Raw genomic sequence first — 72089 nt, forward strand, 5'->3', positions numbered from 1 at the left:
CTTCTGGCAAGACTTTCCACTAGATGTTGGAACATTGCTGCAGGGACTTGCTTCCATTCAGCCACAAGAGCATTAGTGAGGTCGGGCACTGACGTTGGGCGATAAGGCCTGGCTCGCAGTCGGCGTTCCAATTCATCACAAAGGTGTTCAATGGGGTTGAGGTCAGGCCTCTGTTCAGGCCAGTCAAGTTCTTCCACACCGATCTTGACAGTGTAAGATTTCCCTTCACTGGAACTAAGGGGCCTAGCCCAAACCATGAAAAAAAGCCCCAGACCATTATTCCTCCTCCACCAAACTTTACAGTTGGCACTATGCATTCGTGCAGGTAGTGTCCTCCAAACCAAGATTTGTGAGCTTTACACCACTCCAGCCGATGCTTGGAATTGCGCATGGTGATCTTGTGTGCGGCTGCTCGGCCATGGAAACCAATTTCATGAAGCTCCCGACGAACAGTTCTTGTGCTAGCGTGGCTTCCAGAGGCAGTTTGGAACTCGGTAGTGAGTGTTGCAACAGAGGACAGACAATTTTTACACGCTATGGGCTTCAGCACTCGGCGGTCCCGTTCTGTGAGCTTGTGTGGCCTACCACTTTGCGGCTGAGCCGTTGTTGCTCCTAGACGTTTCCACTTCACAACAACGGCACTTACAGTTGACTGGAGCAGCTCTAGCAGGGCAGAAATGTAATGAACTGACTTGTTGGAAAGGTGGCATCCTATGATGGTGCCATGTTGAAAGTCACTGATCTCTTCAGTATAGGCCACTCTACTGCCAATGTTTGTCTATGGAGATTGCATGGCTGTGTGCTAGATTTCATTAACCTGTCAGCAACGGGTGTGGCTGAAATAGCCGAATCCACCAATTTGAAGGGGTGTCCACATCAGTTTGGCCATGTAGTGTACTTTCAAAATCTTAAGACTAAGGAAGAATAATCCTCAAATATTTCATATTGCCCTTTAAACCCATTTGTTTCAGGTAGTGTATACCTACGAAACACAGAACCCTTTCCACAACACCCATAATCTCCAAGGCCCTGCAGCCCAATAAGTTATTTTATTGTAGACATCTGGCCTTTGGCCAAGTGTCCATGCCCACACTGTCCATCAGCAGGCCAGGGTTATGCCCCTGCCTCTGTTTCCACTCTTTCTGGGACTTGCATGCTCTATGCAGCCCGAGCCCCGGGGCCATGTTGGTGAGGTCTACCAGCTCACGGCGGTGGGACAGCATGGTCCCCATGTGCTCCAGCTTGGAGCGGATGTTGGAGTAGTGATACTGACGCTCTTTGGTCAGCTTGTGGAAGCACTCCCTCAGGTTCCCATCGGGGGGCGAGGTACAGTGACGGATTGCAGGGCAATGGTCCACCCCATGGGGGACGAGGTGCTGCCTGGGGGAGGTAGAGATGGAATCTGAGGAGGCAGCTTCATTCTGGATGTTGTCGGTCTGGTTATTGGTGGTGGTAAAGTGGGTAACTGTAGCCTTGTTGGGGGAGAGGCGGTTAGTGTACTGAGTCAGATCTGTCTGCACTCCACTGTCCACCATGGGGCAGCTGGTCTGGGTGGAGACATGACAAGGAGTGACGAGGGGTGTGACCAGCACATCCACTGCTGCTGTGACAGTGGCAGGGTCACCTGTAGGCAAGCACTGAGCAGCACTTCCAGACAGGATCTCCTGCATGTGCTGCTGCTCCATCCAGTCTTCCCCTATGGTGGAGGAGTCCGAGACCGGGCTGCTCTTACGGCCCCTCTCCCCAGTCTCCTCTCTGTGGGGCAGCACTGCCACAGCCTGGGCCCGGCTGGGTGTGCTGGTCAGACAGACAATTTCCCCCAATACTTCCAGACAGACAGGCTCGACTGGGGGCCTTTCTCTGGCCGGCTGAGGGGATGACGTGACAGGGAGTTTGATGAGCAGGTGGTCGTAGATGCCACTGATTCGGGCACTGGCTGGGCCCCTGGTAATAACAGGCATGGACTGGGCATACAGGATGCGGAACTCCTCATCAAAGTTCTCAGTGATCTGGCCAGACAACTCAATCAGGTTGCTGCTGTTTAGTTTCCCATCAGTCCAATTGAACCTAAGAATTAACCAAAATGCTTTACAGTTGTATACCCCATTTCAGTCAAATAAGGATGGCTACATCACTTACAGTAGCTTGATTCATACAAGGGGAAAGTATTTAGTAATGTTTTATTGCTTATTGCTCGGGACGTTTTTCAATGCTATACTGTATAATGCCTTGTTGGTAAAGCAGGAAGTCTTTACCTGTAGGAGCCTGTAGCCACTCTGTTCCCATCAATCAACATGAACCGTTCATGAACCTTTCCAGTAATCTTGGCCCCTGATCTCATGAAGTACGTACCACCAGTTATGGTCCTCACTCGCATTTGCTTAAAGGAATGAAACAAAAACAGTATGAAATACAAGCCTGTCACTGGTCACTTATAAAACATGCAGACAGCATGATGATGCTACTTGCATTGAAACTGTAATCATGGCTTATCGGAGATACGACACAAAGGTGGAGTCATCACACCCACATACCTGAAGCTCGTCCAGGCGCACATTGATGTTGTTGCACATTTTGAGGAATGCGGGCACACATGAGTGTTCCAGCAGGATGTAAACTGGAACTCGGTGCTGCGTGCATGCCTCCTGAAGATCCTTGAATATGTCCAGGTCTGTCAGAGAGTCTGTCACTATGGCAATCACCTGTAATGGTACATCAATCATTGGTTAGTCAAAGCACCATTCAGGTCCGGTTTACAATTTTAAAGAGACTGCTCTTCTGACTTACTATTTGTGAGGCAGGGTCACTCTGAATGGGCTCTTATACTTGCTGGTGCCCACAAACCAGGTCTTAATCAAACATTAAGAAGGAGAAAACACTGAGCCAGCTCCTCTATTGGCCACACTCTCTCTGTCATGTGTACTTAAATGATCCTCGCTTGCAGTCAACTGTGGTCTGTTGCCATTGCAATCATATGTAATGCTTGGTCAGCAAACAAATGAGTTTCTCTGACAGGGACAATCAGGCTCATTGTGAGGTGCTTTTAGAACTCCTGCTGTCTGACCTCATGTTCTCCAGAAGCAGGTTAGAAATTTGTTGCAATGATGTTAGCTTTTCTTGATAAAATTGCATTTTCTAGTGCCCTCTCAAGGATAATAACTCAATAGCGTACAGATCAAGGGCCCTTTGGGGCATTTTCTAAATTGTTATTCTCAAACTGATGCTGAGCAACTATAAGGCCTGAAGCAGAGAGAAATTCAATTTACTGCAACTCAAACCTGATTTCTCTACTTTAGCTGTAAACCTACCTACAGCGCACCTGCACGCATAGGCAGATCGACACTCAAGGCTAAGCATTAAGAAAAGAGCACAAACATTGCGAAAAGCATGTTCAGACACATTCATTTATGTACTATTACTGTAGGTGCTCCTCTGAACCACAGGCTTGGAGTTTGGAGCCTTTTCCTCATTCTCTCCATTCTGGAACATTAACTCATCAGGATGGTAAGGAAACTGCATCAAACTGACAGTTCCAACATGTCCAGAAATGTGTTGAGTTTGAACATGTGACTAACATTAATGGGGTTCTTTCTTTTGTCTGACCTTTATGAGCAAGTATCTACTGCTCTTCAAAATGGGTAATATAGTTTTCTATAAGAATCTGTGAATTATAAAGGAGAAAAAAAACAATGCTTTTGAGAAGCTGAACATCAAACAGTATAAAGGTTAATCCAGACCTCACAAATATTTATATACCAGACCAGTCAATCACCCAGGGAGCACCGTCTGACTCCAACGTCCAAGGAAGTTGAAAAGACATACAAATTTGGTCTGTCCGTTCTGACCTTGATTTCAATGACCACAGATGTTTTTTGGACCGGACTCGATTTATCACAAACCAAACATAGGCGTCAACAAACAATTCTTAGATTGGTAAATTAGTCTAGCCTACTATCTAAACTTGTAGTAAACATGGCCGAATACCACCGGTCACGTGCCAAGGGGCCCTGACCTCCAGGGTGTACGGCATTGATTTTGTTAGTCACTCTTACTAAGATATCATTAACATGGCATAAGTCATGGCAAAATGTGTAAAATTGCCAATAGCTTTAAAACAGAAATAATGTTTCTCCACCCCAAAATGAGTAGAATTGCATGGCATTCGCTATAATATTTAAAAATGTTCTCTCCGCCCCATGGTAAAATGTGTAGAACTGCAAAAAACTTGCTTTAAAACTGAGAAATCCAGTCATGGTCTCAAATTCTAGTTGAACACACAATGTGAAAGTTTGAAATTTGATTGTCAGCAATTTTTCGATTGTTATGTCAGTCACTCAATTAGCCATGTCAGCTAACAATTTTTAGATTGGTAAATAAGACTAGCCAGTTATCTAAACCAAATCTCGTTTAGGAGGGCCCATAAAAGGCTAGAGCCGGCCCTGCATGGCTGGTTTGAATTTTACATTCGAGGTGTGCCAAATTCAGGCAAATACAAAATGGGTCCTTCCATATATGCCTATAACATTAATCTGTATCACTAAACAACACACATAAAACTCAACACGTGGTATGTCTATTGATGACCATTTTAATATTTTGTTCATTTATTACCTCCTTGGCACTTTTTATCATTCTTCTCGCAGTTTCCTTACAACTATAGATGCATTCCCCATAGCTGGGTTGGAAGTGTGCGACAGCACGAGTGACTCCTCGGTAAGAGCCCGATGTAAAGGCGGGCCAGCCGATTTCCAACAGCGGTGGCTCCACGTCTGAGACCTCGGGAAAGTAAGTCACGGAGGAGCAGTCCATGGAGCTACTTACCGACTGCTCAATGATCACGTTTTCCCCCTGGAGGGACGCACAGCGCGGGACCACCGCAGCACTGCCAATCTGTTTGATCTCGTCATCTGAGAGAAAGTTCGGAATTTGTTCTTTTCTTAGAAAATCCAGAAAGGAATTAACTCCACCTGAAATAAGCTCCTCTAACGCTAATCGGTGCTTTTCGTTATACAACTCCTGTACATTCAAATATTTTCCCTGCCTTGTTGACGGCCACCTTCCAGGTGAATCGTCCAAACATTGCGATAGAGCCATAATGTTACTATTAAGAATATACAGTAACCATTAAATTCAGGGATCCTCCTATACGTGTGAAACAATGTAGCCAGAAAAAAGGCACATTTGTATTTTGCGTTGAACTCAGTTCCAGCCCATCCGTAGTAGGCGTTGGTTACTCGAAAGTTGTGCAACCCGATTTGTGTACACAAGCCTGCGCTTTAGAGCGCTCTGCTAAACGCGCTCGCTCATTGGCCAGCAGTTTGAATTTGAAGCCAAACAAACCCTTGTATCCAGTATCCACTTTCAAATCACGACCCCAAATTCCCGGACTACCGTAGTAAATTGCAGGCTATATTTTGACACAACGAAGGCCTATAGGTAGGCCTGCCCTAAAGTACTGTATATCATATGATGATAAAAATAAACAAAAGCCTATTTGGCTGAACTTACCATGACATTGACGTTTTCAGTATTTAAAATTAGACCAGGTAATCATTACCGCAGTTAACCATGTGTGTTATCAAGTTATGTTAGTTGTGTTATCAAGTAATTGATCATGTCTAGGGTGACCACATTTAAAATACCCAAATGCGGGACAACAGGACGATTTAGGCGGGACATTCGCGGGACAGTGTAGTCTACATGAATAATGTTTTAGGTTGCATTATTATTATTATTTTTTATTTCACCTTTATTTAACCAGGTAGGTCAGTTGAGAACAAGTTCTCATTTACAACTGTGGCCGGGCCAAGATAAAGCAAAGCAGTGCGACAAAAACAACAACACAGAGTTACACATGGAATAAACAAACGTACAGTCAATAACACAATAGAAAAAGCTATGTATCGTGTGTGCAAATGTAGTAAGATTAGGGAGGTAAGGCAGTAAATAGGCCATAGAGGCGAAATAATTACAATTTAGCATTAACACTGGAGTGATAGATGTGCAGATGATGATATGCAAGTAGAGATACTGGGGTGCAAAAGATCAACAACAACAAAAAATAACAATATGGGGATGAGGTAGTTGGGTGTGCTATTTAAAGATGGGCTGTGTACAGGTACAGTGATCGGTAAGCTGCTCTGACAGCTGATGCTTAAAGTTAGAGAGGGAGATATAAGTCTCCAGCTTCAGTGATTTTTGCAATTCGTTCCAGTCATTGGCAGCAGAGAACTGGAAGGAAAGGCGGCCAAAGCAGGTTTTGGCTTTGGGATGACCAGTGAAATATACCTGTGTGCGTGTGCTACGGGTGGGTGTTGCTATGGTGACCAGTGAGCTGAGATAAGGCGGGGCTTTTCCTAGAAAAGACTTATAGATGACCTGGAGCCAGTGGGTTTGGCAACGGATATGAAGCGAGGGCCAGCCAACGAGAGCATACAGGTCGCAGTGGTGGGTAGTATATGGGGCTTTGGTGACAAAACGGATGGCACTGTGATAGACTACATCCAATTTGCTGAGTAGTGTTGGAGGCTATTTTGTAAATGACATTGCCGAAGTCAAGGATCAGTAGGATAGTCAGTTTTACGAGGGTATGTTTGGCAGCATGAGTGAAGGAGGCATTGTTGCGAAATAGGAAGCCGATTTTAGATTTAATTTTGGATTGGAGATGCTTAATGTGAGTCTGGAAGGAGAGTTTACAGTCTAACCAGACACCTAGGTATTTGTAGTTGTCCACATATTCTAAGTCAGAACTGTCCAGAGTAGTGATGCTAGTCGGGCGGGCGGGTGCGGGCAGCAATCGGTTGAAGAGCATGCATTTAGTTTTACTAGCATTTAAAAGCAGTTGGAGGCCACAGAAGGAGTGTTGTATGGCATTGAAGCTCGTTTGGAGGTTTGTTAACACAGTGTCCAAAGAAGGGCCAGATGTATACAGAATATTGTTAGGTGCGTGAATTGGAGCAATGTACTGTCCTGCCTGACCATTTTGGAGTAAAATGTACATATTCACTTTAGGAATGTAGTGGAGTAAAAGTAATCAAAAATATAAATAGTAAAGTAAAGTACAGATACGAAACGAATGAAATATACTGAACAAAAATATAAACGTAGCATGCAACAATTTCAAAGATTTGACTGAGTTACAGTTCATATAAGGAAGTCAGCCAATTGAAATGAATTCATTAGGTCCTAATCTACGGATTTCACATGACTGGGCAGGGATGCAGCCATGGGTGGGCTGGGAGGGCATAGGCCCACCCATTTGGCAGCCAGGCCCAACCAATCAGAATTAGTTTTTCCCCATAAAAGTGTTTTTTTACCGACAGAAATACTCCTCAGCACCACCCCTACTCACCTCTCAGAGGATCCCACAGGTAAAGAAGCTAGATGTGGAGGTCCTGGGCTGGCGTGTTAACACGTGGTCTGCGGTTGTGATGCCGGTTGGACGTACTGCCAAATTCTCGAAAACGACATTGGAGGCAGCTTATGGTAGAGAAATTAACATTAAATTCCCTGGCAACAACTCTGGTGGGCCTTTCTGCAGTCATTATGCCAATTGCACATTCCCTCAAAACTGTGGCATTGTGTTGTGTGACAAAACTGCACATTTTAAATTGGCCTATTATTGTCCCCAGCATAAGGTGCACCTGTGTAATGATCATGCTGTTTAATCAGCTTCTTGATATGCCACACCTGACAGGTGGATGGATTATCTTGGCAAAGGAGAAATGCTCACGAACATGGATATAAACTTGTGTGCACAACATTTTTGAGAAATAAGCTTTTTGTGCATATGGAACATTTCTGGGATTTTTTATTTTAACTCATAAAACATGGGACCAACACTTTACATGTTACGTTTATATTTTTGTTCAGTGTAGCATGTTACTTTAACATATTTTTTAAAACTTAAGTAGCCTACTTTATAACACCACTGCTAGGAAGGGAGACTTAAAATGGGATTGAGTGAAGTAGCAGAAAACATGTTGAATAAGCAAGTAATGAGCATGGAGAGCCTCAGTCACTATTTACTTAATTTTGTAGCTCTTAGTCAGAAGCACGCATTTTGTTAGTGTCCTCTCCAAGTTTAGCTGTCCTCTCCAAGTTTAGCTGGAATTTAGCCCAAAAGGATTTCAGAAATATGATTGGTTGATGATAGGCCTATGACATTGGCCTACATCTCGTCTTGCATTGCGCAGAATATCAGATCTCCACAATGATTGGAGAAGTGTTTATCACCAGTCAATTTAGGCTACCACATGCTTATGATTTCTTTCCATAAGCGCAACGTGACTGCAAGAGACAGGTTGGAATGTCTGACTGAAATACAGCACAAATCAACCATTTAAAAAAATAAATGTGTTGATAAAATCCGGGACATGTGGTCACCCTGATCATGACTGTGTAGCCTTAATCTCTCATGGACAGACTATACGTAAAGGATCTGACAAATTAGGCCAATGTGTGACTTGAGTTTTGGGTTTACCCATTTAATCCCATCGGTCACAATAGTGAACTATTTTTGTTGTTGTTGTACTTTACAGGCTCTAGAGAAGTTAAATTGTACTTATAAGTAATTTATTATGCATTATTTAGGTGTCTAGTATGTTTCAGAGAAGTTGCATATGATTTCTCAAAATGGTCACAAGGCCACAAGCATATCCTCCAAGGTGTACTTTTACAGACAAATTTGGCACCAGAGGTCTGTATTGAACAGATTAAAAAACAAATACATTGTTGAAATGTTAAAATATTTTCTTTGTAAATATAATGTTTAAAGGGTCTAGTTATCATACAGTACCAGTCAAAAGTTTGGACACACCTACTCATTCAAGGGTTTTTCTTTATTTATTTTTTTACAATTTTCTACATTGTAGAATAATAGTAAAGACATCAAAACTATGAAATAACACATATGGAATCATGTAGTAACCCAAAAAGTTTTAAACAAATCCAAATATATTTTATATTTGAGATTCTTCAAATTAGCCACCCTTTGCCTTGATGACAGTTTTGCACAGTCTTGGCATTCTCTCAACCAGCTTCATGAGGAATTATTTTCCAATAGTCTTGAAGGAGTTCCCACATATGCTGAGCACTTGTTGGCTGCTTTTCCTTCACTCCAATTCATCCCCAACCATCTCAATTGGGTTGAGGTTGGGGGATTGTGGAGGCCAGGTCATCTAATGCAGCACTCCATCACTCTCCTTGGTCATATAGCCCTTACACAGCCTGGAGGTGTGTTTAGGGTCAAGGTCCTGTTGAAAACAAATTATAGTCCCACTAAGCGCAAACCACATGGAATGGCATATCGCTGCAGAATGCTGTGGTAGCCATGCTGGTTAAGTGTGCCTTGAATTCTAAATAAATCACAGACAATGTCACCAGCAAAGGACCCCCACACCATCACGCCGCCTTCTCCATGCTTAACGGTGGGAACCACACATGCGGAGATCATCCGTTCACCTACTCTGCGTCTCACAAAGACATGGCGGTTAGAACCAAAAATGTCAAATTTGGACTCATCAGACCGAAGGACAGATTTCCACCGGTCTAATGTCCTTTGCTCATGTTTCTTGGCCCAAGCAAGTCTCTTCTTAATATTGGTGTCCTTTAGTAGTGGTTTCTTTGCAGCAATTCGACCATGAAGGCCTGATTCACGCAGTCTCTGAACAGTTGATGTTGAGATGTGTCTGTTACTTTAACTCTGTGAAGCATTTATTTGGGCTGCAATTTCTGAGGCTGGTAACTCTAATGAACTTATCCTCTGCAGCAGAGGTAACTCTGGGTCTTCCTTTCCTGTGGCGGTCCACATGAGAGCCAGTTTCATCATAGCGCGTGATGATTTTTGCTACTGCACTTGAAGAAACTTTTCCGGATTGACTAACCTTCATGTCTTAAAGTAATGATGCACTTTCGTTTCTCGTTATTTATTTGAGCTGTTCTTGCCATAATATGGACTTGGTATTTTACCAAATAGGGATATCTTCTGTATACCACAACTACCATGTCACAACACAACTGATTGGTTCAAATGCATTAAGGAAAGCAATTCCACAAAATAACTTTTAACAAGGCACACCTGTTAATTGAAATGCATTCCATGTGACTACCTCATGAAGCTGGTTGAGAGAATGCCACGAGTGTGAAAATCTGTCATCAAGGCAAAGGGTGGCTACTTTGAAGAATCTCAAATATAAAATATATATATGGTTACTACATGATTCCATATGTGTTATTTCATAGTTTTGATATCTTCACTATTATTCTACAATGTAGAAAATAGTAAAAATAAAGAAAGTAGTGTGTCCAAACATTTGACTGGTACTGTATGTGCCTTTAATTTTCAATACATTGAATCCATGATGCTCGTGGTAGACTATGAAAATATCCTAGCGGTCACATTTGTGCCCAATGGGAAAATGCATTGGCTCTAACTTATTATATATATTTCATCAGCAGATGATTTCTTTTTTCAGTAGATTGAAGTTGAGTTGGGTTATGAATATACTTGGTCAATATCATCTTACAGAGGATTTTACCATTATCCATTAGTCTTTACATATGTTTAAATCAGTGATTTTGACTGTTAAACGTCATATTTTGTTATTTCAGTGGGAATCGGCCATGTATAGACCCATAAACTGAATTAGTGTAATAACTTAACAAACATTTTATGTCAATGGGTTTGTTTGTTGCACAATGATAGACCTGGTTTAAGTGAGTTTTGCAGAATAGTCACAAGAGTAGACCTGGTTTGTATGAATGTTGAGACTTGGACACTGGAGTAGACCTGTTTTATGTGAGTATGCCCATGGATTTACCTGGTTTATATGAGTAATGGGGTGTGGGGATACACAAGGCTCATACGGGTAATGGGTCTGGATGAACCTCTATTGCCCATTCAAATCTCTGGTACTAAAAAAGTGAATGGGGCAGGGGCACATGTGTTATAGCACTGTACTATGAGTTTATCTATGAAAGTATTATTGTATACAAGTCAGAGGTTGCAAGACTAAGATATGCAAATAACAGGGTTGGGGTGTGCAGTGTATAGCTGGATATAGGCTACTGTTGGTGACTTGGGGAATACAGCCATAAGGAAAGTGGGTAACATGGCTGAGATAGGCAAGTAACAGGGATGAGGTATATTGGCAAAGGAACGGGGGTCTATGAGTAACAAATAGGGCATTTGGTAGGTTGTCCAATAAAAAAAGCATATTTTGACCAATGGGTAAAATCTCATGTCGCTATCATAATACGTTCCAAATGTATTATTTACCCGTGTAGCATATTCAAAATCAGAGCGGCTAAATCAATGGAGGCCAGAGGAAAACATTTGGTCATAAATCAGGAAAATAGCATCGTGTCAGCTAGGCTGGATGCTGAGCGAGAATTAAGGCTTCCTGACAGACTTACTATTGAACTCGTAATTTTTTTTCTCAAATCCAGAGGACATAAAACAATATAGAGGTAAGATAGATATTGATTTTGCCACATGACATGTAGTATTTTCATATTTTAGTATACGTTGTTCATATTAATGCTAAGTTCCTGTTCTTTTTTGAAGACTTCTCACCAAAACAAGTGTATCTCAGTGAAATGTCAACGGAGCACTGAGCTTACCTCAAACTTTTTATTTTCAAAGCCTTTTACATTTAATTCAGCTCGTGCCATGCTAATTTTGCTATTTGCGACCCCCAGACACGACTTGGAAGGCGACAACCACAAAATGTAAAATCCTCGAAAGTTTTTGTGATAAAGCTGCTAAGCGCTGTCCACAAAGTTTGGTGCTTTGGCTATTATCAGATGTATTAGGTTACGAAATCCGACTTTTTGGATATAATGTTAATGATATGTCAGAGAAAGACCCCACTGAACGATTCAGAACATGAATATTCATATTTGTCTTGGTAAAATGTATTTTATAACATATGGAAATGTCATCACTAAAGTTTTCACCGGGTGGACACGCTACATTTAGGGCTAGGCGATGGGTGTATCGGTAGGCTACTTGATTGTATCAATATTAGGGTATTGGAAAGTGGGTGTTAGGCCATGGGGGTAACAGGGCTGGGGTGTGTAGGTAATTAATTGGGTTTAGGTGTGTGGGTAAGTGGGCTGAGGTATATAGATATTGGGGCTGAGGAATAGGAAAACAAGTCTGTAAATGGTATTATAGGCAGAGCACTTAATTTGGCCTTTATTTAACTAGGAAAGTCAGTTAAGAACAAATTCTTATTTTCAATGACGGCCTAGGAACAGTGGGTTAACTGCCTTGTTCAGGGACAGAACAAGAGATTTTTACCTTGTCAGCTCAGGGATTCGATCTTGCAAACTTTCGGTTACTAGTCCAACGCTCTGACCACTAGGCTACTTGCCTTCTTTTTTTATGTTCCCATCGAGAATAAAACATACTTTTCAATATATATATATGTATATATATATAAGACAATACATGTTAAGTTTACTAATAGCATAAGATTTGCAGTGGCATGTCTGGGGAAAATGTGGGAACAAATAGGTTAACCGAGATTAGTATAGGTTATGCCTGAACATTCAAAAGATGAAACTAGTGTTGTTGACAGTGAAAATAATAAATCCCCTGGAAATTCAAATGATGGACGCAATGTGCCTCATATGCCTCTCAATGCCACATACTGGAGCCTTCTTTTTTTTTTTACACACAAGTGGCCTATGAGTGACAATGTAGGCCTACATTTGGACAGACACGATGAAGGTTCATGATAGGCCTTTAGGTATAGACATGGCCAGGCTACACTATATGATGATAAAACTACAAGAACAAGTCTAATTGGCTTACTTATCATGACATTGATTCTTAATATTTAAAATAACACCCAGCATTTATGTTTTAAAGTGATTGACAAGGTCTATGTATTCCTGAATTGAATTCAAAATGTGAAACAGTGTTTTTGGCAATAATCTCGAAATGCAAATGATGGACGCAATGTCCCCATATTGCCACATAATGTGCCTTCTTTTTTACGCACTAGTATAATCAAAGACTATAAGAGCCTAGTCCTTTTTATATAGGTACCTTATTTAACGGACCAGTGAAGTTAGTTTATTGTCGCTCTGTGAAGCTGGAGTCGGTATAACTGGGAAATGCAAATAGAAATAGGATATGGCGCATCGCCGCGACACATTTGTGAAATTAGCTGTTTACCCCTTTACGCGCGCTTTTCATTAGGCTGAATTGGCCTTGTTGATATTCAGGCCTAATGTCTCATTCATTGAGGTATAATAATTATTCAATACTTTTCCCTTGTATGAACCACTCTCCAAAGTACCTATATGGTTAGACAGACACCTTAACACGGGTTAAATTGACAAAACGGTGTGACCTAATTATTATGTATACTCATTAGGCTATGACTGTTTTTATTAGGCTTACGTGGCAGGTAAGACCTTTTCTGTTTGGAAATTATGTCAAAATGATTAAGCTACACATTTGGCAAATGCTCAAATACACTCTTACATTTTCAGTAGGCTACTGTTCAAAACTGACCGATCGTTGTTCGTCTCCAATACTTTTGCTTTGTTCAGAGCGCATCTCTCGCGTATACATTCACCGTCCGACCCCCGCCCCTCTCCAACATTTAGATGAAAGGGTTTAGGATTTTGGGTGACGCTTTGAATCACGTGTTCATAGGAAATAGGCTACACTACGTATAATTTTTGTCTGCGTCGTCCAGCCGCCGACCATAGTTGTTTTCTGTCCATACAGTGTGCGAGGAGAGGTAATGTAGCCTACCTTGCTGTGTTCACTGACTGACGGGTTCACGCCAGTTCATCGGGTTCATCTGAGGCGAGGACCCACCCCCTCCTCTCAAAGCGCAACGAACGGAGCTAATCTAATATAATTCATTTCTATATTAATGTAGGATTCCATTTTACTCCGGACCAACTATCAAGGTAATGCCACTTTTCCTTGTACAATAGAATAGCTCGTATTATTAGAGTTATAATTCCAGATTGTTTACTCCAATTTTGGCTATATAATTTTATCTGGCGCTGTAGTCTTGTCTAGGCAGTTTATATGAAGTCGCAAATATATAAAATGGCGACAGTAGGTGGGGGGTGTCGAGTTAGGATTTTGGGAAATATGTTTAATTTTACAGAATGAGCTGAAGATTGTCGCAAGTAAGAAGAGAGCCAATGTTTCCCAACAGGCTACTGGAGTGAACGAGTTAACTTGCCAGTTTGTTAGTTTCAAGAATGTAGCCTACAACGTTTACTTGCCCTCTCTCGCACGTTACAATGTGACGTTTCTGATGAATTTATTGCACAACGCTGAATATTTCCCTCTTCTTTTTTGAGTGAGTCAGTGTTGAGTATTCCCGTATTTAAGTTTTAAGGACTTTTTATGTAACGAATACATAATCTTATTGGATTTGATGACTGGTAGCCTAACTTGGACGACCCAGACGTCCAGCTGGATTTTCTGCAAAAAATGTATTCCTTTTTAATCTATGAATTTTATGGCGACATTAATCGTTCATTTCAACTCTTAAGTAATGTTTCTTTGAACACATTATTGGTTATATTTATTGCACAATTGTTTTCATTTCATTTCCCCCAGTCCTCGATACTGACTTGCTGATGCTTATAGCTCAGCAATCAACTGCATTTTGGGAGCTTTCATCTTTTGATCTGCCTTTTTTCATGTGTGTCAACCTGTCAGAATATTGCACGCTGTACGGTCTTCCTCATGACTCCCATCTCTAAAACAGACAGGACACCCACATTTCTTTAGGTGTCTAGCCAATGAAGTGACCCAGTATAATCAATGCGTTTTCTGTTAGCTGTCCAACATGCCTGTGACACAGCAGGTATTCAGCATGGATCCCAATGCTGACTAATATTACCTTATCCACTGCTCTATGTGTGTCTGATGTTCATACACATCATATAGGACCATAAGATGGTATCCTACCTCTTGAATGAGCGGCAGAAAATATTCATCCGGTAACTATCGGTTAAATATTCAACCCTGTAATCAGGGAAATGTGTGAGTGATTCATGCACATGCAATGAGTCAGAGGCATCATACCAATTGGAACTGAAGAAGCATGTCATGCTACCAGGGTATATGAAATATAATGTAAGGTTATTCAATTAGAATAAATATGCAGACACCTAATTTTACCATTAGCGCCCCCTCAAAATTCGTAGATGCATGACATACGTAAAATAGGATTATTCCCTTGCGCCAATGCTTGGCAGACGTCTCTCATTACTGACTAATACAAAGCTAGACACGCTAGCTCCCACAGCCTGGCTAGATTCAGCCTGGTCCAGTGAGTGTGTATGTGTAGAGGGTTGCACTCTTCTAGGAGGTTACACTGGGGGAATGTCAATTCCCATTGTGGATCCCTGGGAACGTTCTTCCATCTCTCCTTCTCGGAACTGTTCTAATGAGGCCAGGCATATTGCCTTTTATCCTTATTCCCTGCAATTAGGGACGGCTCACAGTTTTGGCTATGGCCATAACAGAGAGTGTTTGTATACACAGACACAGCGTAATGGACCGAGAGTGCCTACTCCACTCTAAAAAAGAAACGTCCTCGGATGACACTCCTTAGTTACTGTACAAATATACCGCTTTGCGGATTATATGTTCTGATGTCTATCGACACCAGTCAAACAATATTTTCATTTCTGTGCCCTAGGTTTCACTGTGCTGTGTAGCCATTGCCAGAGCACACTCAAGCAGGTCATATGGTCATGATTTGCAGTTTTAGCTGACATCGAGTGTATAACATTCCTCAAGTTCAGAGAGGAAAATCAGTTATCTAATGCCAACCAGATCTATTTCCCAGCAGTTCTGTACAAACAACCATATTCATGATAACAGCATACTTCCCCCTCCTCACAAAAACAGTCCCATAAGCATACTACTTAGAGAGCTTTGTTTTGTTAGTCTGAAAGTCTACACCACTCTGTATGGGTTCACTCTTATTCTCTCCTTCTCATCGTATGGTATCGTTTTTTTCTTAGGAGTATCGAGGTACAATGCGATCGAAAGATTCCTTGAGACAGCATGTTTGCTCAGTTCCAACCAAAATAAACTTCTCTGCACAAAAACTAGGGGCTAGAGAGGAGCCCCTGCCACTTTCTCTGTCTCGTGCAAGAAAGGTTTGGTCAGCAGGAGCTGGCATTTGCCAAACTCTGGCAGTTACAAGAGGCTGTGATGTCAGCCATTTTAGGTTGGACAGTACAATGCGCAATATGCCGCCATTTTTCTTCCTTTTTCTTTTTAAGTTGCCAAATCAATGGCCTGGAGTCCCAGATACAGAACTGAAGGAGTTATTCATCAAAAACGCAGAAATAGGCTCCCGTGACTCAGGATTTCTTCACACAAATTTAGTCCGTCATTCAGCCAGGCCATTGAGGAAGGCTCTGGTGAAAAATATAAGATTGCGATGGAGGACATGAAAATGTATTTGAACAGAACAAGAGATGCTTTGGCATTAGCCCTAACCCTTTGCAATGTATGTAGACCTCATTTGTTTTTATTAGTTGGTGCCACAAACACTTAATCAGTAGGGTGGACTGTGTAATTGAGCAGGTATTTTGGTATTGTCATTGTGGGAAGGTGTCTTTACAACTGACCCCACCCCAATAGTCCGGAACAGCTAAGCCAAGGCTGGCATTTTCAGAGATGGCACTGCAGGAGGATTAACATTGTCCTTTGCCTGCCATATAAGGTTGTTTTGTGTGTGTGTGTGTGTGTGTGTGTGTGTGTGTGTGTGTGTGTGTGTGTGTGTGTGTGTGTGTGTGTGTGTGTGTGTGTGTGTGTGTTCGTGTGCACGTCTGTCTGGATGCGTGGTGGGTGTAGACGATTGACTCCTCTGTGTGGGGTGTGGTGGGCAAGGAGAAGAGAGGGGTTGCCATGACAATGTTAACACATGAGTGGCATCGCCGACTGGTCTCTCAGCGGACCGGCTGCAGTCACGGATGTAGTGTGTGTGTGGGGGGGGGGGTTGACGTCTGACAACACCTGCGTCTCAGCAGACATTCATACGTTCACACACACACACATATACTGGTACACGTAGAAATACATAACACACACACACCCTGAAGACACACTCAGATACAGAATTTACGGGCATACAATTGGGAACATAATGAAGACAGATCCCACTGTATTAACACTAGGTTAACCACTCACATCCTTGGATACAGGTGTGTTTTTCATTACAGTAAATGTGGATTTTATGAATGCAATCACTAATCCATTACATAGCTATACACTTAAATTATTATGTGCCCACTAAATTCCCGCCATTCAGTCAATAACAGACACAGAAAGCATAATAGACACAGGAGACATCCAGACATGCAGGAAATGGAACAATGACAAGTCGACGGTCAGTCCTCTGAATAAGGCTCCCAGCGCTGGATCACGTTTCTCTTATAAATGAGGCGGCGTTGTTCTCAACGTCTTCCCTGTTCAGGGAAGTAATTGCTATCCGTCTCTTATATTTGGGTTTCCAGCTGATCCACTCACATGACTTGAATCTATTTAATGGACATTTGGTGGTAGATGTACTCAGAAACAGATTTTTCCTATCGTTTAGATGTCTGTCAGGAGTTGTTCTGTCTGTCCCACACCCACTTATGCCAGGAGCTGTTTCTGTTTCTGTTGATCTTCAACTCAATACCAGCTAAGCAGGCTTTCAAGACAGCTGTGGATCACTGACACGCTAATATATTGAAAACAAATGTCATAAAACAGCCAAGATCTCCTCAGCCCTTGTGTGACTGCAGCATCACCGACTGTTTACTGGCAGTTGAGTTAAAAGATAAATATTTCTGAAAGCTTTGGTGTAAAACGATGTGGATGTGTACTTCATTGCTTTCTCTGTCATCTTCACTCATGTCCTCCTCTTACTCCAGCTGTCTGTCTGGGTCTGCTCTCCCTATGTCATTTCTTCTTCTCTGTCCTCTTACTCCTCAGTCATGTGACCAGCAACATGGCATTGCAAACGCCAATCTCTGTTTGCAAATATCAACTGTTGGCGACCCTACAATTTACACGTGCCTGTGGGCTATTTTATTGAAGGTGTACCACTTTATACCCCTTCAGCTATGAAACCACCTTTTTTTATAAGTGTTTTATTCCTATAAACCAAATATTAAATAGTTACTTGAAATGAAATCATTCCGACTGAGTTGAGCACACAAGGTAACATGAGGACTTTGCTTATGAAGAGTGAGCGGGGGTGTTCTGAGAGCTTGTCTGAAAGCTCTGTTACTTTGCCTCAGTTCAGATCAGTACTCTCCAGGTCTATGGAGATTAAACTCTTTTCATCTCAGCCATAGAGCCAGTGCCAGTATCGGGACATACGACACACCGGGAGACAGTTCCCGTCTGAGTCGTCTACTTTAGCGCTGAAACACGAGGCCCCTCTTTTCAGAGTGCACCATTCAATGGCTCCCTGTCTGAGAAGCCCTAGTCTTGTCTGATTGCACATCTCGCTCGTGAGATAATGCACCCCATTCTTTTGAATGGTGACCTGGTTCTTCATGTACCCTTGCTCAACTTTGTGCCTGTCTTGGGTTTGTCATGCATGGAATTGGATGTTTTAGGGGGAGAGGTACCAGGGCAACGGCACTGTGCTATATCTCAGCGCAGTACTCGGGACACATAACTTCAACCTATTAGTGCTCAGATGACATTTTCTATCACATGGTATTTTTTAAATGGCATGGCCTTTGTATCATTGTGATGAAGACAGATAAAAGCATTTTACATGCACATTTTGTAGGCCACATTTTTTGTAACCTCCTTGATGCATTAGTATTTCAACATGTGTACGGTGATTGAGGAGCTCTGAGACCAGGAAACAAAATTTGAGCCACATTTGTGAAAAACTATCAGTTAGGATGAGGCAGTAATGATTATAGTTCTACATTACAATTAACTGCATGCAGTGCATTTGGAAAGTTTTCGGACCCCTTGGCTTTTTCCGCATTTTGTTACGTTACAGCCTTATTCTAAAACTGATTTAAAAAACATCTTATCATCAGTCTTCACACAGTAACCAATAATGACAAAGCAAAAACAGATTTAGACATTTTTGCAAAAAATAAATAAATGTAATATCACATTTACATAAGCATTTAGACCCTTTCCTCAGTACTTTGTTGAAGCACCTTTGACAGCGATAACAGCCTCAAGTCTTCTTGGGTATGACACTACAAGCTTGACACACCTGTATTTTAGGAGTTTTTCCTCATTCTTCTCTGCAGATCCTCTCAAGCGCTGTCAGGTTGGATGCAGAGCGTCGCTGCACAGCTATTTTCAGGTCTCCCCAGAGATGTTCAATCGTGCTCTGGCTGGGCCACTCAAAGACTTGTCCCGAAGCCACTCCTGCGTTGTCTTTGCTGTGTGCTTAGGGTCGTTGTCCTGTTGGAAGCTGGACCTTCTCCCCAGTCTGAGGTCCTGAGCAGGTTTTTATCAAGGGTCTCTCTGTAGTCATCTTTCCTTCACTCCTGACTAGTCTCCCAGTCCCTGTCTCTGAAAAACATCCCCACGGCATGATGCTGCCACCACCATGCATCACCGTAGGGATGGTGCCAGATTTCCTCCAGATGTGACGCTTGGCATTCAGGCCAAAGAGTTAAATCTTGGTTTCATCAGACCAGAGAATCTTGTTTCTCATGGTCTGAGAGTCCTTTAGGTGCCTTTTGGCAAACTCCAAGCGGGCTGTCATTGGCCTTTTACTGCTTTTACTCAACTTGTTCTTGGGGACCTTCAATGCTGAAGAAATGTTTTGGTACCCTTCCCCAAATCTGTGCTTCGACACAATCCTGTCTCAGAGCTCTACGGACAATTCCTTTGACCTCATGGCTTGGTTTCTGCTCTGACATGCACTGTCAACTGTGGGACCTTATATAGACAGGTGTGTGCCTTTCCAAATCATGTCCAATCAATTGAATTTACCACAGGTAGACTCAAATCAAGTTGTAGAAACATGTCAAGGATGATCAATGGGAACAGGATGCACCTGAGCTCAATTTTGAGGTATAAGATATTTCTGTTTTTTATTTTTAACTTCTTATGGCTGCAGGGGCAGTATTGAGTAGCTTGGATGAAAGGTGCACAGAGGTGCCCAGAGTAAACGGCCTGCTCCTCAGTCATAGTAGCTAATATATGCATATTATTATTAGTATTGGATAGAAAACACACTGGAGTTTCTAAAACTGTTTGAATTATGTCTGTGAGTATAACAGAACTCATATGGCAGGCAAAAACCTGAGACAAAATCCAAACGGGAAGTGGGAATTCTGAGGCTGGTCGATTTTCAACCAAGATCCTATTGAAATCACAGCGAGATATGGATGAGTTTGTACTTCCTACGGCTTTCACTAGATGTCAACAGTCTGTAGAACCTTGTCTGATGCCTCTACTGTGAAGGGGGGCCGAATGAGAGGGGAATTAGTCAGGTCTGCCATGACCTGACTATGCTTTCACCATGTGCGTTCACATGAGAGGGAGCTCTGTTCCATCGCTCATCTGAAGTCAATGTAATTCGCTGGTTGGAACGTTATTCAAGATTTATGTTAAAAACATTCTAAAGATTGATTCAATACATCGTTTGACATGTTTCTACGGACTGTTACGGAACTTTTGGACATTTCGTCAGCTTTTAGTGAACGCGCTTCCTGACGTTGGATTTGTTTACCAAACACGCTAACGAAAATAGCTATTTGGACATACATTATGGACATTACCAAACAAACATTTATTGTGGAAGTGGGAGTCCTGGGAGTGCATTCCGACGAAGATCAGCAAAGGTAAGTGGAGATTTATAATGCTTTTTATGAGTTTTGTTGACTGCACAATTTGGCGGGTAACTGTATGGCTTGCTTTTGTGGCTGAACGCTGTTTTCAGGTTATTGAATATTGTGTTTTGCCGTAAAGCTTTTTGAAATCTGACACAGCGGTTGCATTAAGAACAAGTGTATCTTTAATTCTATGTAAAACATGTATCTTTCATCAAAGTTTATGATGAGTATTTCTGTTATTTGATGTGGCTCTCTGCAATTTCTCCGGATATTTTGGAGGCATTTCTGAACATGGCGCCAATGTAAACTGAGGTGTTTGGATATAAATATGAACTTAATCGAACAAGACATATATGTATTGTGTAACATGAAGTCCTATGAGTGTCATCTGATGAAGATCATCAAAGGTTAGTGATTAATTTTATCTCTATTTGTGCTTTTTGTGACTCCTCTCTTTGGCTGGAAAAATGGCTGAATTGTTCTGTGAGTTGGTGGTGACCTAACATAATCGTTTGTGGTGCTTTCGCTGAAAAGCCTATTTGAAATCGGACACTTTGCAGGGATTAACAACAAGATTACCTTTAAAATGGTATAAGATACATGTATGTTTGAGGAATTTTAATTATGAGATTTCTGTTGTTTGAATTTGGCTCCCTGCACTTTCACTGGCTGTTGTCATATCATCCCATTAACGGGATTGCAGCCATAAGAAGATTTATTAATAAATGTGCAAAAAAATCTACAACATGATTTCACTTCGTCATTATGTGGTATTGTGTGTAGATTGATGAGGGAAAACATTTAATTGAATCCATTTTTTTAAGGCTGTAACGTAACAAAATGTGGAAAAAGTCAAGGGGCCTGAACACTTTCCGAATGTACTGTAACTGGGAACTAACTAGTAAGTCCGCTGCCTTTCCCCTGTCCACACAGTACTAAAACCATACCTTTGCATTTTATTCGTTGAGCATGAGAAGACCAGACTCTCTGGCATGAGAGCTGTAGCCAACGTCTCAATGGAATGCACTCACTAAACTCACTGTCCTCATCAGGGGTTAACTGTGTGCCGTCAGAAAGTATCATGACCTCCCCGCCAGCTAAACATACAGCAAATGCCCACGTCTGGATGCAGCGAACCGGGATTACTACATAAGTTGCTGGTGACCTAGTTTTTTTTGGTGTTTTGTTTTTAGTCGGAAGGGAGCCGTCATTAGAAATAAAAGAGGCAGTTACAAAAAGGACATCACGTCCCGTCCGGGATCAGCATGTACTGTGGGTAGTCATTTGGGATTTTTAATTCCGGAACAGGTTCATCTTTTATTTACCAACCAGCAGGCCATGGTGAATGCATACGCATGTCTTCACTCGGTTTGACTGGCTGAAGACATACAGGTTCTTCAGGAGTATGGCCATGTTCAAGAGAATAATGACCTGACTCTTAAGAATTTGGCTATAGATATTTCAAGAATGTAATAGTGTGCTCATTCTGCGTGCTATATTGACACACCTTGTAATAAATCGGTTTATTAAGTACTGAGAAGGACACTGAGATATGGACTGATGATGAAGATGATGATGAACGTCTGCCAAAGAGAGACATATCTCAGCTATCTGCCGAAGCATCATGACATCTCTGTGAGAACTAGATAAGATCAAGAGCAGTTTTCAACACCCCGTCACACATCAACAAATTCACAGCAAGAGAGGCGGAGGGAGAGAGAGAATATGTGTGGGGAGGGTTGTGTTTAATGAGAGGGCAGTGAGGAATTGAAGCAGATTTGTGTCCTCGCTTCATATTCTATGTTGTTGTACTAAGAATGTTGTTATCTATATATTTAGCTACATAACTGTAAAAACAGAATAAGCAGAAAACACTGACCAGAGTTGACCTTTGTCCTGAAAAGGCTTCAAACTGGTTAAGTGGTGTGTGCAGTGTTTCTCCTAGGATTTTTTTCAGCAGCGGCGTCAAAGTTAGCGTTGGGGGGAGTGGGCATGGCTAATGGTGCAGTCTTAAACCGTCCTCTTGGCCGCAGAGACATAATTTTGCTGTCCTAAAGCTAATTTCCTTCAATCCTACACATTTTGCCTAGTGTCATGCAATTCTACACATTTTGTCATGAGGTTGAGAGAAAAAAATATCTGTTTTAAGCTAGTTTCCTGCAATTCTACACATTTTGTCATGGGGTTGAGAGAAAAATAATTATATTTTAAAGCTAGTTTCCCGCAATTCTACACATTTTGTCATGGGGTTGAGAGAAAAATAATTATATTTTAAAGCTAGTTTCCCGCAATTCTACACATTTTGATATGGCTAATGCCGTGTTCTTATGCTATCTGAGTGACTCAAACATTATAACAGTTTTAGATTCTCTGTCTAGTTTTAGTTTTGATGATTGTTAGTTCTCAAAGATGATCTTATTTCAAAATATATAGTTCCATTATCTTTTCTGCATGCTTTATATCTGGTTTACACTGGAAACAGTTTTACCATCCCGGAAATTATTTTCCAAATTATATATATTTTTTTGTAGCTAAATGAACACTGGTGTGTGCGAGTGTGTGCGTGCATGCATATGTGAAATTTGAAGCAATTGTGAGGAACCTCCATGTGTGAGTGTGTTAGAGTACGAAGGGGGTATATTTACAGAGAGTGGATGTGTGTGTGTGTGTGTGTGTGTGTGTGTGTGTGTGTGTGTGTGTGTGTGTGTGTGTGTGTGTGTGTGTGTGTGTGTGTGTGTGTGTGTGTATTCATGGATGTGTGTGTTTACCAAAACGAATAGCGTACGTCATCCTAAATAAAGGGTGACAAATAGTTGGAGGCCCTTTGATGCAGTCTGTCGATTTGATTGCTTAACATAACGTAATGTTGCATGTGTCATCAAAATCATTGTTGAGAGAACATCGGGTAGCACTGATGTCACCAGATAGCTCCCAAAAGTTGTTTACACCACAATGTAAAGGGTTGGAACATTATTGCCTGTAAAATGTGGACAGTGGCTCTTATCCAAGGTTGGCAGAAGAGTGAGGCACATGACAATGTAAAAATGACTGGGAGTTTCCCTGAATGTGTGTGGATGCATTCTTATTAGGAATTATTTAACTTATCACATCTTTTTCTGTTTTCTCTCCCATAGGTTTCCTGTGACCTGCCAAAACAGCCTGCTGTCGTGTGAGAGGAGTCCCAGAAGCTGAGGACAAACATGAAGCAACACTGTAATGTCATCGCGGCTGGCCCATGACACTTAAACTCCATCAGTCCTCTCCACAAACCACTCGCCCTCCGTTACCTTACGGGACAACCAGTCAGTCACCCATCATCTACACACCACTACAAAACAATGGCCAGCAAGAGGAAGTCAACAGTGCCATGCATGATCCCATCCAAAAGCAAACACATGCGCGAGGAGATCATACTTGGCTGCCTCCCTGAGCTCCTACCCACAATCCCAGAGGACAGCATCCTCAGCATATCTGGAGAAAACGGACGCCATTTCTTCCATGATTCCTCCAGACCTGAAGGGGGTGACAGATGGCAGAAAGGGGGCACATACAGCTGCCCACCCTGCCGCTTTGAGTCCAGAGATCTGAATTACTTTTTGGACCACCTGCACAGCTGCCACATAGACTTCAGGGCCCAACCCAGCTTCTCCTGCCTGAACTGTGGTGTGTCAGTGGTCAGGTTTGAGGCCCTAGCCCTGCACAACTCTAAAGCCCACCCTGGTGTGTCAGGGGGCTCTGTTACCGTGTCCCTGCATGTCAGGAAGAGCGATGGGGCGACTATCGTGGAGCAGAGCCTGTTCACAACAAATGGGGAGGACTCTAACGATCCTGCAATCTCCTTCACTAAAACACCTATAGTGAGGATGATGAAGGCCAAGGGACAGCACAAGAAGATTGTAGTCTCCCACACAGTAGAGGTGCGGAGGATAGACACTGGGAAGGAGATGAAGCAGACAGACCCCACCATGTTGACGAATGTGCCTAAACTACAGAATGGTTCTCTCAGTAGGACCAGTGGCCCTGCTATGTTGAGGAAACCTCCCACTCATGTGATAACGACAACGGTGCCCAATCAAGCCTATCACCAGCACAGCCCTCCCACCTTCTCATTCTCCTCCTCTTCCTCCGATTCCAGCAAAAACCTCCCAAAGGTGATGATTCCCCTGAGCAGCATCCCCACCTATGATGCTGCCATGGACACCAGCAGTTTTCTCAAGACTTCCTTTGGTAAGTTCCCCTACCCGACCAAAGCCGAGCTTTGCTACCTGACCGTGGTCTCTGATTGGCCAGAGGAGCTGATCAAACTCTGGTTTACCGCCCATAGACTCAAACAGGGGATCAGCTGGTCCCCCGAGGAGATAGAGGAGGCCAGGAGGAAGATGTTCAGCACAGTCTTCCAAGGAACAGCACCCCCAAAACAGCCCCCTAAGCAACGGCACAACAATCATGTTGTATACCAACACACTGTCCATGCCCAGCCTGCTCCAGTGGGCCCCAGCCACCAGGCTGCCAGGGTATCCCATGGCAGTGTAGTGAGCAGGCATGCTGGAGTCATAGCCACTTCGGCTAGCATTTCAGCCTCTGGTCACCCGGTCACCACTAGAGTCTCTTATGTCGCCCCAACCATGATCCCCCCGAAATATCAGACAGTAGTCAGCGGAACAACGCAGGTAGTAGCCAGGAACACTATCCCCACTACTGTGCCCAGCCTGGAGTCTGACAAGAGTGTTGCGCAAAGGTTGGGCTTGGCGGGAAACAACGGTTGTGTCATTAGCACCATCAGCAGAAGCAGCAGTAGCAGTAGTAGTTGCAGTAGCAGCAGCAGCATCAGTAGTTACTCCTCCATTAGTAATGACGCCGGGGACCATGGCACTAGGAAACCAATCAGCATCATCAGTTGCACCTCCAACATTGGCAATAATGATGATTGTCTCACTGATAGCCATGACAAACCAAACAGTCAAAGCAGCAGACATTATAGCATACCATCTGTCTTGGAAGGCTTCAGCAGCAGCAACAAAAGTAAAGTGGTCATGAGTAACACCAGCAAATCTAGCGCTATCACCTATAACATCCATAGCAACGGCAACACAGCTAATCAGGATCATTACCCATCAACAATGGGTAATGATGACCGTAACGACAACAATATCCACAAGTCCAACAACGGCAGTATTAGTAGTGGCTACTCCAGCACTAGCAATAATGATAATGTCAACAACCTGAACCATGCCAGCAAAGCCCAAAACGAAAACACCAGCACCAGTGTCATTACCAAAAGCAGCGGCAGCGGCATATCTATTGTAGAGGATGGCAAATGCACGAAGGAGGTTCCTATGAAAGCTATGTCAGTCCTGCGGCAGCTTATCAAGGAGGAAGACCATTTTGGGGATGACAGGACCTGCCCTGAACTAAAAGTTGACCCCATAAAGATCAACCTGCAGAGGTCCATGGTGAGCGATCCAGCTTCAAAACCTGGTTCAGAGGCCTTCCCTCCAGAGCTCAAGTCTGAGACACACATCTCAGACCTGTCACACCCGTCCTTCTCTGCCCCCTGGGGCAAGAAAACACCCAGACAGGTGCACCTTCTGAGACAGGCATTCACCAGCACACGCTGGCCCAGCAGCCAGCAGTCCGAGGAGCTGAGTATCATGACGGGTCTGCCCAAGCCAGAGGTGGTCCGCTGGTTCAGTGACAGCCGCTATATCCACAAGAACAGCCAGCTGAAATGGCTGGAGAGCTACCAGTGCCTACCAGCAGAGGGGGAGGAAGGAAAGGGCCACAGAGACCACAACGCAGGGGCACTGATCAACCCTCAGGAGGTTCATAGGAAACTGGTGGAGCAGGAGGTGAACAAGCAGCTTGATGGAGGACCTGAGGGGCTGAGCTCAGGCCAGCGGGGATTCTGGTGGGGTGCAGACACACAGAGGCCGCTGTTGAGTCCAGCAGGGCCAGAGGAGACTGGGGAGAGAGAAAGAGCTGTGGAGACAGGGAATGCCGAAGGACAACATGGTCACTGGGCAGAGAGGGAGGATGACCACCAGCAGCCAGTTACCAGCCAGGCCTTTGGTGAGCAGCAGACAGAGCCCAGGTGAGTTCTATCAGTTACCGTTGTCTAATGAAAAGTACTGAATCTGTGATCACCTCATCTACCCAAGGGCAGCCCGCTCATTAGGCAGGATTAGGCCACCGCCTATTGAGGCAGATTGAAGAGGGCGGCATTTGAGCTAAACTGTCCAAGACGCACCTCCAACAACACATAAAACCTCACATAATTATTTTGATATATATAAAAAATATATAAAGTATATATTTCAAAAAACATGTACCCTTTTGTCATGATATCCAATTCGTAGTTACAGTCTTGTCCCATCGCTGCAACTCCCCTACGGACTCGGGAGAGGCGAAGGTCGAGAGCAATGCGTCCTCTGAAACATGACCCCGCCAAGCCACACTGCTTCTTGACACAATGCTCACTTAACCCAGAAGCCAGCCGCACCAATGTGTCGGAGGAAACGCTGTACAACTGGCAACCAAAGTCAGTGTGCATGCGCCCGGCCCGCCACAAGGAGTCGCTAGAGCGCAATGGGACAAGGATATCCTGGGCTGGCCAAATCCTCCCCTAACCCAGACGGCCAATGTGCGCCGCCTCATGGGTCTCCCGGTCGCGGCCGGCTGTGACACACCATGGGATTGAACCGGGGTCTGTAGTGACGCCTCTAGCACTGCAATGCAGTGCCTCAGACCGCTGGGCCACTGGGAGGCCAAACCTCATTTATTTCTGCACAAAAACAATAACTATTTCTCTCAACCAGTGGCATATGGGCTTTTTAGGTGAGCGCTGATGCCTCCCTGTGATAATCAGTGCCCACTTTGTCAAAATGCAGGGGTGCAAAATATTTCCTTTGTCCTTTCCCAGCACGCCTCTCCAGAGTGCTGTTGGAGAGACGCATCGCTGCTGCTCTCCACCAACGCTCCGCCCAGAAAAATTATCTAACATAAATCATGTAGCAGACATAGTATACAGTGGCCTTTTCTGTAGCCTACAGGCTGGAGATAAAATGTATAACAATGTAATGAGACAGACACTTTTTACATCATGTAGGTTTCTCCGAACAAATAGCCTAATCTAAATGGCACCCAATCAAATACAAAATGTGCTGACATGTTAAGAAACAATATACAGTTGAAGTCTGAAGTTTACATACACTTATGTTGGAGTCATTAAAACTCGTTTTTCAACCACTCCACAAATTTCTTGTTAACAAACTATGGTTTTGGCAAGTCGGTTAGGACATCTACTTTGTGAATGACACAAGTAATTTTTCCAGCAATAGTTGACAGACAGATTATTTCACTTATGTCATGCACAAAGTAGATGTCCTAACCGACTTGCCAAAACCATAGTTTGTATCACAAGAAATTTGTGGAGTGGTTGAAAAACGAGTTTTAATGACTCCAACATAAGTGTATGTAAACTTCAGACTTCAACTGTATATTGTTTCTTAACATGTCAGCACATTTTGTATTTCATTGGGTGCCATTTAGATTAGGCTATTTGTTCAGAGAAACCTGTATCACAATTCCAGTGGGTCAGAAGTTTACATACACTAAATTGACTGTGCCTTTAAACAGCCTGGAAAATTCCAGAAAATTATGTCATGGCTTTAGAAGCTTCTGATAGGCTAATTGACATAATTTGAGTCAATTGGAGGTGTACCTGTGGATGTATTTCAGTGCCTACCTTCAAACTCAGTGCCTCTTTGCTTGACATCATGGGAAAATCAAAAGAAATCAGCCAAGACCTCAGAAAAATAATTGTAGACCACAAGTCTGGTTCATCCCTGGGAGCAATTTCCAAATGCCTGAAGGTACCACGTTCATCTGTACAAACATTAGTACGCAAGTACAAACACCATGGGACCACGCAGCCGTCATACCGCTCAGGAAGGAGACACGTTCTGTCTCCTAGAAATGAATGTACTTTGGTGCGAAAAGTGCAAATCAATCCCATAAATACAGCAAAGGTTCTTGTGAAGATGCTGGTGGAAACAGGTACAAAAGTATCAATATCCACAGTATAATGAGTCCTATATCGACATAACCTGAAAGGCCGCTCAGCAAGGAAGAAGTCACTGCTCCAAAACCGCCATATAAAAGCCAGACTACGGTTTGCAACGGCACATAGGGACAAAGATCATACTTTTTGGAGAAATGTCCTCTGGTCTGATGAAACAAAAATAGAACTGTTTGGCCATAATGACCATAGTTATGTTTGGAGGGGAAAAAAGGGAGGTTTGCAAGCCGAAGAACACCATCCCAACTGTGAAGCTGTGAGGCAGCATCATGTTGTGGGGGTGCTTTGCTGCAGGAGGGACTGGTGCACTTCACAAAATATATGGCTACATGAGGAAGGAAAATTATGTGGATATGTTGAAGCAACATCTCAAGACATCAGTCAGGAAGTTAAAGCTTGGTCGCAAATGGGTCTTCCAAATGGACAATGACCCCAAGCATACTTCCAAAGTTGTGGCAAAATGGCTTAAGGACAACAAAGTCAAGGTATTGGAGTGGCCATCACAAAGCCCTGACCTCAATCCTATAGAAAATTTGTGGGCAGAACTGAAAAAATGTGTGCGAGCAAGGAGGCCTACAAACCTGACTCAGTTACACCAGCTCTGTCAGGAGGAATGGGCAAAAATTCAACCAATTTATGGGAAGCTTGTATAAGGCTACCCGAAACGTTTGACCCAAGTTAAACAATTTAAAGGCAAGGCTACCAAATACTAATTGAGTGTATGTAAACTTCTGACCCACTGGGAATGTGATGAAAGAAATAAAAGCTGAAATAAATCATTCTCTCTACTATTATTTTGACATTTCACATTCTTAAAATAAAGTGCTGATCCTAACTGACCTAAAACAGGGAAGTTTTACTAGGATTAAATGTCAGGAATTGTGAAAACTGAGTTTAAATGTATTTGGCTAAGGTGTATGTAAACTTCCGACTTCAACTGTATCCTAAAACAGGACAGGTCGAAGTAAAATGGACAATATAGAATGGATAATCTGGCTACTCACAGCTGCTGTCCAGGAGATTCACCACGTGTCATGATCAGTGGTTTCAAGTCTGTATCCGTAAATTTGACGAGCTGATCATAGTGAAAAATAAAATACTTCTGCATTTCCCGCTGTGTAAACACATTGCAAATATGCTCAGGATAACTCCTGATGAAGTTGGGTATACAGGCTGCATCACATCCTGCTGTAATTGGGAGTCCCATAGGGCGGCGCACAATTGGCCCAGCGTCGTCCAGGTTTGGCCAGGGTAGGCCGTCATTGTAAATAATAATTTGTTCTTGCCTAGGTAAATAAAAAATAATTCAGAGCTTAAATAGCCAAAATGATTAGTCCCAGGAATCGGGACTAATAACGCCAATGCAACAGCCTGTTTTACATCTTTTTAACGTCCGAAAAATTTATATTTTCAACTTTCATTCAGAACCGAAAAGGAACCTGATTTCACCGTCCGGAAAATAAGTATTTTCACCTTTCATTCAGAACCTAAATTGAACCTAACTTCAACGTCTTGGACGTACGTATTTCCGACATCTTTTCAACGTCATTTTGCTTTTCTAGTTTTGCGGGTGGCATTATTGTTGTCTCTGCCCTGCACATGCATACCTTCATGGAATTTCTATGTGTTAGGTCAGATGTTTACCTGCCAGCCTCAATGATAAAGATAATTGCTCCTTCGTCATCACAGAATGTCAACAACTATACTGTTGATTTCTACAGTAGCTATATATTGCTCTGATATTGGATAGGATTTATTTATGGCTTTGTAAACTGTAAAATTGAAGTTAAAGAAAAAATGTCAGTTATGTGTTTGTAGTTGTTACTGTGTGAAGAATAAAGAAATGAACCGGGGGAGAGAGTGTGGGTATTCATACAGAGTGGCTTGTTCAGACAATCAAAGGTCTGTGTTTTAAGAAGCTATTTTTAGAAGAGTTGGAGTCTGGGCCATTGAATTATAGATTAAGAGAGCGTGCTAATATATGTGAATAAATCATGTCTATTGTCTTTTGTGAGTTGGCTGTTACGAGGAAATCAGAGACTAACTTCTGTATCTTTTAACAGTGCTTATTCAAAAAATACATAAATATAACATTTATTCATGGAAAATGTAATTTCATCAGAACAGTATTGTACTAATACGAGTCCCGTGTGTGTTTTCAGGGACCGTCTGATAATAGAGCTGCTTGAAGTGTGACGGAGTGGCCCAAACCTACCGGGGGTAAAGGATGGGTTGGCTGGCTGGCTTTACAGATGGCCATGGTCTGGTGTGTTCATTATGACAGCAGATGTGATTGTAGCTGGACCGTTGGACTGTAACTGTGAATACCCCCATCACTTCCTGCCATCCTCTAAAGAAAGAACTTCTCACCTTTTGAGTCCTGTGATGTTCAAGCCTTTCTTCATTCTACTTTGTGGTCGTGTGGGGAATGGGATGGTGCACATAGAGGGTGGTAAGCCAGATGAGACAGAGAGAAGACTAACACTGACTGGACAACTGACTTGAATGAGGGAAGATGGGAGAGGGATAAAGAGATACTGTTTAGGGAAAGGGAGATGTATATGATTGAAACTGCACTAAAGAGGGGTTTTGTTGACTGGACAAAATGAGCAGTGTCTAAGAGATGTTATTGTTGGCTTTGATATTTGTAACTTTTTTTTTAGCAACCAGTACTTCAGCACTGCCTTGAATTTTACTTTCCTCCGTTAATTGGTTTTTCAATTTTACTTACTCTTCTTCTATAGTCACTGTAAGTCCAGAAATAATTGAGCCTCTAGTTTTATTTATCTCTGTATAAATGTTGGTGATCACTCAACAGTTCAGCTACAGCAGCGTTTCCCAAACTTGGTCCTCGGGAGCACATTTTGTTTTTTGCCCAAACACTACACAGCTGATTCAAATTATCTAAGCTTGATGATTAGTTGATTATTTGAATCAGCTGTGTAGTGTTCGGCAAAAAACCTAAACGTGCACCCCTTGGGGTCCTGAGGACCGAGTTTGAGAAACCCTGAGCTACACGCAAGAGACAATACAATGCACTAGCAGAGAGCAATGCTAAACCCACACTGCCCCAGAATAAATATATTGACAGAGCTCTGTCAAAATCAATCCTGCCCTGGCTGAATCTACAAACCCAATCATAAGAGAAGCCTGTCACGCGAACGTTGCCTTACTAAGTCTGTCCCAATGCATTGATATGACCGGTCCGCCCATCACCTATAGCTTTCCAGCTACTGTGATGTTGAGATCAAAAAAAAGGTGCCAGTGCATTAAAGTTACTGCTGTGCTGGTTTATATCTGTGAATAAAATAAAAAAAGATGCTGCTTCTGTATTCTTGTAAAAGCTTAACATTCAGCTGTAATATGAAATATACTGGCAAATGCTATAAAATAAATGTCAATTTGATCAAATGCCTTGGAGGACACAGAGGTAGATCTTGTGCTAGCTAGAGAGCCAAATGAGGAGATCTTTTCATTCTTCTGAATTTTTCATATTAACAAACATAGTCACTACATGCATCTCTGATAAGCTGCTAAATAGCTAAGAACGGTGCTATACCATCCAAAGTTAAATTGGAGGTGATCTCCTACCAGCAGTGTATGCACTTGTGTTGAATGTTACCAATTTATTTTGGTTTGAAAAATAAAGATGAAAAGAAATCTGGACTTACGGTGTTATGATCACTTTAACTTTTATGAAATAGTTTGATCATAAAGCACTGTTGTGTCATCCTTTCTACACTTTCCAGAATAAATACTCACTGAGGAAGACTGTTTACTTGTTTTTACTGCCACATGAAAAGCTATCACACCTGTAGATTGATTATAGAACATGACATATGAACATGACATATGTTTGTAGCGACCCCGTGTTTATAAGCGCAGATATCGACTCTGCCACTCGAGCATGCTTTTGTGGCACAGTCAATGGCATGCTGGGCTACGGGCCAGGTTCAGGGTTCGAGACGCGCTCCCTGCCGGTTTCATTACACTGGTGTCAGAAGTGGGATTGAATTAAAGAGTTCATTCAATATTTGTAGGGGCGTATTAATCTAGATCAAGTAAGAATTGGCAAGTTTTCCTTTTAAACAGTGTCATCTACTGGTAGAGGACAGTTGATACACTTTCTCAAAGTTAAAACTATACCAACGCCCTACAAGAAATATCAATTGGTTTCAGAAACTGAGCTCTTGCTTCGATGGCAGGAGATTTTTTTTAATAATCATTCTTTCCAGTGTACTGTATTGGCAAGTTGTAATCAGAGCCATTATGTACTAAAATGCTTGTGTATGCCTATGTCAATATGAACAGCTTGATCTAATGATAATCACTAGCTTACTCTCGATATGGCATTTCACTTGTCCTTTGAATGATTTTCCATACTCAATGCTAGGGATGTGAAATAATGTATAATAGTGTGTTTAAAGATTGACACATTTAGATACCTTTATGTTGCGATTAATAACACAATCCTAATATCTGCAGAGGTTTGCCTTACGGATTTGATATTTATTGAATAATGCAAAGAACAGCATGCGTCATAGAATGCCTACAAAGGATTTCCAAGTTCATTGTCAGTCCAGTCAGCCAGTTACTGCTCATGTTGAATGGATCTCAGCTGGGAAGCTATCTCAATCGGAAATGGACCATCTTGGACACCTGCACTCATACGGCACTTGACATCTGCACTTAACTGGTCTCACAATATAGCCATGGTCACTGCAGTCTGTCAGAGGCTCAATTTGCAAGCAAAATCTTTTAATTAAAAATGTCAAGGATTGATAAAGAGATTCATGACGTTAAAGTCCAAACATGAGCTCCAGGCCTGTGCCAAACCCTGCCTGATCCCTCCTATAGCGACTTGTCCAAAATCAACAGGCAGTGGGGATGCTTCCTGGGGCCTCCTGTTCTCAGGGTAGACAGAGCTTGTTATTACACTGGGAACACAGGAAGCCTCTTGAAACATTACCACAGTACACCTAAATGAGAAATGTATGTTGAAAAGTGACTGTCAACAGGGTGAACAGTGACAGATCCAACTTAAGCCAAGGAAGTTTGAGACAAAAAAACAAAAAAGCCCTTTGGTGCAAGGCCATAATAATAACAAGTAATGTCACAATAACACAAAATAGACCCAGTGTGTAGAGTTGAGGAGTTTAATTCATTTTCAATATACAATGAGCATAAAACATGATTGGAGAAAGGAAGTTAACTGCTACAAACACCAACTTTCCTCTGAGACATGAGTGGAATAAAATGAATGGATAATTCACATTGAAACTCCTGTTAACTTTCTTTGTTCTCAATCTTTAAACAAAAAAAATTACTGCCTAAAATTGTAACAACATTTTTGGCAAAGTTGATATCCCTCACACCCTTCTAACAAAATAAAATCATTTTCCATTAACTTAAAATACATTAAAATATTTTTTTTTCAAGTAACAGATAAGGGTTTTGTTCCCCCCCTCGGAAACAATCAGAAATTATTAAATTAAAACCAGAGCTAGACAGGGCTATGCAGAAAGATTGAGAATGCTGGCAACGCAAGGGGAGAAAAATAAAATTGGTTCACATTGAAAATAAGTCCCTGATAGATACTGTAAAACAAATGATTCACATTCTGCTTGCTTAGGTAAATATTAACATGGGTTTAGCATTTTCCCCCTTGCTTGTCAAAGCATTCTCATTCATGGTACACAATCGACATAGTCCAGTTTAAAACATCACACTCACCCAAACACTTTCATGGACCCCCCCACAACTCTCATACCTAGAGCTCACATTTCATTTTCTCAAAAGGCGCACATAAGGAATTCATTTCATGATTTTACTTTCCTCTTCTATTAAAATATAGAATCCATTAATATGGGAGGGCTAAAAATACAGACCAAGTGAAAAAAAAAATTGAATACACGAAGCAGTCGTTTTTTTGTTGAATACAGTAGATATAGGACCCCAGAGTTCAAAGTTCAGACATCTTCAGGTCGTGCATGTGGCTGAAGACGAAGAGAACCAAAAAGGCAAAAAAGCTCATCCACTGGTTCTCATCCAATCATTGGGATTACCGTTTCACCTTTGGGTGTGGGTATAGTTCAGCCATCGAATCGGACCTCAGACATTCAAAGACAAACCCACCTCGTCCTCCCATCTGTAATGGCCTATACATCCTGACCCCTGCTCTGTCCTTCCTCACCATGCTTGTTGAGTGCACACCTATTCCCTTGTCAGGCTGGCCATCGGGTGTAATCAGTTAAGATAAAAACAAGTATCCAATAAAATAAAAATCGCATAATTAAAACCGCAAACAGGATTTAAAATTCATAGTCATCCTCCGCCATGTCGATAGCCCAGGCAAACTTCTCACGCTGAGTTTTGTTGTAGATCTTCTCGATAGGGATACCCCACTTCTTACACCTAGGAAGGAGATGGCAGAAGGATATTAGAACAATCAACACTGCAGGAGTTCACTCCCTCAACACCAAACCCCTCAACTAATCTAGGACACAGCCACATGCGTCAACATTTACTAGCAGAACAGTGGGTGCGGATCAAGTGGCAATCAATGGCGGGTGTAAGACGTTGTGCATGTTTGTCAACAAGGTTGCGGTCGTGTCTCACCAGGCCACAGAGATGCGCGGGTCCAAGTAGTTGAGTTTAGAGGTGCCTAGAGCGATCTGCTTGTTCTCCTCACGGTCCGTCGCCTGCACCTCTAGCTTCATCAGCTGCTCCTCTAGCCTCTCCACAGCCTTCTTCTTGGTCTCCACAGCCCTGGGGGAGCAAGGGAGGGAACCGGCTACATCTACATCCCAGCACAAAAGTACTCGTGGATGCCTGAGGCCAATCATATCTTCATACTTACTTTTTGAACCTCTCATCTCGTCGTACTTTGAGGTCAGCCTTGGCGCTCTTCACGTCTCTCTTTGCGTCCGAGAGCTGGTCCTTCTTTGCATCAATCTGATAGAATTATTATCAACGTTAATAATCTTGAAACTAAACGCCATGTACAGCTGGATTCTTATTATGTGCCTATAAAGACTGATATTCCAGAGACAAGTATTCCCAAAATAACCAAGGGAAGAGTATGCATCCAGCTGACAAACACCTAAAAACAAATCACAAACATCCTCAACAAAAGCAACAGTCTTTGGTTTCCTTTTTGTGCCATCAGCAAAGCGCCATTAGACTACCCGTGTGGCCCCCCCAGTGCCTCACTTTAGTCTGGAGGTTCTGCATAGACTTCTCAAAGGTCTTAGGTTGGGCCCTCTGATGGTTACACAGAATGGCCACGGCTCTGTTGGCCCGGTTGTACGACAGGATCTTGGCTGGAAGGTTCTCATCAGCTACAAGTAGAGGAGAAAATTGACATTGTTACGACAGTTGCTATAAACTTTACACCGTATTACAAGTGACCAGCTGCACACATATCTACAACATTCCGGAGCTCTCATGTCTTCCATGAAGCTCGCAGGTCCCACCTCGGGTCATACCAATTCAAAAGTGTGTTTTGGGCAGGTTGTGCATTCTCAGACCCTCTGCCACGGGTATGCTCACGGCCTTGATGACTTACGGCTGGTGAGCTCCTTCAGCTGCTGCTGAAGGGTAATGGAGGCGTTGTAGGTACGGAACACTTTAGCCGTCAGGCCGTCCATCAGCTCCTGGAGGTGCTTGTTCAGAATGGAGGTCTAGAGAGATGGAGAGAACGCCACCATGAGAAAATATGACTGATTACAAGAGGGGCAGAATTACGAGACAACATCCAATTCCCACACGCGTCTTAGTGCATTCACACTCCAGCGACATCAAATAAAATACACTGCAATTCACAAATAATGTGTTTATTTGAAATTAAAAGTCCTTCCTCACGAAATTCTTGTTTCGTTCTTACATTGAGCCGGTCAAAGAGGTCGTCCTCTGGCTGCTTGTTCTCCATGAACAGCTGCAGGTTCTTGAAAACCTAATAAAAAGGACAGAATATTTACAACTCGTAAAACAATAACAGGGAGCAAGCATTCTCTGGACAGGAATCTGGAAACCATTGTAGTTCAACTACAGTGAAAAAGAAAGACTGAAAATGTTCTGAACTAAAAGCAAATTCTTGAAGTCCTTACCCGCTTCTCCACTGGGACTTTGTTGTAGTAGCGGATGGAGTCTTTACCCAGGAAGTCAAACTCTACCACAAAATCCTGGCCATCCTTCTCGGGGTACAGGTTAATGTGTTCCACCCTGAGGGAGCAGCAGCCTACTGTGTCCGCCGACTCCCCTTCCTCCTTCTCGTTACCTGCTCTCAGAGCCAACTGGGGCACAGCACCACAGGGAACATGTTACAACCAAACTTTGAACTCTGTGAGTGAGAGAGTGAGAGAAGAACAGCAGTCTAACCTTGTCGATGAAGTAGAGTGCCACGGCTCTCTGTCGGATTCTCATCTCCTTGGACTTCCAGTCCTCACGGTACTGGTTCCTCAGCCGTTCCACACACTTCTTCAGATTTCGGGCCGTCTCATACTTCTGCCAGTCCTTTTCTCCCTACGAACCAACAAACCACCATTAATTGTTGCTATATTGATTAATCAAATTGGCCTACATGGCTATCAGTAAATGCAATGTCCTACAAAAACATTCCAGCGCTAGGCCTATACAGGCTACTTGTTGTAGATCTATTCACCGCAAATGGCACACTCCGCGGGCGCACCAGAACTATATACTAAACTCAGCAAAAAAAAGAAACGTCCTCACTGTCAACTGAGTTTATTTTCAGCAAACGTGTAAATATTTGTATGAAGATAAGATTCAACAACTGAGACAAACTGAACAAGTTCCACAGACATGTGACTAACAGAAATTGATTGTGTCCCCGAACAAAAAAAAAAAAAAAAAGGGGGGGGGGGTCAAAATCAAAAGTAACAGTCAGTATCTGGTGTGGCCACCAGCTGCATTAAGTACTGCAGTGCATCTCCCCCTCATTGACTGCACCAGATTTTCCAGTTCTTGCTGTGAGATGTTACCCCACTCTTCCACAAAGGCACCTGCAAGTTCCCGGACATTTCTGGGGGGGGCCCTAGCCATCACCCGCTGATCCAACAGGTCCCAGACGTGAGATCCGGGCTCTTCGCTGGCCATGGCAGAACACTGACATTCCTGTCTTGCAGGAAATCAGCCATCGTTCTGTGCGTAGTGGCATTGTCATGCTGGAGGGTCATGTCAAGATGAGCCTGCAGGAAGGGTACCACATGAGGGAGGATGTCTTCCCTGTAACGCACAGCGTTGAGATTGCCTGCAATGACATCAAGCTCAGTCCGATGAGACACACTACCCCAGACCATGACGGACCCTCCACCTCGATCCCGCTCCAAAGTACAGGCCTTAGTGTAACGCTCATTCCTTCGACGATAAACACGAATCCGACCATCACCCCTGGTGAGACAAAACCGCGACTCGTCAGTGAAGAGCACTTTTTGCCAGTCCTGTCTGGTCCAGTGATGGTGGGTGTGTGCGCCGATCGGCAACGTTGTTGCCAGTGAGGACCTTACAACAAGCCTACAAGCCCCCAGTCCAGCCTCTCGGGGACAGTGAACACTGATGGAGGGATTGCGCATTCCTGGTGTAACTCGGGCAGTTGTTGTTGCCATCCTGTCCCACAGTACGGACATTGCAATTTATTGCCCTGGCCACATCTGCAGTCCTCATGCCTCCTTGCAGCATTCCTAAGGCACGTTCATGCAGATGAGCAGGGACCCTGGGCATCTTTCTTTTGGTGTTTTTCCAGAGTCAGTAGAATGGCCTATTTAGTGTCCTAAGTTTTCATAACTGTGACCTTAATTGCCTACCGTCTAAGCTGTCTGTGTCTTAACCTTTCCACAGGTGCATGTTCATTAATTGTTTATGGTTCATTGAACAAGCATGGGAAACTGTGTTTAAACCCTTTACAATGAAGATCTGGGAAGTTATTTGGATTTTTACAAATTATCTTTGAAAGACAGGGTCCTGAAAAAGGGACGTTTCTTTTTTTGCTGAGTTTACATGCGCACAGACTCTTGTCGACTCCCTTTTCTGAGTGTCTTGCAAGGAGCCGAGGAATCAATTATTTTGGAGTAGACCAATTACGTCATCGTCTTTAACTTTGGAAAAGTGGCAGAGAAAGGTAAGCGATAGCAGTAGAGTCCTGTATGGCAACACTTTTAGAAGTTAAGAGAAGGAAATGAAAAGTTTGGAATTGAGGTACAGTAATGGTAGTAGACATGATGCTTAACCATCTGGTTAGGGACACACCGTGAAACCCAAAACCATGGAATTGTTTTAAGGTCATACCAAGGACAATTTGGCTATTTGATTTGGAATTAAGGCACCTAGAAGTATAAAACAATATATAAAAACATGATTTGATGAAAATGTGTTTGGCCTTACAACTATTAGCCCATAAACGCATTGAATAACATTCACTACATGGATCAGATCCACCCCAAAAAATCTAAAGGAAGTTTTCTTAAGTGTATCCTATATCAGAGATAAACAATAAGCATTTATAAAAAATAAAAAAATAAAAATTTATTTAACCCCTTATTTTTGGCACAAAACAGTCTCCATATATACTTCCATAAAATGTTTCAACTGGTACCTTCAGACAAGTCTGTGGGCATCAGAGCAAAACAACTGACATGTACGTGTCCGTGAGACTCACCTTTCCACAGAGGGGTCATGTTATTGTGTAGCCAAAACTGTTTGGATGTAAGACAGAAGTTGGCTGATCAGCTGTACTGACTTCAGACGAGTAAAATACCACAGACTGAGAATACCATTGTGAGAGTCATCTTTCCATAGAGGGGTCATAATAGTTTGTAGGCCAAACTGTTCGGACGCTACAGACGATTAGGCCGATTTTCGGGATGTCTCATGGTCTGACCAACACCGCTGTAGCTTTCCTCGCAGATGAGGAAGTGCGACACAGGCGGATGCGATGGAACAGACGCATCTAATGCAAAAAATAAAACACTGCTTAAAACAGATTATTTTGCAGATTTTATTATGCTATTAGATTTCCACGGGGGGGGGGGGGGACGCGGACTTCGACCTTAGGGAGTTAATGAAAACCCATAAACAAAATGGTAGTCTAATAGGCTGACCACACCGCTCACGTCGCGTGCGCAAGCGTTGCAAAATAAGTGTAGGAATATATGTTATTCCATTATTGCGCCACACTGCTCCCGAGCGTCTGCGTTGCCAAGGGCTAACATAGAAGTCCTTTCCATTTCTGACGCAGATCGAGCTGCAAGTCCTGCCTCTCCCATCTCCTCATTGGTTTATAGAAGCAGGTACCCACGTGCCATCTCCTCATTGGTTATACCCACGTGGGTGATTGAAAGATAAACTGTGTTGTCGTGGTAATACTATGAAAGTTTAGATGTGATCACCATATAAGTTCAACGATGAAAAAGCCTGGAAGGGGGAGAGATGACTAGAAACGATTTGGTTAACCGTTGTTTGGATTAATTGTCGGAGTAGAGGACCTTGTGCATTTCAGGTAAAATAACCACCAAATGTTTTTTATCCCAGGACAAATTAGCTAGCAACATCAAGCTAGCTAAATAGGACAAATTAGCTAGCAAGTGCAAGCTAACTAGCTAAATTGCCATAAATGTTTCATGCTTTTCGACCTGTCCCCAAATTAATGTAATTGGTTCAGAGTTTGTTTTGATATTTTAACCTGCGTGTCGTGATCGCGTTTGGTGTAGAGGGACAAAATAAATGTATGCACGATGGCGCAAGCGTGCAGCCGGTTTGGGTTCCGTGTAATAATTAGAACCCAGAGGCAGTCGACCTTTCTTTAAATTACTATAGCGTTCACGAACAGCCTTGTTTTGTAGGAATTTGTCAATATCGCACAATGAAATTGCTAACAACCTGCTGTCGTATTCACGTGGTTGTGGTCAACCAGAAACAGGGTACACTCACTTGACTAACGTTTTTTTATTCATTACGCAAAAACGACGGTGCTGAAACAGACACTACTTTTCACTGTGAAAGAGGCTGTATCTATGTTGGTTGGTGATACGGATTCGGACTCGTCCTTGCACTTTGAAAAGCGTTGTCGAGGTGAGTGAAATATTTAAAACAGCAGATATGTTGTCGATGTTTGATGCTGTGAAACTTGGAATTAGCTCTCAGATTAGCAAATCATGTCATGATAATTTGGTTGATACAGGCGAGCACATCAGCCCTTGAGCTCGAATGATTGCGCTCTGTCTCGTGGAAATAGCTGACTATATACACACACAGCGAAACCCTGCAAACTAACTAGTTGGTTGTTTAGCTAGCTAGTCTGTCAGGCAAGAAACATTGAGTAGCAGTAAATTAGGGCTACACTCACAAAGCATCAACCTCAGCTGTCACTTTTACGAGCTAGCCATACAGACAACCAGCTAACTAGCCACCGAATTGAAGGCTAGAGTCAGTTATCTGTTGGGTTTAGGTTATGATTTGTCATGTTTGCTTGGTGCAGATATTCATAGGCTGTACTTTGCCTCGTTTTCCTATTTGACAGTTTAGCTGTCATGTTAGAGAAGTAGATGTCAGCACAGTGGAGCTCAAGAGTTGGTTATTTGTTTACATTAACCAGCTAACAAGTTGCTTGTTTTGTCTTGTTTTTATTTATTTAACTAGGCAAGTCAGTTAAGAACAAATTCTTATTTACAATGATGGCCTACCAAAAGACTTCCTGCGGGGACGGGGCTGGGATTAAAAATAAAATATAGGACACATAACGAGACAACACTACATAAAGAGAGACCTAAGACAACATAGCAAGGCAGCAACATGGTAGCAGCACAAAACATGGTACAAACATTGGGCAAAGACAACAGCACAAAGGACAAGAAGGTAGAGACAACAATCACGCAAAGCAGCCACAACTGTCAGTAAGTGTGTCCATGATTGAGTCTTTGAATGAAGAGATTGAGAACTGTCCAGTTTGAGTTTGTTGTTTCTACTGATGCAATTCATTAGGAAATGGTCCCAGTTTCATAACTAATCAGCTAACATTGGTCAACTCTGTAGTTAGTCTGTCAGGCAAGAGTTGTGTGTATGTGTGCGAGAGAGGAGACTTGGAGGAGTGTAACTATCACACAATTTATTATGGAAACCCCTTATTAGGAAGACAGTATGGTGGAGAAAAAGGAAGGAAGAAAGAGCGAGTGTGACAAGAGATTACATTCCTGAGCACAATTGTATCCTATTTGTTGCTCCTCTCCCTCTAGTTAAGTGAAAGTGAGGGAAGTGATGTGGAGAGTCAGGGCTCAGCAGTAAAAGGCAGGGAGGAAGAGATGATTGGAGGGATAGAGATGTGGCGTGAGGAACAAGAGGATGAAGCAGAGGGACTGCACACACATGCGTCTGCCCTAAGTCTCCCCATTCATCCTTTTACTATACAGCATTGACCTAAAGTGACAGTGGCTTTGGAGTTTAAAAAAATGGTAAGAATCTGTTCCAGAGCTTGTAATGGATTACAACAAGAAATGGGCGGGGTTGACGATCTTGACCAAACAATGTTGGACACAGACAGAAAATGGTGGAATTATGCATTTTTGGGGATGCCCAACATTTCCATCATAAATGCATACATTGTGGGGGAACCTGAAAAGGCCCCTTCCCAGAAACCGCAGGTCCCAGAAGTCCTTCAAAATGCAGCTTGTGCATTCAGTTTGATATGGCTACAGTGGCAGGAAAAGGAGAGCCAAGAGTGGCACCAGGGTGTGTGGACCGAGTTAACTCAACTTAAAAGCAAGTGAAGTTTGAAGGGCGCAAGAAAGGGTGTTTGGGGTGTGTATCCAGTGAACACAGGAGTGAGATGTGTAGAAACCTCCTTTGGGTGCTCTAGATGTTCTGTGCCACGTTGCAGAATGGGGCCGTGCTTCCAGGAGTTCCATGACATGTAGGCTAAATGCAAACACTAAAAGTGACCGTGTGAAATATGAAATTGGGACTACAAAATCTTGTCTCTGAACAGTTGTTTTGTATCTTCATCTGCATCCATCTAATACTTGTTAGATTTCACCAAATTGTTGAAGTAGGCCACTATTTCTACATTGTGTCAGGCCTGGTCTGTACTAAATCTGGAAAAGGTTACCTACATTTTGAAATAGTTGTTTGCATTGTTACAGAAGTAAGAATCGTTGTCAATCAGCCTACTTTGTGTGGGTTTTGAAATACTTTCTGAATATTGTTCTTTGGTCACATTGGATAATTGTATTTCTTTATAATATATTATACTTGGTACATTGAGTGAGTAATTTAGTCAAATGTACAAAAAAAATTGTGTGAGTGTCTAGAATATGGAAAACAATGTGTTATTCCTATTGACATGAATGTGGTGTCATTAAAGATGTACTCTTTAAAAGTTAGCTCAAAAACATGACTGTTTACAATCGAGGTCGACCGATTATCATTTCTCAACGGCGATACCGATTGGAATACCAAAAAAAGCCCATACCAATTAATTGGCCGATTTTTATACATTTGTAATAATGACAATTACAACAATTCTGAATGAACTTATTTTAATATAATATATAAATAAAATAGGGTCTCAAATAATGAAACATGTTCAATTTGGTTTAAATAATGCAAAAATGCAGGGTTGTAGAAGTGAAAGTGCAATATGTGCCATGTAAAAATGCTAATGTTTAAGTTCCTTGCTCAGAACATATGAAAGCTGGTGGTTCCTTTTAACATGAGTCTTCAATATTCCCAGTTTTAGGTTGTAGTTATATGAATTTATAGGACTCTATACCATTTGTATTTCATATACACCTTTGACTATTGAATGTCCTTATAGGCACTACAGTATTGCCAGCCTAATCTCGTGAGTTGATAGGCTTGAAGTCAAACAGCGCTATACTCCGAGCATTGCGAAGAGCTGCTGGCAAATGCAGGAAAGTACTGTTTGAATGAATGCTGACGAGCCTGCTGCTGCCTACCACCGCTCAGTCAGACTGCTCTATCAAATAATACAACACACAAATACGAGCCTTTGGTCATTAATATGGTCAAATCGGGAAATTATCACTTTGAAAACAAAATGTTTATTCTTTCAGTGAAATACGGAACCTTTCCGTATTTTATTGAATGGGTGGCAACCCAAAGTCTAAATATTGCTGTTACATTGCACAACCTTCAATGTCATTATGTAAAATTCTGGCAAATTAATTACGGTCTTTGTAAGGAAGAAATGGTCGTCACAGTTCGCAATGAGCCAGGCGGGCCAAACTGCTGCATATACCCTGACTCGGCTTACACTGAACGCAAGAGAAGTGACAATTTCCCTAGTTAATATTGCCCGCTAACATGAATTTCTTTTAACTAAATATGCAGGTTTAAAAATATATATTTGTGTATTGATTATTAAGAAAGTCATTGATGTTTAGGTACATTGGTGCTACGATTGCGCTTTTGTTAAATCGTCACCCGTTTGTTAAAGTAGGCTGTGATTCGATGATAAATTAACAGGCACCGCATTGATTATATGCAACGCAGGACAAGCTAGTTAAATTCTTATGGCTGGGGGCAGTATTGAGTAGCTTAGATGAATAAGGTGCCCAGAGTAACTGCCTGCTACTCAGGCCCAGAAGCTAAGATATGCATATTACTAGTAGATTTGGATAGAACACTGAAGTTTCAAACTGTTTTAATGATGTCTGTGAGTATAACAGAACTCATATGGCAGGCAAAAAACAGAAGGAAAAAAAAGACCAGGAAGTGGGAAATCTGAGGTTTGTAGGTCTTCAAGTCTTTGCCTATCCAATATACAGTGTAAAATTTGGTCCGATTGCACTTCAAGGCTTCCACTAGATGTCAACAGTCTTTAGAACCTTGTTTCAGGCTTCTACTGTGAAGGGGGAGCGAATAAGAGCTGTTTGACCAAGGGATCTGGCAGAATGCCATGAGCTAAGTCAGGCGTGCGGCCGTGAGAGCGAGCTCTGTTTCTTTTCATTTCTAAAGACAAAGGAATTGTCCGGATGAAACATTATTTTAGATTTGTTAAAAACATCCTAAAGATTGATTCTATACATCATTTGACATGTTTCTACGAACTGTAATATAACTTTTGAGTGCCTGCGCCTCTTGAATTTGGATTTGTGAACTAAATGCGCAAACAAAAAGGAGGTATTTGGAAATAAATGGACGTTATCGAACAAAAACAAACATTTATTGTGGAACTGGGATTCCTGGGAGTGCATTCCGATGAAGATCAAAGGTAAGTGAATCTTTATAATGCTATTTCTGACTTCTGTTGACTCCACAACATGGCGGGTATCTGTATGGCTTGTTTTGGTGCCTAAGCACTGTACTTAGATTATTGCATGGTGTACTTTTCCGTAAAGCTTTAAAAAAAAAAAAAAAAGGATCTGACACAGCGGTTGCATTAAGGAGAAGTAGATCTTTAATTCCATGTGTAATGTAACACTTGTATTTATCAACATTTGAGTATTCCTGTAAATTGATGTGGCTCTCTGTAAAATCACAGGATGTTTTGGAAGCAAAACATTACTGAACATAACGCGCCAATGTAAACAGATTTTTGGATATAAATATGAACTTTATCTAACAAAACATACATGTATTGTGTAACATGAAGTCCTATGAGTGTCATCTGATGAAGATCAAAGGTTAGTGATTAATTTTATCTCCATTTCTGCTTTGTGACTCCTCTCTTTGGCTGGAAAAATGGCTGTGTTTTTCTGTGACTAGGTGCTGACCTAACATAAATCGCATGGTATGCTTTCGTCGTAAAGCCTTTTTGAAATCGGACACTGGTGGGATTTACAAGTTTCTCTAAAATGGTGTATAATACTTGTATGTTTGAGGAATTTTAATTATGAGATTTGTTTGAATTTGGCGCCCTGCACTTTCACTGGCTGTTGTCAAATCGATCCCGTTAACGGGATTTCATCCATAAGAAGTTAACCCTTTAGACCAATATAATTCTAGAATGCTGCTGTAGATTATTACATTATTACAGGGGCTGAGTCACTGGCTTACTGGTGCTCTTTCATGCCGTCCCTAGGAGGGGTGCGTCACTTGAGTGGGTTGAGTTACTGACGTGATCTTCCTGTCTGGGTTGGCGCCCCCCCCTTGGTTTGTGCTGTGGTGGAGATCTTTGTTGGCTATACTCGGCCTTGTCTCAGGATTGTAAGTTGGTGGTTGAAGATATCCCTCTAGTGGTGCGGGGGCTGTGCTTTGGCAAAGTGGGTGGGGTTATATCCTTCCTGTTTGGCCCTGTCCGGGGGTATCTTCGGATGGGGCCACAGTGTCTCCTGACCGCTCCTGTCTCAGCCTCCAGTATTTATGCTGCAGTAGTTTGTGTCGGGGGGCTAGGGTCAGTTGGTTATACCTGGAGTACTTCTCCTGTCTTATCCAGTGTCCTGTGTGAATTTAAGTATGCTCTCTCTAATTCTCTCGTTCTCTCTTTCTTTCTCTCTCTCTGAGAACCTGAGCCCTAGGACCATACGTCAGGACTACCGGGCATGATGACTCCTTGCTGTCCCCAGTCCGCCTGGCCTTGCTGCTATTCCAGTTTCAACTGTTCTGCCTGCGGTTACGGAACCCCTACCTGTCCCAGACCTGCTGTTTTCAACTCTTAATGATCGGCTATGAAAAGCCAACTGAGATTTATTCCTGATTATTATTTGACCATGCTTGTCATTTATGAACATTTTGAAAATCTTGGCTCTCTAATTTTCTCCTTCTCTCTTTCTTTCTCTCGGAGGACCTGAGCCCTAGGACCATACGTCGGGACTACCGGGCGTGGTGACTCCTTGCTGTCCCCAGTCCGCCTGGCCTTGCTGCTATTCCAGTTTCAACTGTTCTGCCTGCGGTTATGGAACCGCCACCTGTCCCAGACCTGTTGTTTTTCAACTCTTAATGATCGGCTATGAAAAGCCAACTGAAAATTATTCATGATTATTATTTGACCATGCTTGTCACTTATGAACATTTTTGAACATCTTGGCATAGTTCTGTTATAATCTCCACCCGGCACAGCCAGAAGAGGACTGGCCACCCCTCATAGCCTGGTTCCTCTAGGTTTCTTCCTAGGTTTTGGCCTTTCTAGGGAGTTTTTCCCTAGCCACCGTGCTTCTACACCTGCATTACTAGCTGTTTGGGGTTTTAGGCTGGGTTTCTGTACAGCACTTTGAGATATTAGCTGATGTACGAAGGGCTATATAAAATAAACTTGATTGATTACTGCAAATTTAAGAACTCATTTTCTCACATTTCAAACAGGCATAACTTGTAAACTAGAGGTCGACCGATTAAAATCGGCATGGCTGATTTAATTAGGGCCGATTTCAAGTTGTCATAACAATCGGTAATCAGCATTTTTGGATGCCGATTACATTGCAATACGAGGTGACTGTGGCAGGCTGACCACCTGTTACGCGAGTGCAGCAAGGAGCCAAAGTAGGTTGCTAGCTAGCATTAAACTTATCTAAAAAAACAATCTTAACAGTCACTAGTTAACTACACATGGTTGACGATATTACTAGTTTAAACATTAAAACGTTTCCATTTGTCACATATCTAGATGCAAATGTTTTGGTCGCAGTCAAGCCCTGGCCATTGGCATCTCAAGTGAGAGTTCATTAAAAGACTAAAGTACCCTGATATCTCTGCATCCACTATGAGCCATAATGAAGATGCCCCTAGTCAACCTACCTTGATTCTGGAGCTGGGGTTCAGCATGATGTACTTGATAGCGCCTTGGATGTTCTCTGTCCACGACACCAGCCAGGTCACCTTGTTGTCATGACGCACCTCCTTCCATTTGGTGCCAGGGGGAGGCTTGGGGTTCTTGGAGCCCCTGTGGAAGAGACAAAGTGGGTGAGTGAGAGCAAGTCTTCAGATGCACAAATCAGGTCCAAACAAGCAGTCCATGTGTCAAAGTAATCCAGAAAAAGAGGAAAGTGCTTGTAGAAAACAAAGCCTTTACTTTCATTATGTTCATATTGCCACCTGCAACCAGGACCCTCTCACTCACTTGCTGCAGTTGATGATGATGTCCTCAGGGCGGATGCGGCGCTTCAGCATGCCCATCTTGGGGTGGTCTCCTCGGCCACGGAATAGACCCGGGGGCTCAATGCGAAAGTTAGCGATGCGCTCCTTGTGGTTATCCATGATGCAGAAGCCATACTCCTGGAGGAGGCGCTCGTTCTCCACTTTGATTTTCTACAATAAGCAGAAAACCAGAGTCAAACCAGTTAGATCTGGGTACAGTTGAAGCACCCAGGATCAGCCTGAAGATACTATGCATTACCATTAGAGGTCGACCGATTAAATCAGAATGGCCGATTTAATTAGGGACGATTTCAAGTTTTCATAACAATCGGAAATCTGTATTTTTGGACACAGATTTGGCCGATTTTTTAAGACCTTACAGTTAACTAGTCCAAAGCTCTAACCACCTGCCTCATTGCACTCCACGAGGAGCCTGCCTGTTAAGCGAATGCAGTAGAAGCCAAGGTAAGTTGCTAGCTAGCATTAAACTTATCTTATAAAAAACAATCAATCATAATCACTAGTTAACTACACATGGTTGATGATATTACTAGTTTATCTAACGTGTCCTACGTTGCATATAATCGATGCAGTGCGTATCGTTGCTCCAATGTGTACCTAACCATAAACATCAATGCCTTCCTTAAAATCAATACACAGAAGTATATATTTTTAAACCTGCATATTTAGCTAAAAGAAATCCAGGTTAGCAGGCAATATTAACCAGGTGAAATTGTGTCACTTCTCTTGCGTTCATTGCACGCAGAGTCAGTGTATATGCAACAGTTTGGGCCGCCTAATTTGCAAGAATTTTACGTAATTATGACATAACATTGAAGGTTGTGCAATGTAACAGGAATATTTAGACTTATGGATGCCACCCATTAGATAAAATACAGAACAGTTCCGTATTTCACTGAAAGAATAACCTTTTTTCCCCTAAATGCTAGTTTCCAGATTCGACCATATTAATGACCTAAGGCTCGTATTTCTGTGTGTTATAACTAAGGCTATGATTTAATAGAGCAATCTGACTGAGCGGTGGTAGGCAGCAGCAGGCTCGTAAGTATTCATTCAAACAGCACTTTCCTGCGTTTTGCCAGAAGCTCTTTGCTGTGCTTCAAGCCTATCAACTCCGAGATTAGGCTGGTGTAACCGATGTGAAATGGCTAGCTAGTTAGCGGGGTGCGCGCTAATAGCGTTTCAAACGTCACTCGCTCTGAGACTTGGAGTAGTTATTCCCCTTGCTCTGCATGGGTAACGCTGCTTCGAGGGTGGCTGTTGTCGTTGTGTTCCTGGTTCGAGCGAGGAGAGGGATGGAAGCTATACTGTTACACTGGCAATACTAAAGTGCCTATAAGAACATCCAATAGTCAAAGGTATATGAAATACAAAATGGTAGAGAGAGAAATAGTCCTATAATAACTACAACCTAAAACTTCTTACCTGGGAATATTGAAGACTCATGTTAAAAGGAACCACCAGCTTTCATATGTTCTCATGTTCTGAGCAAGGAACTTAAATGTTAGCTTTCTTACATGGCACATATTGCACTTTTACTTTCTTCTCCAACACTTTGTTTTTGCATTATTTAAACACATTTCATTATGAGGCTAAATTGATTTTATTGACGTATTAAGTTAAAATAAGTGTTCATTCAGTATTGTTGTAATTGTCATAATTACAAATTATTATTATTTTTTTTTAAATCGGCATCGGCTTGTTTTGGTCCTCCAATAATCTATATCGGAGTTGAAAAATCATAGTCGGTCGACCTCTAATTACCATTCTCTGCCGCCTTGGTTAGAACTATATTGGACAGCCGTGTTTAAAGAAATAATGTATTGTTCTAGCTCACCAGTTTATCATCTTTAGTCATGGCCTTTCTGGCCTCAGACTGAGCCTTGAAGTATTCCCCCATCTCATTGAAGTTACACTTCTTCAGGTCTGTAATCTTAGACTTCTCTTCAGAGGTCATTTCCTGTAGGAGAGGGGACGAAGTTAGACAAGTCATGAATTACTATACAATTAAAACCAATGAGATTTTTAATAAGCAGGTAATTTGCAAACCCTAAGTATACAGCCTTGAACACCCCCTACCTTTCTCCAGTCTTTGAAGAAGTTTTTCCGGAAGGTGTCCTTGGTAGTGTACTCATGGTCCAGCATTTTGGCAAAGAAGGTGGCTACCTCCTCAGCTTCTGGGCTGAGCTTCATCTGCTTCCCTACATAGATTAACAGACTTGTTAAATCAGCCAATCCCACCATTTCCACTGAGAAACTTACACACATAGATAGACCAAGTGTCATAAAATTAGCCGCACTTGTTTATTAATCTTACCATCATAGAAAAATCTGACATTGCTGGGAAGAGGTTCATAAGGTGCTGCCATGACTGGGCCTTTATGTTCCAGAAAACTCCATTTGGAACCATCTGTTGCCCTCTCCTCTTCCCACCTGTAGTGCAACAGAGTACAAGAACGTAGATTGGTGAGAAGGAAATGATTGTCCAACAAAGATACACAGAACATCCATATTTGAGCATTCCATAACAAAGCACCACAGTGTGCCTTCACGACAAGTCTGTGTAGCAACACAGCTGGCAGGCAACTACGAAACTCACCACTTCCACTTCTCCTCAGGCTCCTTCTTTGCTTTCTTTTTCCCATCAGCAACTTCCCCTTTCTTGTTTTTTTGTGTCTTTTTGGGCTTGATGTCCTTTACAAGAAACACAGAAGAAACACATGAGTCTTTCTCTCAAGGGATCATTGAAATAGAGCCAATATTAATCTGAAGGTTTCCCATACCTCATCTTGTTTCCTCTTCTTTGCCTTCTTGTCCACTTTGTCATTTTCAAGTTTAATTTTTTTGGGTTTGAATTCAGTTCTGAAAAAACAAAAACACCTTATGATGAGGCCTGAATGCAATGGTAGATTCAACAACGATCTTGGTCTTCTCTACACCAAAAGGAAGCTGGGGAGTTCTTGACAGCCAACAATGACCAAACATTAGATTTCCCAACAGAATTAGGACAAACCAGATGGGGTTGGTCTAAACATGGCAACTAAAACTAAAAATCTTCATTGTACAAATACAACAGGGCCAAAGACTAAGGAATAAAATGGGCCAGCTGACAGTCCAGATCTACTTACACATCATGGTCACGCTCTCTCTTCAGGGACTTGGGAGAGTGGTAGACGTCATCCTTGTCCGGCTCAGACTTAATGCGAGGAGGGCTGGTGATAGGAAGCAAACATTTAGATTCATTGTGCATTTGAAATCAGATATGTAACCAGCAATTGTATACAGCAGAAATGTACAATACATAAACTAAACTTACCTGGAAAAGCCATTCTCTTTTTCCTTCTTCGGCTTGATCTGCAAGATGACAACGAAGAGTTAAAACATGCATATTGTTAAGGGCTATAAATTCCGGTTTGCACTGAAGGTGAGACTGGACAAAAATTTGACATACTGATTGGCACATTAAACCAAAATGGTAGCAATGCTGCCATCTCTATGGGACAATTATCACCCTCACCTCCTTCCTCTTGTCTTTTTCCCTATGTCTGTCTGTGCTGCCATCTTTGTGCTTAATTCTCTCCTTTTCCTTTTCTCTGTGCTTCTTTTCAGAGAAGTCCTTATGGTCACTGGAAATTGACAGATTACAAAAACATTCCATCAGGATCAGTTACTAGACCTAAATACCAATAGGGAAATCAACTAACTAGAGAATGTTTAGGATTTACTAGACTGGAGCAACAAAAACAGTGACTCTTACCCTATGCTCATTCATGCACAACCTGCTTATCAGACACGACCATACAAACACCAACGTTAAAGAGCTCTTCAAAGCAAATGTTTGGGTGTCAAATTACTGCCCCAGTGGCACACTAGGTTTCCCCTTCCATTACTAGACAGACTCATTTACCTATGCAACCCTGCTTAAGAGAGTGGCGACTCATACCTGTTGCCATATTTTGAATTCTCACGCTCCTTGTCCTTCTTGTGGTCCTTGTGTTTGTGTTCTTTATCCTTGTACTTATCTTTATGCTTGTGAGAATCTGCAAAATAAAAACAAGGGAAAAATAGCTAAATAATGATGACCATAGAGAGCAATAGCAATGGTGTCTTTTTGTAGGCACCAACTCGATGGTTCATTGGATAAAGCATATGGGGAAATGGAGTATTGGGATAAAAGCCGCACAGGCTTAGGAGACCTTAGTTTTGTTCTGAGAATCCTCAAATGTCACTGAATTTTGAAGCATTTGTATAATTAAAAAGCACAATGGCTTTATAATTCATTAACTGACTATCTCAGAACAAAATGTATAAGGTCTCCCTAGCCTGTGTTAAACCCTGAAATAAGATCAGAGGTTATCCCAAACCATATCCTTCCCCCAAAGGAATGGCTGAACAAACCAGAGGTAACTAATTTCCGGGTTTCAGGACTACGAGCTGGTGAGCGCTATTGTCAAAGGAATAGGAAAAATACCCACCTTCTCCAACCCATCTCTAAACCCAGCAGGCCAAAACTAAAGAACAAAAGACATCTACCGCACCAGGAACAACGAGTAAACGATACCACTCAAAACAAGTTCAGACAAGATTCCCATGGTGAAAACTAAACAGGTAGTTCAAATTAAAGTCCAACAGGCTGAGTGAGAAAATAAATATGCAAGTGCATAAAAAGACATGGGAAGATACTAGTGTTGTAATGTCTGAATGCATGACTAGAAAGACACGATCCCACTCTAAGCTCAGGCCAGAGCCCTCATCCACCACCCAGGTGTGAATCTGAATACTGCCTGTCAGATTGTGTGGGCATGTGTCAACCGGAATAAATGACTGGTTGGTACTGGTAGCATTTGGATTAGGGCCATCTTATCCAGTCAACTTGAGGTACATTTGCATTTTGGGGCCCTTGTTTATGACAGACCAAACACTATCAATAGACCACACTTCAAATAAAGTTTACAAATTCAGGTCAGACTGAGGATTGGAGTACTGTGGGCAGATGAAGTTATGAATTTGTGCCGTGGGAGAGGATTATGCCTTACATGGTAAGACAGCGCCCCCTAGTGCGCAGTGACAGCTAAGGCACATTTTTACTGGGATACAGTATCAACATGGAAGAAAAGGGGGAGCAAGACAAGTTAACAGGCCTCGTCTAGCTTCAATACTCATCTCATATGTATATACAGTAGAATAGTATAGAATTCATTATCTTAGTCTATGCCGCTCTGACATTGCTCGTCCATACATTTTATTATCCTTAATTCCAATAATTTCCGATCTTCTCTAGTTGACAGACAACACAGGCACTTCAGAGTCAAACAAGAGTTGACAGCCAAAGAAACTTAATACGTTAAATTACTTTCATGCATTGCCATCAAGGCATGTTTTGAAAAGGTGTGAGGCTTAAAAATAAGTGGCTCAGTAATAAGGTTCTATACCCTACAGCAAGCTACTGGTTCAGACACCAATAAACTAAACATATTTCTGATTGTCAGATCATGAAAATAATATTGTATTTACAACCAAATAGGATACAAAGTTACCCTACAGAGGCAAAAATAGTTAGGGATTGCCGTATGAATGTAGGCTATAGTTCTTACAAGCTATAAATTATCAAATTCTATCACAGTATTGGGGCAAGCACTTGTAGGGCTTGCACTGATGTTCACAAATATCTAGTAATAGAATGAGGGTACATTAGCTTTTCATGTAGATCTTAAATGCAATACATCAGCACAAATCAAGGAATGAATCCATCTTGTACCGTGCATTTGGAAAGTATTTAAACCTGGACTTCCTCCACATTTTGTTACATAACAGCCTTATTCTAAAACTGATTTAATGCCCCCCCCTAAAATCTACACACAATACCCCATAATAAACAAAGCAAAAACAGGTTTAGAAATGTTTGTAAATGTATTCAAAAATAGCACATTTACATAAGTAGTCAGACCTTTTACCCAGTACTTCGAGGCACCTTTGGTAGCGATTATAGCCTCGAGTCTTCCTGGGTATGATGCCACAAGTGTGGCACACCTGTATTTGGGGAGTTTCTCCCATTCTGTCCAGATCCTCTCAAGCTCTGTCAGATTGCTGCACAGCTAATTTCAGGGCTCTCCAGAGATATTAGATCGGGTTCAAGTCCGGGCTCTGGCTGGGCCACTCAAGGACATTCAGAGACTTGTCCCGAAGCCACTCCTGTGTTGTCTTGGCTGTGTGCTTAGGGTTGTTGTCCTGTTGGAAGGTGAACCTTTGCCCAAGTCTGAGGTCTTGAGCAGGTATTCATCAAGGCTCTCTGTACTTTGCTCTGTTCATCTTTGCCACGTTTCTGACTAGTCTCCTAGTCCCTGCCACTAAAAAAAAACACCCCCACAGCATGATGCTGCCACCACCATGCTTCACCGTAGGGATGGTGCCAGAGAATCTTGTCTCATGGTCTGAGTCTTTAGGTGCCTTTTGGCAAACTCAAAGCGGGCTGTCATGTGCCTTTTACAGAGGAGTGGCTTCCATCTGGCCACTACCATAAAGGCCTGATTGGTGGGGTGCTGCAGAGATGGGAGAACCTTCCAGAAGGACAACCATCTCCACAGAGGACCTCTGTCAGAGTGACTATCGGATTCTTGGTCACCTCCCTGACCAAGGCCTTTCTCCCCCGATTGCTAAGTTTGGCCAGGCGGCGATCTCTAGGAATAGTCTTGGTGGTTCCAAACGCTTCCATTTAAGAATGATGGAGGCCATTGTGTTCCTGGGGACCGTCAATACTGCCTACATTTTTTGGTAGCCTTTTCGAGATCTGTGACTCGACCCAATCCTGTCTCGGAGCTCTACGTACAAGTCCTTCGACCTCATGGCTTGGTTTTTTGCTCTGACATGCACTGTCAACTCTGGGACCTTATATAGACAGGTGTGCCTTTCCAAATCATGTCTAATCTATTGAATTTCTCTTTGCTAAAATGTCTAAAAAGCTGTTTTCACTTTGTCATTATTGGGTAGTGTGTAGATTGAGAAACTTTATTTTTTTTTAAATAAAATAAAAAATAAAAAAAATAAGGCTGTAACGTAACAGGAAAGGCTGTTATGAGACATGCCACATTAGAAAATGGGGTCAATGCACTGTTCTAACAACTTTATATTCAAATTGAGAGCGATGGCTTCTTTGCATGTCAAAACCCACCCTCTATCTGGACATAGAAGCTGACACTTAAGACTCCTTGGGAAAGATTATTGGTCTGTCAAACGCTGTAGGATGTTGTGGCAGCCAACCATGATATCCCAAGGCCTAGTAGTGGAGCCCTTCTTGTTTATAGGAAATACATTGTCATAGGAGAAGTAAACACATTGTCCTATATTGACATGACTTGTTTGATATTGTTCAGGTAGAGAACCTTTCAGAATTATTATTATTATTATTTTTTTTTACTTAGTGGCAAGGGAAAGCATGTAGCTTGTGAAACCCCCGAAAGGTCATTCATACGTGTTAAATACCACTGCTGGGTTTTTACTTGTTTTAGGTAGATCTCAGTAGCCATGTGGGTCAGGCCATGGCAACAAAGCTATCAATGAATTCAGTCCTAAAAAATATATATAACAGACATATGGTAGTAACATATGTATTGCTACAATATCTTGTACAAGAAGTCTGGCAAGGGTGTTACTTAAATACTTCATAGGTTTACAACTAGCTAAAGTAAATGAGCCTTTTTATGAAGAAACAGTAGCTATCCATAATAAATTCACAGAATGCTGTTTAAGCTAAATTGGGCTATCAGATGATTGTACTTATTTCAGCACTGTGAATCATGTCTGATCCAAACGCTCCTGCGTGTTTCGCCTCCATATCACCGCCATCTGCACTTCAGCTATGTTTTCTACAGTCAGAAAAAAGAAAATGGCGCAGAGACTAAGTCCTCAACCCTCAAACCCTTACTTTCAGACCCGGAATGTGGCATTTTACGAAGGCCAACAATAAAATCAAATTTGACATACCAATAAAACACATCCAGTTCTTTATGAATCTATGTTCAGATCGAGATTATAAAATGTCTAAAAACTATTAAAGAGCCACCCATTTGAACAATAGGCGCTTGTGAGTGAGGCAGAGGACTTAGTCTCTGGACGCCATTTCTGTCCTTTGCTAAACTATCTGTCTGGCTAGCGAACTAGCACATGCTAGCTAGCTAGTAAATAGATTCAGACAACTTTAAATGTCCTCAAGATGCCATTCATTTTGCAATAGTCAAATTGCATACAGGCAAAATCACATATTAAAATGCAAAACGGATCGCTAGCTAACTGTGCGGAGTCTGCGGACAGGTCAGAATTCGAAGGAGAAAAACCATTGTGACACATCACACTTACCATTGACCCGAGAGCCGGAGTCGATCTGCAAATTTTAAAACAAAGATTGATTAGGTATCTTAGTTGATGGCTTGTTAGCTAGATATTTAACTTTGAACTTTGTCTAACAGCTAGCTAGCCTAACGTCAGCTATCTAGCAACCCTGATGTGATGGCTGGCCAGTGACTGGTCTTATATGGCTTTCAACAGCAATTAGCTGCCTTAGCCTAGTTAGCTAAAGTTAGTTTACAATTGTGTGGACATAACGTTTACAACATTGTGAAAATCACATAACAGGATTAAAAAGTACGACAACACGTAAATATTACTGTCACATTTGTAGCAGCCAATTTATATACAGTATACAGCGATTAGCTAGCCAAGTTATCGAGCTAGGTCACTTGCTAACGCTAGCTAAGTTAGTGTAGCTGAGGCAAATAAAACAGCAAGCGGTTTTAATATCATACACAACTGACACTGCAAAATATTCCAACTGTTACCTGGCTATCGTTGTGAGAATGATCTCCACTCATTTCCAATTCTTGATCTGTTAAAAACAATGTGTGAAACCTACAGGAAGAAAACGCCGGCGAATTGATACGGGCAGTATGAAGAAAGGAACAGTTGTGCAAAAGATTTTAGTCCGAGTTCTATGGAAGTGCGCATGCTCATGTCTTTTAAATGGGCGGGGAAACGCGTTGGCCAATTGTAGCCCCTCCCTCTAACAGTGTTCTTCGGTCCATGTCGTTTCCTCAGGTTTCCGCAGAACGTGCATACTACTGTAAACCAGCTAGAAGTAAGGTGCCACACAGCACACACCCAGTGGCGACCCGTCATTCAGGGCAGGTGTTTTGAGCCTCACATTTTTAGGTAAATTCAAAATAAATACAAATTATATATATTTGTTGGGGGCTTGCCTGTTTTGCTTGTTATTTTGGCATTAATACGTGTCACATATCAGTTTGCAAACGATAAAACAAGAAAAAATTGATTGAGTTAATAAAGCTGCATACAAACATGGTCTCTGTTTTGCTTTCTTGAGTAAAGCAGATCCAAAATGCAGGTGTTTCAGCCTAGCTCAGTGCTTCCTGTGGTGGTGGGGCAAGCCAGCAGAAAATACAGAGCATTGCGCCTTGATTGGCTAAGTTTTTTTCATGATTGGCTAAGTTTTCTGTCACTCGTGGAACAGTATGTCATCCCCAAGTCTAAGGTTAGAGCTTGAAAATTTTAGCCCCTTGGTTTCTGCCATAGAGTTATATTAGAAGTGCCCATCCAAGAAGGCTCAGTGTCATTGGCCACAGATAGAATGACATCAAATCACGTTATATCTACAGTAGCTTTGATTGGACGGATCATGTCAACATCTTACTTTCAAAGTCTTAGCTAGCAGTCATCATCATAAATCAAGTCGACAATCTACTGTCAAATCCTTTTTAATCCTTGTCATTTGAAGAGAAATAAAGAAGAGAAATTATAGATGAAACGTATCGGTGCTCATTGGACATAAAGATTACACAACAAGTTGGAAATGGCAAATTCAACAATGAGTCATTTGGAAGGAATCAGTGGCTAACTGCAAGCAGTGCAAAGCAATCAGTAACAGTAGCCTGCTATTCAATGGAGTGGCTGTGTGGTTTTTTTCCGAGTTCCCACCATAAATTCAGAGAATGCCAGACTTTGATGACAAAGTTTGATGACAAAACCGCTGGGCCACCTTCATGTTTAAGTGAGCACAAGCCAAGGTGAGTCCAAAAATGTCTTGTATGCTGCTGCATAAATGATGTAATATGCAAGGGAGATATGTATACTGTAGCTAAGAAAGTAAAACTAAGTATGTTGTGTAAGTATGTATGTTGCCCATGTGCCTCACCCTGAAAGTTGGGTTTATTTTCACCTCTTAATTTCAACTAACGTTACTGTTCTGACTCGGTGGTGCTGCACATGTAGCCTATAACCTGTTTTTGAGAAATGTCATAATCTAATATTGTAAGAAGTTTCGTTGTCTGCTTATATGCCCCCTTTATCTGACTTGGTGTACAGGGAAAATACTGTAAGAACGGCCCATGTTCTGTATTCTGTCGCTGTACATTTCAAAAGTGCTGAACACATAGTTATATTGACTTTGTCCGTTGTCGCTCGCTCATTAATGTCTTAATTGAAATTACAGAATGCCTCTTTTCCGCTCATCTTTCCCTTATGCCATAGTTTGTACATCTCAATTGTCAGTAGAAACCACATTTGTTTAAGCAAGTCAGCCATATCAGCTATGTTTAAAAAAAAAAAGGCAGTAAACAAGGCTGAATGAATTGTTTTGCTGCCAGACAAGGCTCCACTGATAGCCAGGTGTAGCGGTGGGAAGGATTCACTCCATGGTGCATAAAAGAAAGCTCTGCTGTTTGGACAGCTTTATGTAGGACCTAACCATTTGTGGGACCTGCTTGTCGCCATTATAGTGCAATTAATGTATTGTTTAGTGTTGTCTTTTTTAATGTATTTGTTATTTAACCTTTACTGTTCCTAGGCCGTCATTGAAAATAAGAATTTGTTCTTAACTGACTTGCCTAGTTAAATTAAGGTTAAAAAAAATATATTATTAACCAGGCAAGTCAGTTAAGAACAAATTCTTATTTACAATGATGGCTTACCCCGGCCAAACTCTAACCCAGACGATGCTGGGCCAATTGTGCGCCACACTATGGGACTCCCAATCACAGCCGGTTGTGGTACAGCCTGGAATAGAACCAGGGTCTGTAGTGACACCCCTAGCATTGAGATGCAGTGCCTTAGACAGCTGCGCCACTCAGGAGCCTAGTCTTTAATGGAATGCATCTAAATTTTTTGTTGTTGAGTTTGCCTCACCAAGATTTACATGCTAAAATTGTCACTGCACACACCAAAGGGCCATGTTATCAGATACAGGTTCATTTGTGCATTAAAACAGAATATCCAGTGGTGTAAACTACTAAAGTAATTTTTTGGAGTATCTGTACTTTAATTAACTTACTATTTATATTTTTGACTACTTTTACTCCACTACATTCCTACAGAAAGTATGTACTTTTTACTCCCATACATTTTCCCTGATACCAAAAAGTACATGTTACATTTTGAATGCTCTGGCCTTTTAGCCACTAGAGGCCACTATCATTAGGTCATGGCTCACATCAACACCATCATCCCTGAAAGCCTAGACCCACTGCAATTCGCATACCGCCTCAACAGATGATGCAATCTCAATCGCACTCCACACTGCCCTTCCCACCTGTACAAAAGGAACACCTATGTGAGAATGCGGTTCATTGACTACAGCTCAGCGTTTAACACCAAAGTGCCCACAAAGCTCATCACTAAGCTAAGGGCACTGGGACTAAACACCTCCCTCTGCAACTGGATCCTGGACTTCCTTAAGGGACGCCCCCAGGTGGTAAGGGTAGGTAACAACACATCTGCCACACTGATCCTCAACACGGGGGCCCCTCAGCGGTGTGTGCTTAGTCCCCTCCTGTACTCCCTGTTCACCCATGACTGCATGGCCAAGCATGACTCCAACACCATCATTAAGTTTGCAGACGACACGACAGTGGTAGGTCTGATCACCGACAACGATGAGACAGCCTATAGGGAGGAGGTCAGAGACCTGGCAGTGTGGTACCAGGATTAAAACCTCTCCCTCAACGTAACCAAGACTAAGGAGATGATTGTGGACTACAGAAAAAGGAGGACCGAGCACGCCCCCATTCTCATTGACAGGGCTGTAGTGGAACAGGTTGAGAGCTTCAAGTTCCTTGGTGTCCACATCACCAACAAACTATCATGGTCCAAACACATCAAGACAGTCGTGAAAAGGGCACGATAACACCTAATCCCCCTCGGGAGACTGAAAAGATTTGGCATGGGTCCTCACATCCTCAAAAAGTTCTACAACTACACCATCGAGAGCATCCTGACTGGTTGCATCCCCGCCTGGTATGGCAACTGCTCAGACTCCAACCGCAAGGCACTACAGAGGGTAATGCGTACGGCCCAGTACATTACTGGGTCCAAGCTTCCTGCCTTCCAGGACCTCTATACCAGGCAGTGTCAGAGGAAGGTCCAACACATTTCTAAAGGCTCTAGTCACCCTAGTCATAGACTGTTCTCTCTGCTACCGCAAGGCAAGCGGTACCGTCTTAGACTAAGAATAGGTGATTTAATGATGTTGAAATGTTGAAGTTGAAATGGTTCTGGAATAGTGGAGGCAGCTCCTGTTTTCTTTTAGATTTGCTGTAACTCGCCGGTGTTCTAAATCAATAGTTGTTTAGTAGCACAGAAAATGTCAGAAACATAAACTTGATTGACCAGCAACTGTTTGTTACATGAAATGTGCTTAGTGGACTCCACCAGACAGATGTTGCTCTCCTGTTTTGTGATGAAACAAAGGTGTGGTTGAATATATTCTGCCACTGTGTCTTCTTATTGTCTTGGCCTTAAGCCTATATATGACATTGTCAAGGCACATGAACTAACAGGTTATAGAGCAAACAACGCAATTATCACAACACATAAGTTGTAATATTGCTTTTGTTCCCTGGCTTGGCTTCCCCAGTGATTTTACCCACACACGGCCACTGCTCATAGGTGGGCTGCGAGCTCACGATCAACTTGTTGGAGACCCCTACAGCATGCATCTCTCCTTTCCATACCCGAAACACATTTATCATCAGTTATTTAAGAACTGGGGTGTATATATAAAGCACAATTGGGATGTGTAATATTCATATGTGTAAACATACTGAATTATAATTGGATGCATTTTACCGCCGTATCATACTGTGCTATGATTGGTTAAGACCACCCAGATGGTTAGGTCATGGTCAGTTGATCATGGTTGGAGATAGGTGAACATGCAAGTTATAGCTAGCTAATAAAGAGCTACGTTAAGAAATATCCTGTAGTACTGCATTTTATTATTTTGTACAAAGCGTGCAAAACAAGACATGGTGTCAGAGTAAAAGGTCTTAAAACTTCTCTAGGATAGGGGGCAGCATTTTCACGTTTGGATGAAAAGCGTGCCCAGAGTAAACTGCCTCCTACTCAGTCCCAGATGCTAATATATGCATATTGTTATTAGTATTGGATAGAAAACACTCTGAAGTTTCTAAAACTGTTTGAATCATGTCTGTGACTATAACAGAACTTATTTGGCAGGCAAACCCCCAAGGACAAACCATTCAGATATTTTTTTTTTTGAGGTCACTCTCTTTTCAATGGGTTTTCATTGGGAATCCAGATTTCTAAGGGACCTTCCTGTAGTTCCTATCGTTTCCACTGGATGTCAACAGTCTTTAGAAATTGGTTGAGGTTTTTCCTTTAAGAAATGAAGAAGTAGCCATGTTCAGAATGAGGCTCCAGTGAAGTGTACTGTTTGTTAGAGGCGCGTGACCAGAAAGCATGCTACACATTGGTTTCCTCCGGTATTGAACACAGATCATCCCGTCTTCAATTTTATCAATTATTTACTAATAAAATACCTAAAGTTGTATTACAAAAGTAGTTTGAAATGTTTGGACAAAGCTTACAGGTAACTTTTGAGATATTTTGTAGTCACGTTGTGCAAGTTGGAACCTGTGTTTTTCTGGATCAATTGCGCCAAATAAATGGACATTTTGGATATATATCGACGGAATTAATCAAACAAAAGGACCATTTGTGATGTTTATGGGACATATTGGACTGCCAACAGAAGAAGCTCGTCAACGGTAAGGCATGAATTATATCTTTATTTCTGCGTTTTGTGTCGCGCCGGGAGGGTTGAAATATGATGGTCTGTGATTGTTAGCTGGGGTGCTATCCTCAGATAATAGCATTGTTTGCTTTCGCCGTAAAGCATTTTTGAAATCTGACACGTTGGCTGGATTCACAACAAGTGTAGCTTTAATTTGGTATATTGAATGTGTGATTTCATGAAAGTTTAATTTTTATAGTAATTTATTTGAATTTGGCGCTCTGCATTTCCACTGGATGTTGGCTAGGTGGGACGCTACCGTCCCACATATCCCAGAGAGGTTATTAAAAGATGGATTGTTCTGGAGTTCCTTCACCTCGAATGGACTGGGAGTCTACAAACTTACCCGATGCATGGCGTAAGTACAAACAGCATGTGGAGCTAATGTTCACGGGTCCTCTGAAGGAAAGAGAAGAGGAAAAGTGCAGCTACCTGCTCCTCTGGATTGGTGAAAAAGGGAGAGATATTTGCAACACATGGACACTTACCGAGGCTGAATCAAAGGTACTGAAAACATACTACGATCGTTTTGAAGCATATGTTGTGCCGAAGACCAATACGATTTTCGCTAGGTACAAATTCCATGAGAAAGTACAAGGAGCTAGCGAGTCTTTTGAACAGTTTGTGACAGAGCTGCGTCTGCTTGTGAAAGACTGTGATTATGCAAACAAGGATGAGATGGTCAGGGACCGTATTGTATTTGGAATACACTCACCGCGAGTGAGAGAGAAACCTTTGAATGTTGGGTCTGAGCTAACGCTGGACAAAGCTATCGACATAGCCAGATCTCACCAGCTAGCACTGGCTCAGATGAAAACCATTTCGCGCGGCAGCACGAGCGCATCACGTGAACAAGCAGTGCACGCAGTCAGGCAGACATCAAAGCACACCTCCGGTGCAGAGAGAGCACGTTTTAGAACGGAGAGAGACATAACTCCAAAACAGAGCGACACAGACTCAAAACGCCCCAAAACATGTGGATATTGTGGATACAAAGTGCATGGCGAACAAGGAAATTGCCCAGCTAAAGGCAAACAGTGTACTAAATGTGGAAAATGGAATCACTTTGCAAAAGTGTGCAGAGCTTACTGTGGAAAAACAGTACACACAGTGAGTGAAGATGAAATGTCAATCAAAGAGTCAAACGCTGATGAACTGTTTATTGATTCAGTGACACAGAAAAGTCAAATATCAGAGACAGAGCAAGCCATTGCTGACATTGAGATAGGAACTCAAGGCACAAAGCTAAAGTTCAAACTAGACACTGGTGCACAAGTAAACATTATTCCTCTGAATAAGTACGCAGCTTGACATCTGAGTGCGAGCTACAGCCCACCACGCGCAGACTGACTGGTTATGGTGGTGAACAGCTCCCAGTAAAAGGCACATGCACTTTCAAATGCAAATACAAGGAAAGTGACATGATGTTGGACTTTTACGTTGTTGACACTAGAGCACCTGCAGTGCTAGGTCTTAAAGCATGTTTAGACATGGACCTCATCAAGCTAATTTTATCAGTGACAGCACCAGTAGAGACAGAAAATGTACTGGAGGAATTTGCTGATGTTTTTACAGGAATAGGATTATTCCCAGGAGAATGTACCATTCACCTTGACCCAGACGCAACCCCTGTGGTTTACCCACCGAGAAAGATTCCCCTTGCTCTCCGTGCCCATCTGAAGAAAGAGTTGGAGAGCATGGAGCAATCTGACATAGTCACCAAGGTTACAGAACCGACTGACTGGGTAAATGCATTAGTGGTGGTGGAGAAACCATGCACAGGCAAGCTCCAAGTATGCCTCGACCCAAGAGACTTGAACAAGGCTATCAAACGCCCCCATTATCCTTTACCGACGCTAGATGGCATCACACACAAGCTAGCGGGAGCACACTACTTCAGTGTCATGGACGCTAGATCAGGCTACTGGGCTATCAAGCTCACAGAAGAGTCATCTAAGCTCACAACATTCAACACACCGTTTGGACGCTACAGGTTCCGTCGCCTGCCTTTTGGTATTATCTCAGCCCAAGACGAGTTTCAGCGAAAGATCGACGAAGTGTACAAAGGCCTCGACGGAGTTGTGGCAATTGTGGACGACATCCTTGTCTATGGTCGAACCAAAGAGGAGCACGACCGAAACCTCCTCGCGATGCTGCAAAGGTCCCGCGAGAGAGGAGTCTGGCTCAACCCCGAGAAGAGCACAGTCGGCTCTACAGAGGTCAGCTACTTCGGACATCTTCTCACAGCGACTGGAATCAAGCCAGATCCACAGAAGATCTCAGCCATAAAATAAATGGAGCCACCAAAGAACCGTGCAGAGCTGGAAACAGTGCTTGGCATGGTCAACTACTTAGCCAAGTTCGCACCCAGCCTCTCCAATGCTAATGCTCCCCTGCGTCAACTGCTAAAGCAGTCCAGTGAGTTTCTTTGGGACAAGCAACACGACATTGCTTTCCAGAATGTGAAAGACTTGATCACGAGAGAACCAGGACCAATCCTTGCCTACTACGACCCCCTGACAAAGAGCTCAGACTCCAAGTGGACGCGTCCAAGTATGGACTAGGTGCAGTGCTACTGCAAGAAGGAAAGCCCATCGGCTACGCTTCCAAATCTCTCACAGACTGTGAAATCAACTACGCTCAAATCGAAAAGGAGCTCTACGCCATTCTGTTCGGATGTAAACGTTTCCATCAGTACGTACGTATATGGACGACAAGTCATTGTGGAATCCGACCACAAGCCCCTTGAGTCAATCATGAGGAAACCACTAGCCGCAGCCCCGCCAAGGCTACAGAGAATGATCCTTCAACTACCAAAATACGACTTCACAATCACTCACCGTCCAGGCAAAGACATCCCTGTCGCAGACACGCTCTCCAGGAAGTTTCTTACCTATAAGGACAGCAGCCTCAGTGAAGGCACGGACATGCAAGTGCACACTGTGTACAGCAACTTACCAGTTAGTGACACAAAACTGAAGGAGATCCAAGCAGAAACAGAAAAGGACTAATGTAACCGATGTGAAATGGCTAGCTAGTTAGCGGTGGTGCGCGCTAATAGCCTTTCAAACGGTGACGTCACTCGCTTTGAGACCTTGAAGTAGTGGTTCCCCTTGCGCCGCAAGGGCCGCGGCTTTTGTGGAGCGATGGGTAACGATGCTTCGTGGGTGACTGTTGTTGATGTGTGCAGAGGATCCCTGGTTCGCGCCCCGAGGGGACGGACTAAAGTTAAACTGTTACACTCACAACTCGCACAGATGAGGAAAGTCATACAGGATGGAGGGCCTGAGGAGAGGAGAAAATGCCCTCAGAGCGTCTCAGAATTCTGGAACCATCGTGATGAACTATCACAGATCAACGGAATAATTTTCAAAGGAGAGAAAATCATTATTCCTACCAGTCTCAGAGATTTTGACAAAGATCCATGCTGGACACATGGGCATGGAAAAGTGCAAACAGAGAGCGCGTTTTAGAACGGAGAGAGACATAACTCCAAAACAGAACGACACAGACTCAAAACAAGACGGGATGAAATCAGAAAACACAGATAATTCATTATCCCATCATTTTTTTAATAGTTTAAATGCAAATTCTGATCATTTCGAGCACTGTTTCAATCAAGTTTAACTAGGCATGGATAACTCAACCTTGTCATTTCAACAACATGTTCAGTGAATACAACCTAAAAACGTACCAGAGTATATAATTCATTCTATAATTCCTTCAATATAAAAAAGCTGAAAAACACTGACATTCAATAGAATTCCACAAGAAGTCCTAATCATAGATCCAATTCCATAAATCTAGAGCAGCTATTCCCTAACTGGTACGCCAAATAAAAATGTGATTCACTTTTTTAATTTTTTTTATAAAAATGTATTTTCTTCACATTTTCAAACAGTCCATTTATATTTTCCAACGGGGCTATACATTTGGGTGAGGTTTTTTTCTCGCCTGAGTAGCCTCGTTTCACTGCCAAAAATAAAACTAAACCATCTAGTGTTCAGCGAAATAACAACAAATACAGGTAGCCTAGTCAAATAATTAACATCCAATCACATTCACCGTTACTCTCTCACGGGAATTCCACTAACGGTCCGTATGCAGCCAAATGTAGCTTCTGCTCATTCCGTTTGCTCTAAAATGGACAAATGGTTAAAAAAGTAAGGCCCGCGTCCATAGAGACACATATCCGCTCTACTGGTAGTACTGCTACTACCAGCAGTACTAGTACTGCTACTACCTGCAGTACTACACCTGCACCTGTCGACGACACAAATTGTTCTGCTTCCACGAGCACAACATTGATTTGGGGTTCACTTATATTGGGAGTAGTGCCTTTCCTCAGCTACAGTGTGTTATATGTGCAAAAGTACTATCTCACAACTCGATGAAACCTTCACTCTTGCGCAGACAATTAGAAACGAAACATGCCAATTTGAAAAATAAGCCACGGGAGTTTTTTGAACGAGAATTAAGACGACTTTTGAGTAGTTAGACATGTATAGAAGCAACATATACAATTAATAAGGGGCTAGAAGCGTCTTATATGGTGAGCTACCGAGTGGCTAGGACAGACAAGCCTCATATTATTGTGGAGGACTTATCTTTCAAACTGCCAGGCATTCCTTTGGCTCGGTGGTTGCTGCAGTGTACCCAAGTGGCGTCGGGAGCAACTTCTTGCATGCGCGTTACCACTCCACTATGTCTCCCTGTCATGGCTTTTGCGCCATCAGTACAGATACCAACACATCTTGACCACCAAAGTCCATTTGATGTCACAAAGCTGTCCAGTACTTTACAAATATAATCTTCTGTTGTCCTGGTTTCCAGTGGTTTGCAGAAGAGGTTGTCTTCCTTAATTTACCCCCCATAAACGTAACGGACAAATACCAGGAGCTGTGCCAGGCCCGCCATGTCTGTTGACTCATCCAGCTGTAATGCATAGAATTCACTGGCTTGTATGCGAAGCAGTAATTGTTTGAAAACATATCCTGTCATGTCCCAGATGCGTCGTGAAACAGTGTTGTTTGATGAAGTAATTGTCTGTATAGTTTTTTTGGCCTTTTCCCCCAGCATTGTCCCAGCCATATCTACAGTGAAAATGGTTAACTTTGTTAAAGCAAGGCCCCTGAACTCTCTTGTATTTTCTGCACTATGCAATGATATGAACAGCGAAAATGTAACGCTTTTACAACATACAGAAATGCACTGGTTTTCAAGGGGCAAAGTATTGACACGTTTTTTTTAATTGAGAGATGAGCTTAAAGTTTTCTTTACTGACCATCATTTTCACTTGTCATCATGCAAGCGGTCCGACGACTTTTCTCTCACGACTGGCCCATCTCGCCTGAATGATCTGAATCTAGGATTACAGGGACTCTCCGCAACTATATTCAATGTGTGGGACAAAATTGAGGCTATGATTAAGAAGTTGGAGCTCTTCTCTGTCTGCATTAACAAGGACAACACACAGGTCTTTCCTTCATTGTATGATTTTTTTGTGTGCAAATGAACTCAAGCTTACGGACAAAGTAAAATGTGATATAGCAAAGCACCGGAGTTGGGTGCGCAATTACGCAGGTACTTTCCCAAAACGGATGACACAAGCAACTGGATTCGTTATCCATTTCATGCCTCCAGTCCACTTACCAATATCTGAACAAGAGGGTCTCATCGAAATTGCAACAAGCGGTTATGTGAAAATGTAATTTAATCAGAAGCCACTGCCAGATTTCTGGATTGGGCTGCGCTGAGTATCCTGCCTTAGCAAATCGCGCTGTTAAAACACTGATGCTATTTGCTGACCCTGGTGCTAGAGGGGGTGCGCACCTGGAGGTTGAATGTTTGAAGGGGTACGGGACTATAAAAAGTTTGGGAACCACTGATCTAGAGTATACGATACTGTATGTTTACATAAAATTGGCAACAATAAAACATTGCCAAAACACAAGCAGTGAGTGGGAAATGGTTGGTGTAGGCAATGAGGGAAAAAATAATATAGTTCACTTGCCCTTCCTAACCCCAACCTCATCAATCAATCTTTATTGAAACAAAGGTCAAGTAGGTCTACATTGACAAAGAAAAACATTTGAGAAGACCTTATATATTGTATATTTCTGTTCTCATAAAAGCCTTTAAAGTTCAAGGTCTTCAGCTAATCATCAGTTTTATTTCTGTGAAAATGAATTGACGCCATGGCGACTCTGAAACCAAGGTTATTGTAGCATTGTTGTGAGAATGTTGTGTTCTCCCCAGTACACTTCAGCCTTGTGCTGACTTTATCTGTAGAGTGCCATGGAGGCACTCTGATACAGACACATGTAGGAGTCACTCAGCAGCCTGCGGACAGACTCTCCAGCCTGGGAGGGGTCAGCCCGCGCTAGCTCCTCCTCTGACTGAGACAGGAAGTCACCCACCTCAGGACAAGCCCTGATCTCTGGAATGTTGTAGCCACTCTGGTCATCACCTGAGGGGACTGAAGATTAGAGATCTGACAAGTGAAAGACAGATAAGACTAGACATTTACGTCAGGTTGCAGTGTTCTCTACATCAGGTTCAAAGACAAAGGAAGTCATTGGGTATCTAGTGACAAGGCAAGGAAAAGTCTGCAATTGAACAGAAACTATTATTTGTTCGGCACCTCAGAAGAAATGGATTTAGCGGTCTGTTCTTCCTTTTAGAATAATGTTTTACCAACCTGACATCCACTCAATAGGTTTTGAAATAAACTTTTGATGGCAACAGACAAGATTCTTAGACAAAGATACAAAAGTATGTGGACACCCCTTCAAATGAGGGGATTCGACTATTTCAGCTACACCCGTTGTTGACAGGTGTATAAAATTGAGCACACAGCCATGCGATCTCCATAGACAAACATTTTCAGTAGAATGGCCCGTACTGAAGAGCTAAGGGACTTTCAACGTGGCACCGTCATAGGATGCCACCTTTCCAACAAGTCAGTTCATCATATTTCTGCCCCCCCCCCACCCTGTCAACTGTAAGTGCTGGAAGCAACAACGGCTCAGCTGCGAAAGTGGTAGGCCACACAAGCGCACAGAACGGGACCGCAAAGTGCTGAAGCACGTAGCTCGTAAAAATCGTCTGTCCTCTGTTGGAACACTCACTACCGAGTTCCAAACTGCCTCTGGAAGCAATGTCAGCACAATAACTGCTCGTCGGGTACTTCATGAAATGGATATCCATGGCCGAGCAGCCGCACACAAGCCTAACATCTCTACGCTTGATGCCAAGCATCGGCTGGAGTGGTGGAAAGCTCTCTGCCATTGGACTCTGGAGCAGTGGAAATGCGTTCTCTGAATTGATGAATCACGCTTCGCCATCTGGCAGTCCGACAGACAAATCTGTGTTTGGCAGATGCCAGGAGAACGCTACCTGCCCAAATGCATAGTGCCAACTGTAAAGTTTGGTGGAGGAGGAATAATGGTCTGGGGCTGTTTTCATGGTTCGGGCTAGGCCCCTTAGTTCCAGTGAAGGGAAATCTTAACGCTACAGCATTTAATGACATTCTAGACGATTCTGTGCTTCCAACTTTGTGGCAACAGTTTGGGGAAGGCCTTTTCCTGTTTCAGCATGACAATGCCCCCGTGCAGACAGCAAGGTCCATACAGAACTTATTTATTGAGATCGGTGTGGAAGAACTTGACTGGCCTGGACAGAGCCCTGACCTCAACTCCATCAAACACCTTTGAGATTAATTGGAACGTTGACTGTGAGCCAGGCCTAATCGCCCTCCTGTGGCTGAATGGAAGCAAGTCCCTGCAATGTTCCAACATCTAGTGGAAAGCCTTCTCAGAAGAGTGGAGGCTGTTATAGCAGCAAAGGGGGGACCAACTCCATATTGATGCCCATGATTTTGGAATGAGATGTTCGAAGAGCAGGTGTCCACATACTTTTGGTAATGTATTGTAACTGTGTTCTTTGAGGTTAATCTCACCATATCTGTCTGCCATGCTGTCGAAGAAGAGCCAGGAGCGAGGGCCAGGGCCATACTTCACAAAGGACACATAGTGGCTGGTGTGGATACAGAGCACAGCGAACAACTGCATTTTGTGCCTGGGTACAGGGGCATCTGCTGGCACCTCCGCTGGCACTACCAGGGCTCTAGGGCAGTGGCTCTGCCGAGAGGGATGAGTGTGCACCTGTCACAAAGGGAGAAGTGGAGATGGAGGATTGGGAAGAGGGAAAGTAAAAAGGGAGATTCAGTTAGATAAAGGAGACGAAATCAATATACTTGCAGGTAGAAAAGCTGTAGCTCAGAGTCATGCTGCTTAACTGTGTAGAGTGGGGTTTGAAATTAATGACACCCTTGATAAAGATGAGCAAAAATGACTGTATTAAATAAATATTTCAAATACTGAGCTATATTGTATGCTAAAAAAAGCCAAATAGCCCCATCATGTCAAATATCCACCACCGTATGTTACAGTAGGTATGGGGTTATTTTCTGCTTATGCATTCTCATTTCGATGCCGAACCCACCACTGGTGTGTGTGGCCAAAGAGCTATATTTTCATGTCATCTGACCATAGCACCGGTTCCAATCCAAGTGCCAATGCCGTTTAGCAAACTACTGGAGTTTACATTTGTTGGATGACATGAAAATAAAACTCTTTGGCCACGCACACCAGTGGTGGGTTCGGCAACAAAATGAGAATGCATAAGCAGAAAATAACCCCATACCTACTGTAAAATACGGTGGTGGATATTTGACATTATGGGGCTATTTTGCTTCCACTGGCAGTCAGTAAGCGGAGATTAAGGATATCAAGGATCTGTAAAGATTCTGTATCGAGGAATGGTCTAAGATCCCTCCCAATGTGTTCTCCAACTCATAAAACATTATAGAAAAAGGCTCAGTGCTATTATCCTCGCAAGCTATGGAAAACAGGGGTATCAATCATTTTGACCCCTACCTTGTTTTACTTGTTAAACAACATTTCTCTGAGCAATTGTATTTGTATAAAATAATATAATTTCCTTTTTTTTTTCATACACTATAGCTCAGTATTTATTTATTTTATATAGTCATTTTTGCTCTTTATCAAGGGTGGCAGTACTTTCTGACCCTACTGTATACCTGTGTCTTGCAGGTAGTGCAATACTGTTTGATTCTTCCTGGCTGGAGCTTGCGGTCTTGTAGGCACTGGGGGCACTCGTACTCTGCCAAACGCCCACAGAGGAAGCATTCTCGGGGGGCTGATGGGAGAAGAAGGTGGAAAAGTGTCACTCAACCTGAAGACAGTTTACTATGGTAAGCTATGCGTAGGGAGTTACTGCATGACCTTACTTTTATTCATAGGTATACGTTTCAGATGTGTGATTATGCGATTGTGCTGAAACTCACAGTTGTATAGAAGATCTGTGATGTCAAATTCTGTCGAGGGGATAATGTGGGGGAACATCTTGTACTTCTTCCCAAACCTTGGCATGTGGACCATGAGGCAGGATGGGATCTGAGGGACATATTAGAGACATTAAAGGTCCAATGGAGCCTTTTTTATCTGAATATCAAATAATTTCTGGGTAACAAATGATTGTTTTCAATGAAAATTGTTAGAGCAATTTCTCAAGCAAGAATTTTGCTAGGACTATCTGGGGTGGTTTGAGTGGGGAGGGGAAAACAGAAAACTAGTTGTTATTGGCAGAGAGGTTTGGAACTCTATTTCTTATTGGTCTATTAAGTCAATTTACTAAGCCAAAACTCCATCCCATCAAAACAGGCAGAAAGTTCAGGCAGTCTTCTCAAACAGCTCTTACACTAAAAGGGCATGATCATAATTTTCACAATTTCACAGTATTATTCCAACTTCATAGTGTGGAAATATATATAAAACACAGGAAAATCATGTTTTTGACTGCACAGTGCCTGAATATTAAAACAAAGTGATTTCCTTCTAAACAAAAGGTGCGCTGACTACAAGGCCTTGTAAATATTGCTCCTTAGATAACCTTGCACAGTATCACCCACCTCCTCAAACTTGAGGCCACAAGACAGCAAGGAGATAT

At 42.4% G+C, this 72089-nt stretch overlaps 3 protein-coding genes and 1 pseudogene across 5 annotated transcripts; 1 reads left to right on the plus strand and 3 right to left on the minus strand.

Annotated features, from left to right (window-relative positions):
* Window positions 1-796: 796 nt before the first annotated feature.
* LOC120065066 (protein FAM83D-like) lies at window positions 797-5233 on the minus strand. 2 transcript variants are annotated; one of them, XM_039015750.1, is made up of 4 exons: window positions 4822-5233; window positions 2535-2702; window positions 2256-2380; window positions 797-2067 (listed from the first exon to the last, which is right to left on the minus strand). In XM_039015750.1, the coding sequence occupies exons 1-4, from the start codon at window positions 5092-5094 to the stop codon at window positions 1050-1052; spliced, it is 1584 nt and encodes a 527-aa protein (XP_038871678.1). In that variant the 5' UTR covers window positions 5095-5233; the 3' UTR covers window positions 797-1049. The 2 variants fall into 2 exon arrangements, with proteins under 2 accessions (XP_038871678.1, XP_038871677.1); XM_039015749.1 differs by having other exon boundaries at window positions 4612-5233.
* Window positions 5234-13716: 8483 nt separating this feature from the next.
* Window positions 13717-32666, plus strand: si:ch211-232b12.5 (zinc fingers and homeoboxes protein 3). Of its 2 annotated transcripts, none has more exons than XM_039015751.1 (3): window positions 13717-13935; window positions 23955-26911; window positions 31060-32666. In XM_039015751.1, the coding sequence occupies exons 2-3, from the start codon at window positions 24159-24161 to the stop codon at window positions 31091-31093; spliced, it is 2787 nt and encodes a 928-aa protein (XP_038871679.1). In that variant the 5' UTR covers window positions 13717-13935; window positions 23955-24158; the 3' UTR covers window positions 31094-32666. The 2 variants fall into 2 exon arrangements, with proteins under 2 accessions (XP_038871679.1, XP_038871680.1); XM_039015752.1 differs by lacking the exon at window positions 13717-13935 and adding an exon at window positions 22371-22455.
* Window positions 32667-34039: 1373 nt separating this feature from the next.
* On the minus strand, window positions 34040-56920 carry LOC120065068 (DNA topoisomerase 1-like). Its single transcript, XM_039015753.1, has 21 exons — window positions 56794-56920; window positions 56315-56339; window positions 51906-52002; window positions 51480-51588; window positions 51279-51316; window positions 51091-51174; window positions 50746-50824; window positions 50562-50656; window positions 50280-50395; window positions 50042-50163; window positions 49800-49922; window positions 47925-48112; window positions 47603-47747; window positions 37277-37420; window positions 37006-37191; window positions 36783-36851; window positions 36465-36579; window positions 36110-36237; window positions 35757-35851; window positions 35516-35665; window positions 34040-35311 (listed from the first exon to the last, which is right to left on the minus strand). The coding sequence occupies exons 1-21, from the start codon at window positions 56824-56826 to the stop codon at window positions 35209-35211; spliced, it is 2244 nt and encodes a 747-aa protein (XP_038871681.1). The 5' UTR covers window positions 56827-56920; the 3' UTR covers window positions 34040-35208.
* An 11418-nt stretch (window positions 56921-68338) lies between these two features.
* LOC120065604 overlaps window positions 68339-72089 on the minus strand; it is an 8253-nt pseudogene continuing 4502 nt past the window's right edge.

This window comes from Salvelinus namaycush, chromosome 20 (genome assembly GCF_016432855.1).
Source record: "Salvelinus namaycush isolate Seneca chromosome 20, SaNama_1.0, whole genome shotgun sequence".
Lineage (NCBI taxonomy): Eukaryota > Metazoa > Chordata > Actinopteri > Salmoniformes > Salmonidae > Salvelinus > Salvelinus namaycush.

Excerpts from the sequence above, each read along its gene's own strand:
- LOC120065066 (XM_039015749.1), bottom strand. The coding sequence starts at position 5,094 with ATGGCTCTATCGCAATGTTTGGACGATTCACCTGGAAGGTGGCCGTCA. Across the intron at positions 2,703-4,611 it reads TGATAAAAAGTGCCAAGGAG|GTGATTGCCATAGTGACAGA; the intron begins GTAATAAATGAA and ends GTACCATTACAG. Across the intron at positions 2,068-2,255 it reads GTGGCTACAGGCTCCTACAG|GTTCAATTGGACTGATGGGA; the intron begins GTAAAGACTTCC and ends GTTAATTCTTAG.
- si:ch211-232b12.5 (XM_039015751.1), top strand. The coding sequence starts at position 24,159 with ATGGCCAGCAAGAGGAAGTCAACAGTGCCATGCATGATCCCATCCAAA. Across the intron at positions 26,912-31,059 it reads GAGCAGCAGACAGAGCCCAG|GGACCGTCTGATAATAGAGC; the intron begins GTGAGTTCTATC and ends GTGTGTTTTCAG.
- LOC120065068 (XM_039015753.1), bottom strand. The coding sequence starts at position 56,826 with ATGAGTGGAGATCATTCTCACAACGATAGCCAG. Across the intron at positions 37,192-37,276 it reads CACTCTACTTCATCGACAAG|TTGGCTCTGAGAGCAGGTAA; the intron begins GTTAGACTGCTG and ends GCTGTGCCCCAG. Across the intron at positions 36,238-36,464 it reads GCTGAAGGAGCTCACCAGCC|CTGATGAGAACCTTCCAGCC; the intron begins GTAAGTCATCAA and ends CTCTACTTGTAG.